The 60,889-nt window shown below is 42.0% G+C and overlaps 1 long non-coding RNA gene across 1 annotated transcript; it reads right to left on the reverse strand.

The window, feature by feature from the left end:
* Positions 1–27,764: 27,764 nt before the first annotated feature.
* LOC135572786 (uncharacterized) lies at positions 27,765–57,323 on the reverse strand. The gene is made up of 3 exons (XR_010464483.1): positions 57,201–57,323; positions 55,266–55,376; positions 27,765–28,437 (listed from the first exon to the last, which is right to left on the reverse strand). It is a non-coding gene; the product is annotated as an uncharacterized LOC135572786 (long non-coding RNA).
* Between the last annotated feature and the right edge of the window lie 3,566 nt (positions 57,324–60,889).

The raw sequence follows: 60,889 nt of genomic DNA on the forward strand, positions 1-60,889 counted from the left end.
CTATGTCCTCCTTTGGCCCACCCATGGCTGCGCCTCTGCCCAGTCTTGTGAAATCCATAGATTAGGGCCTAATGAATTTATTTCAATTGACAGATTTCCTAAAAATGAACTGCAAAAAAATGACATGTTGTGTTTATATTTCTGTTCAGTATAGATATAATAGACCAAATGAAAATGCCAACCAACTGATATCTCTTGTTTAGTTCACATATTACATAATTCAATTGATGTATGTCCCAGTATTCTGATATCCTGCCTTAAAAATATATATTTTTACCTCTCAATGTGTGTGTTTAATACACCCTTTCTACCTATATTACAATATAATTTTCTCATTCCAACAGTCAATTACAAAATGTCATTCTGTTCTATGCTCTGTGAATCATAAGACTGGAGAAAAAACATTTACTGGGTGAAACAAAGGGCCACCAGGGACAAAGGAAACTTCCCTTTAGTTTTGGCAATTTTTTATTCTCTACAAAGGCTAGGGTTAAGTGATAGAATAGAATTTTGTTCCAATGATATACAACACAACTTTTAGTGTTCACTCTGTGTGTTAGTAGCTCCTCTTGTATCCAATCACAGATGCAACTGGACCATAGGATGCTTTCAACCATCCATTATTTCCCACAATAATTTCAGGGGCCTATAAAAGAGAACATGAAATTTGTGTTTATTTTATTTATCTCTTAATTCCATGAATAGAACCCTATGAAACTTTCTCCATTAAATATGTATTGGACCGTTGACCATATTTGTACGATTTGTATGGTGCCCCTGAACAGTTGATAATAACTTATTAAACCAATCCTCGGCCTTTCCAGAACTTTAGCTTTGAGAAACAGGGTCAGTAAAAAAGAGATCACAAGCAGTTTGATGAGTTCATGTTTGTACTTTCAGGGCTAAAACGAGGAGCTCTGAACTAACGTAAATCCCAAGATGGAGAGTCTAATGTATATTTCAAGCGTTCCCCAAAGTACATTACAAATGAGTACATTTAGTACAAATCTTTGAAATTGAGTGGTTTCTCATCTTTTCGCTCCATTATCCATTTATACTGCACTTGATTTTGGCAGGTTGACATGTATTACTTAGTGTAAGATGTTAATAAACGCACAAAGAAGTCTTTGAAAGTAGGTTGCCTACTTTTGGGGGACGTGTGTGAAAGTATCACGAGCAATAACTTTTCCCCTTGGTTAGTAAAAAGCTTTAAAAAGTCAGACACACTACCATTTCCATCATTGTGGATTTTGAATAATACAGATGTCAGTAGTAGAGGTTAAATACACAAATATTTGCCTCAAATTGTAAGGTTGAGAATATGAGTTTTTCACATTATGTAGGTTATCCCTGTCATTTTTTACACATACATACTGTGCACAACAAACACATAATATACTGTAGCTGTCTAAGAGCAATTGTTCTCAATCAGGCAATCAAACCAGTAGTTACTCAAGGTCACATCAAACCGTAACGCACCCAATGCCACCCTCAAGACCCAATTTTTTTCTTCATATTGAATGTTTTGAGATTTGCCGAAGTGCTTTAACAGATTGCTGTGTCACCATTAGGGGGCTGTAATAAAGTCGTATTTCTTTTGCATTTTGCATGACTAGAGGGCCCTCCACTCTCGCCTGTCTGCTCCTCTCACATCACGCTGCATTAAGTGGAGCAGTTCTGTGCTGCAGGTTTTGCCTCGCTGCCGCCAGAGAGTGTCTGTGCCAGATAGCGTAGCACGATTACGCTCAACAGAAATATTTTGTAGACAGCAGTAGCAGGAAAATAAAATGTCTCAGGCCTCATTAGTTGCCTACACACTGGTTATTTGCACCAGTTATTCGGGTATGGGAGTGGAAGAAAATGGGTGTAAAAACATAGAGTGATGTAACATTATTAAGGATTTCAGAGGAATGTCGTACATCTTTTTTTGTCTCCTCCTGTATAATAGTCAACACATACAGTAGATATCACAGAAAGACTACTCATGTTTATTGTCAACATGTCACCTAAACTGGTATACACTGTAACGGAAAACAGTCATATATACGCAAATGTTTTGGATTATCAACAGTAAAATACTCTGAAATGTTTTATTGCAGCATACTGTAAAATATGGGGCATTGTGGAAAATGTTGTGGGCGGGGAAAGAATTGCTGTATTTCGAATTAACATATTTTGAGTCATGCTTTGCACAAGGCTATATTTGTTGCATCCGTGAGTGAGAACACTGTCCCAATTTAACTCGTATTTCGTTATAGTGCCCCATCAATATAACATACATTTATATTTGTCATTTTTTAATTGCAGTAAAATACTGTGAAACACAAACCCCTCTCCTCAATGAATTTAATGAATCCATTAATTCATTATGATTGCTGTAGCATTAACTTTTTTACTGTATATACAGTACATTTTAGTATTGTACTTTGTGTCTTTACACAGTACTTGCTTTGATACCTTATATATATTACAGTGTAAGTGTACTGTACTATGAAATACAGAACTTTACTTGCCAACAAGCTGCCTGGCTACTATCAAATTACTATCAAATCCCTTTACAGCGAAATATCCCAAAAATGGTTTAGTTAGCCTATAGTAAACAACAAACATTACCTGTTGCATAATGAATATAGAATACTAATTCAGTTATGTCTGTATTAACAGACATAACTGAAGTGTCATTTGTATTAGTATTTATTAGGGATCCCCATTAGCTGCTGCCAAGGCAGGAGCTACTCTTCCTGGGGTCCAACACATTAAAGCACTTACATTATATATAAAACCAAATATAAAACAGTACTTCATATAACATTATTACACCACTACATACACTACCGTTCAAAAGCACAACTGAGCAAGAGGACAAGTACATTAGTGTCTAGTTTGAGAAACAGAAGCCTCATAAGTCCTCAACTGGCAGCTTCATTAAATAGTAGCCGCAAAACATCAATCTCAACGTCAACAGTGAAGAGGTGACTCCGAGATTCTGGCCTTCTAGGCAGAGTTGCAAAGGAAAAGCAATATCTCAGACTGGCCAATAAAAAGATAATATTAAGATGGGCAAAAGAACACAGACACTGGAGAGAGGAACTCTGCCTAGAAGGCCAGCATCCCGGAGTCGCCTCTTCACTGTTGACGTTGAGACTGGTGTTTTGCGGGTACTATTTAATGAAGCTGACAGTTGAAGACTTGTGAGGCATCTGTTTCTCAAACTAGACACTCTAATGTACTTGTCCTCTTGCTCAGTAGTGCACCGGGGCCTCCCACTCCTCTTTCTATTCTGTTTAGAGCCAGTTTGCACTGTTCTGTGAAGGGAGTAGTACACAGTGTTGTACAAGATCTTCAGTTTCGTGGCAATTTCTCGCATGGAATAGCCTTCACTTCTCAGAACAAGAATATACTGACGAGTTTCAGAAGAAAGTTCTTTGTTTCTGGCCATTTTGAGCCTGTAATCGAACTCACAAATGCTGATGCTCCAGATACTCAATTAGTCTAAAGAAGGCCAGTTGTCCTGATTAAAGAAGCAATCCAACAGTTTTCAGCTGTGCTAACATAATTGCAAAAGGGTTTTCTAATAATCAATTAGCCTTTTCAAATTTTAAACTTGGAGCAGCTAACACGTGCCATTGGAACACAGGAGTGACGCCTATGTACGCCTATGTAGATATTCCATAAGAAAATCAACTATTTCCAGTTACAATAGTAATTTACAACATTAACAATGTCTACACTGTATTTCTGATCAATATGATGTTATTTTTATGGAAAATGTGTATTTTTATTTTTTCAAAAACAAGGACATTTCTAAGTGACCCCAAACCTTTGAACGGTAGTGTATCTACAATACAAAATGTATAATACCACCATACAACAATATTACAATGTATACATATGCGTGTGTCTGCACCTGTGTGTGTTTCTTCATAGTCCCTGTTGTTTCATAAGGTGTATTTTTACCTGTTTTTAAATATGAGTCTACTGCTTGCATCAGTTACCTGATGTGAAATAGAGTTCTATATAGTCATGGCTCTATGTAGTACTGTGCGCCTCCCATAGTCTGTTCTGGACTTGGGAATTGTGAAGGGACCTCTGGTGGCATGTCTTATGGGGTATGCATGGGTGTCCGAGCTGTGTGCTAGTAGTTTAAAACAGACAGCTCGGTACATTCAGATTGTCAACACTTCTTACAAAAAGAAAGTGATGACACCAATCTCTTTTTCACTTTGAGCCATGAGAGATTGACATGCATATAATTCATGTTAGCTCTCTGTGTACTTTTAAGGGCCAGCTGTGCTGCCTTGTTCTGAGCCAACTGCAATTTTCCCTGTTTGTGGCACCTGACCACACTATTGAACAGTAGTCTAGGTGCAACAAAACTAGGGCCTGTAGGCCCAGCCTTGTTGATAGAGTTGTTAAGAAGGCAGTGCAGTGCTTTATTATGGACAGAGTTCTCACTATCTTAGCTACTGTTGTATAAATATGTTTTGACCATGACAGTTAACAATCTAGAGTTACTCCAAGCAGTTTAGGTCACCTCAACTTGCTCAATTTCCACATTATTCATTACGAGATGTAGTTGAGGGATAAGGGTTTAGTGAATGATTTGTCCCAAATACAATGCTTTTAGTTTTGGAAATATTTAGGACTAACTTATTCCTTGCCACCCATTCTGAAACTAACTGCAGCTCTTTGTTAAGTGTTGCAGTCATTTCAGTTGCTGTAGTAGCTGACGTGTATAGTGGTGAGTCATCTGCATACATACACAGATTGAAATAAGTAAGGGGCCTAAACAGCTACCCTGGGGAATTCCTGATTCTACCTGGATTATGTTGGAGAGGATTTCATTAAAGAACACCCTCTGTGTTCTGTTAGACAAGTAACTCTTTATCCACAATATAGCAGGGGGTGTAAAGTCATAACACATGTTTTTCCAGCAGCAGACTAAGACCGATACTGTCAAAAGCATCAGTTACCTGATCTCACTTCATTTCAAAACACATTTCCCAGTTAAAGATTCCTATAAGTTCAGAGTCTGACTGGTCAGCTGGAAACGTATAGTTTCCACAGCAACACCTCCTTTGTCATAAGACATGCCGGAGGCACTATGTGTAACTGTCTTCAAAAATGTCAATCGCAAGTTAACATTAGCTAACACTGATTTGATGCTGACATTTCACTTCAAATGGCCCATAGGTGTTTGATTCTCACTCTATTTGAGTGAGAGAAAAAAAAACAATTTCAGGGAATAAATTGTTAAATATTACTGTCACAATTAAGATTTGGTTTGGGGCATAGGAGGAGTACACTCAAATGAGTATGGTAATAATAAACCTAACAAAGCACCTACAGAAGAAGATATATGATCAATTATTTATGGTAGACATCCTCATGGGCACCGATATCAACAACAAACGATGTGTAGGTAACGTAATGGCGAATTACCAAGCCTTATGATCAAAGCTGGACTTTCAAAAGGATTTCATTATGAGGACACGCTTCTTCCTCTACTGGCATTGTTGCAGCTCTGGTCTTCCTCATGGCTATCTGGGTTTGATTTTAGCCACATAGCCACAGGATACGACTCCCAAAGGCATTAGCTTTCCCAGCAGTCCCCCAGCAAAATTTCAACTCACATTAGTTTAAACTGACATGCTGCTTAAACTATAGTATATAGGGTCTGAAACAAGCATCTCTCGCTAGGCTAACCACAAACATATTATGTGACGTAGTGAATGGGCACCAATGCCCTTTTCATCTCTTTCATATCCCTCAACACTATAACATTACGTCTCTTAGGCATGAACATGGTAATTCCATTTGATCCTTTTCTAATACTCCCACTTTTGTTAGTTTACAAGAAGTTGAATGTGTAATGATTGGCTGAATATCCTCAAATTTAAACTCAAGGGCCGGAATACCCCTATTCAAACACAAGTAATTGTACAGTACCTCCAAATGTTGTAATCGCTTGCAATCTATACCGAACAAAAACATAACCTCAACATGCAACAATTTCAAAGATTTTAATGAGTTACAGTTCATATAAGACAATCAGTCAATTGAACAAAAATGTATTTGGCCCTAATCTATGGATTTCACATGACTGGGCAGAGGTGTAGCCATGGGTGAGCCTGGAAAGGCATAGGCCCACCCACTTGGCAGCCAGGCCCACCCACTAGGGAGCCAGGTCCAGCCAACATAATTAGTTTTTCCCCATAAAAGGGCTTTATTACAGACAGAAATATTCCTCAGCATCACCCCCATCCTCAGACGATCCCGCAGATGAAGAAGCCGGATGAGGAGGTTCTGCGCTTGTGAGGCTGGTTGGACGTACTGCCAAATTCTCTTAAACGACATTGAGGGCGGCGCAGTGGTTAAGGGCGCTGTACTGCAGCCACCAGAGACTCTGGGTTCGCGCCCAGGCTCTGTCGTAACCGGCCGTGACCGGGAGGTCTGTGGGGCAACGCACAATTGGCCTCACGTCGTCCGGGTTAGGGAGGGTTTGGCCAGTAGGGATATCCTTGTCTCGCACACCAGCGACTCCTGTGGCGGGCCGGGCGCAGTGCACGCTAACCAAGGTTGCCAGGTGCACAGTGTTTCCTCTGACACATTGGTGTGGTTGGCTTCCGGGTTGGATGCGCGCTGTGTTAAGAAGCAGTGCGGCTTGGTTGGGTTGTGTATCGGAGGACATGTGACTTTCAACCTTCGTCTCTCCCGAGCCCGTACGGGAGTTGTAGCGATGAGACAAGATACTACTAACAATTGGATACCACGAAATTGGGGAGAAAAAGGGGTCAAATTTTTTAAAATAAATGTAAATGACATTGGAGGCAGCTTATGGTAGAGAAATGAACATACAATTATCTGGAAACAGCTCTGGTGGGCATTGCTGCAGTCAGCATGCCAATTGCATGCTCACTCAAAACTGGAGACATCTGTGGCCTGGTGTTGTGTGACAAAACTGCATATTTTAGAGTGGCCATTTTATTGTGCCCCAGCACAAGGTGCACCTGTGTAATGATCATGCCATTTAATCAGCTTCTTGATATGCCACACCTATCAGGTGGATGGATTATCTTGGCAAAGGATAAATGCCCACTAACTGGGATGTAAACAAATTTGTGCTCAACATTTTAGAGAAATAAGCTTTTTGTGTGTATGGAACATTTCTAGGATCTTTTATTTCAGCTCATGAAACATGGGACCAACACTTTACATGTTGCGTTTATATTTTTGTTCAGTATAGATTAATAATTGTTACAGGCCTCAAGTTCGTGTTTAATTCAAACTGATCATCAGCCCCGTTGGCTATACCTACACCACTTTTCCATTTCCTGTCCTCAAAGAACCAACTTCCTTTTGTGTTCTCTTTGATGTGAGCTGTTGGATTGTGGGAACTGACCACCATCAGTGCTATTCTGCAAGCCTTTAAGAGAGCAGCAAGACACTCTTTCCCAGAACTCTGCCTGCAGTGACAATTAGTAATAATTACAGTGTGGGGGAAAGCTTTGAAGACCTAGTTTATCTTAAAGGGCAATTCCGCCACTTTTCAACCTCATACTCATTATCTCCAGCACCATACCAGTGTCTACATACAATATGTGAAAACAGCGAATTTCTATGATCTGTGTTTAAAAAGATAAGAATAACAAATGCTTCTCTGTGACATCACAGTGTATAAAAAACAACAACAAGAAAAACAGTGATTTTCAAAGCCTGTGAAGAGTTTCTAGCCAGAGGTAGGTTATTTTATGGCTCCCCACGTCACAGCGAATCTTGTACTGTTTAAAAAAAATCTCTGTTTTTACAATGTTTTAACATTTGATGATGTCATCGGGTAGAACTTGTTTTACTTAGTTTATTTTCTACAAAATTTTGAAATGCCCCTTGTTCACATATGCAAACAATGGCATTGAAAAGTGGTGGAATTGCCCTTTAAGACTCTCTGGCACTGATTACTTTAAGGACCCCTTTCACTTGTCATTAGCAATAAAAAATAACATTCCTACTTAGAAAGCAGATCCCTCCATTAAGTACAAAGGGTAAATAGCTAACTAGGGTTTTTAGAAAACACCCCCAAGGCTTATTTGTAGTGGTAAAAAAATGGATTTAGATAATTAATGCTAATGTACATAAAGTAGACTTGTAGGCAAATTGCCGATGGCCATGTCATCTAAAGGACTGACTAATAATGTCCAGTATAGGATTTAATTATGTATTTACACAATACTTCATAAACAATTTATTGGTATTTCAGTGTCAAACCAAAGGGGAAATAACTAGTTAGCTTGCACGATGAAGGCAATGGTAGAGGTTTGCACAGCTACTGAAACAGGTCACCCCACATGAAATACATTACCTTTGGGGAGACCTGGGACCCCATTAACACTACTGTTTGATCTCAATAGCACAAATTGATCCAATGTGATGAAATTGTTAAGTAATTATGATTGATGATGACAAGAGGGGAAATTATTCGTTCCTTTACATTCCCAGTGAGTAAGTATTCTTATTTTGAAACCTTAAAGCATATAATCTGTTTTGGAACGTAATGAATTATAATGATGTATTATGATATGTTACGTAAAACAAGTAAGTAGCATAGTACAGTCATCTAAAGAGTGTTTTAACTTCATTTTGAAATGGAAATGTAATGTAGGTATAATGACACACGACAATACATTGCCACACAATCCAAGGGCAGCTAGTGCTGGGATATAAATTCATTACAGTTCAGTATAGTGTAACACTAGTGTGATACAAATAAATATTGCACTTGAATACATGAATAATTAATCATGTCATCTAGAGATCCCACAACTGCAGGCAAAACAAAACCATGTGGCCAAGCAGGCTGGCGCCCAACAATGACCACGTTCACCTCACCTCCGGTGTGTTCAGGAGTCAATTATAAACATGATTAGTAATGTCATGACATTTTTTTTTAAGTCCTTACTTTTTTAAGTCCTTCCTCACACTAAGTAGCACAGTAGAACCAACCAACAAAACTAGCAAAACTATTTTATTTTTCTATTCATAGAGAACATCAAATAGCTACATAACATTTCAAAGTGGTTCCTCAGACCTCATAGATTATTATTTTTTAACTATATTTTAAGTGAGAAGTAGGCTTTGGTCTGAAGCTGAAAAATAAAGGAAGTTCACGAGTACCAGAATGCCTACTCCACCCATGCTCTATCAAGGTTTTCCAGCACACAGCTTTGACCTACTACAGTAGCTACGGTATGTTGGTCTATTGTACTTCAATGTGCACAGTATGCAGGTGGCTTAGGATTCAAACATTTTCAAACCGCCTAATTTATACCCTTAGATGAGGTGCTCCCACAATAATGTGATTTGTACAGAATACAAGTTAAAGTATTGGATTCTTCACACACCACGCTAATCCCCTTCCACTACTGTTTCAAGCTTCTTTTTTTATTATATGAAAGCAAGCTTTGCTTTTATACTTACAACACCATCATGCTTGATTGAACAAGCTATTTAGTCTTGTAATAATGTGATGCCTGCCTATATTTCCTTAAACATTTTTATTTAGCAATACATATCATTGATGGTAACATTTTTTTGGTCACTAGGTACCCAACATAACACCAGGTTGTGGTGTGTTGGACACAGCCACTCATATATAGAGGTCTATAGAGCCTGGCTGCATTCCTGATTTCTGTAAATGTTAGCTTACCTGTGTAATATTGACATAAACTCAGAAACACTTGTTTTGCGAAAATGGTCCTGTTCTATCAGATGCTGTGATGTAATAAACTTCCCATTGATCCTCTGTCGATTAATATGTAGCTTAAAGTTATGTTTGTATTTCCTTTGTAATAACGATGGTGACGCTACAATAATACACATTTACAATACGCCTATATCTAAAAATATATACAGCTTAATGATATATATATATATATATATATATATATATAGTGGGGCAAAAAAGTATTTAGTCAGCCACCAATTGTGCAAGTTCTCCCACTTAAAAATATGAGAGAGGCCTGTAATTTTCATCATCACTTCAACTATGACAGACAAAATGAGAGAAAAAAAAATCCAGAAAATCACATTGTATGATTTTTTATGAATTTGTTTGCAAATTATGGTGGAAAATAAGTATTTGGTCACCTACAAACAAACAAGATTTCTGGCTCTCACAGACCTGTAACTTCTTCTTTAAGAGGCTCCTCTGTCCTCCACTCGTTACCTGTATTAATGGCACCTGTTTGAACTTGTTATCAGTATAAATGACACCTGTCCACAACCTCAAACAGTCACACTCCAAACTCCACTATGGCCAAGACCAAAGAGCTGTCAAAGGACACCAGAAACAAAATTGTAGACCTGCACCAGGCTGGGAAGACTGAATCTGCAATAGGTAAGCAGCTTGGTTTGAAGAAATCAACTGTGGGAGCAATTATTAGGAAATGGAAGACATACAAGACCACAGATAATCTCCCTCGATCTGGGGCTCCACGCAACATCTCACCCCGTGGGGTCAAAATGATCACAAGAACGGTGAGCAAAAATCCCCGAACCACACAGGGGGGCCTAATGAATGACCTGCAGAGAGCTGGGACCAAAGTAACAAAGCCTACCATCAGTAACACACTAAGCCGCCAGGGACTCAAATCCTGCAATGCCAGACGTGTCCCTCTGCTTAAGCCAGTACATGTCCAGGCCCGAGAGCATTTGGATGATCCAGAAGAAGATTGGGAGAATGTCATATGGTCAGATGAAACCAAAATATAACTTTTTGGTAAAAACTCAACTCGTCGTGTTTGGAGGACAAAGAATGCTGAGTACTGTGAAGCATGGGGGTGGAAACATCATGCTTTGGGGCTGTTTTTCTGCAAAGGGACCAGGATGACTGATCTGTGTAAAGGAAAGAATGAATGGGGCCATGTATCGTGAGATTTTGAGTGAAAACCTCCTTCCATCAGCAAGGGCATTGAAGATGAAACGTGGCTGGGTCTTTCAGCATGACATTGATCCCAAACACAGCGTCCGGGCAACGAAGGAGTGGCTTCGTAAGAAGCATTTCAAGGTCCTGGAGTGGCCTAGCCAGTCCCCAGATCTCAACCCCATAGAAAATCAAAACATCACTGCTCTAGAGAAGATCTGCATGGAGGAATGGGCCAAAATACCAGCAACCGTGTGTGAAAACCTTGTGAAGACTTACAGAAAACGTTTTGTGAGATAAACTTTTGTTATTGACCAAATACTTATTTTCCACCATCATTTGCAAATAAATTCATAAAAAATCCTACAATGTGATTTTTTTTCTTCTCATTTTGTATGTCATAGTTGAAGTGTACCTATGATGAAAATTACAGGCATCTCTCATCTTTTTAAGTGGGAGACCTTGCACAATTGGTGGCTGACTAAATACTTTTCCCCCCCACTGTATATAGTGCGTTTGGAAAGTATTCAAACCCCTTGACTTTTTCCACATTTAGTTACATTAACAGCCTTATTCTAAAATGGATTAAAGTGTTTATTTTATTTTATCAATCTACATGCAATACATTTATTTAAAAAAAATGTAACTGAAATATCACCTTTGGTTAAGATTTCAGACACTTTACTCAGTACTTTGTTGAAACAGCTTTGGTTGCGATTACAGCCTCTAATACAGTCAGAATCTTTAGGTGCCTTTTGGCAAACTCCAAGCGGGATTACATGTGCCTTTTACTGAGGAGTGGCTTCCATCTGGCCACTCTACCATTAAGGCCTGATTGGTGGAGTGCTGCAGAGATGGTTGTCCTTCTGGAAGGTTTTCCCATCTCCACAGAGGAATTCTAGAGCTCTGTCAGAGTAACCAGTGAGTTCTTGGTCACCTTCATGATTAAGACCCTTCTGCCCCGATTGCTCTGTTTGGCCGGCCTGCCAGCTCTAGGAAGAGTCTTGGTGGTTCCACACTTCTTACATTTAAGAATGATGGAGGCCAATGTGTTCTTGGGGACCTTCAATGCTGCAGACATTTTTTGGTACCCTTTCCCAGATCTATGCCTCGACACAACCTATCTCGGAGCTCTATGGACAATTCCTTCGACCTCATGGCTTGGTTTTTTTCTCTGATATGTACTGTCAACTGTGGGACCTTAAATAGACAGGTGTGTACCTTTCCAAATCATGTCCAATCAATTGAATTTACCACAGGTGGACTCAAATGAAGTTGTAGAAACATCTCAAGGATAATCAGTGGAAACAGGACGCACCTGAGCTCAACTTCGAGTCTCATAACAAGGGGTCTGAATACTTATGTAATTAAGTATTTGTTTTTTTATTTTTGAGAAATTTGCAAACAAATCTAAAACCCTGTTTTCACTTTGTCATTATGGGGTATTGTGTGTAGATTGATGAGAATATATATAGTGAATGCGTAATTCATCACTCCAGATTACGCGTTTCCGTTTTCAGTTATAACCGAGGACAGACAATTTTAGATTTTTTCATGTTACATGCTTCAGCACTCGGCGGTCTCGTTCTGTGAGCTTGTGTGGTCTACCACTTCGCGGCTGAGCCGTTGTTGCTCCTAGACATTTCCACTTCACAATAACAGCCCTTACAACACACCGGAGCAGTTCTAGCAGGGCAGAAATTTGACTAACTGACTTGTTGAAAAGGTGGAATCCTATGATTCCATTGAAAGTCACCGAACTCTTCAGTAAGGCCATTATAGTTCCAATGTTTGTCGATGGAGATTAAATGGCTGTGTGCTCAATTTTATACAGCTTTCACCAACGGGTATGGCTGAAATAGCCGAATCCACTAATTTGAAGGGGTGTCCACATACTTTTGTATATATAGTGTATCTAGCAGAGGTGTGGACTCAAGTCACATGACTTGGACTTGAGTCAGACTCGAGTCACAAATATGATGACTTGCAACTCGCCTTTGACTTTAACACCAATGACTCGTGACTTGACTTGAGCCTTGTGACTCGACCTGCTTTGATACCCCCCCCAAGCCCAAATATTAAAAATTATGCTATTAAAAAAAAAGTGTGCAGCGCATCAACTCTTCATTTAACGGATTACAGTTTGAATCTGTTATGCAGATGAGTGAGGACCCAACAGCGATTCAACAGAAACAGAGTCTTTTAATGTCCAAACAGGGAAAACATAAATCCTCAATCTTTACAGGAGATGTCCAAACAGGGAAAACATAAATCCTCTATCTTTGCAGGAGAGTCCTCCTAGTAGTAGAGGAGAATTGCAGGGCTAGCGGCAACAGACTGCAGGTCCCTCTGGGTAGGCGCGGGCCGTAGAGGACAGAGACACCTGCTCACACGCAGCATCTGATGAAGAGGCAGATTACGACAGGACGGGACAAGGGCAAAGCAAACAAGAATGCGACAAGGACAGAAGCAGAAACAGAGAGAGAAATAGAGACTTAATCAGAGGGCAAAAGAGGGGACAGGTGTGAGAGAGTAAACGAGGTCGTTAGGAGAATGAGGAACAGCTGGGAGCAGGAACGGAACGATAGAGAGAGAGAGTAACCTAATACGACCAGCAGGGGGAAACGAAGAGAAGGGAAAGCACAGGGACAAGACATAACAGTACCCCCCCACTCACCGAGCGCCTCCTGGCGCACTCGAGGAGGAAACCTGGCGGCAACGGAGGAAATCATCGATCAGCGAACGGTCCAGCACGTCCCGAGATGGAACCCAACTCCTTTCCTCAGGACCGTAACCCTCCCAATCCACTAGGTACTGATGACCACGGCCCCGAGGACGCATGTCCATAATCTTCCGGACCCTGTAGATAGGTGCGCCCTCGACAAGGACGGGGGGGGGAGACGAACGGGGACGCGAAGAAAAGGCTTGACACAGGAGACATGGAAGACCGGGTGGACGCGACGAAGATGTCGCGGAAGAAGAAGTCGCACTGCGACAGGATTAACGACCTGAGAAATACGGAACGGACCAATGAACCGCGGGGTCAACTTGCGAGAAGCTGTCATAAGGGGAAGGTTACGAGTGGAGAGCCATACTCTCTGACCGCGACAATACCTAGGACTCTTAGTCCTACGCTTATTAGCGGCTCTCACAGTCTGCGCCCTATAACGGCAAAGTGCAGACCTGACCCTCTTCCAGGTGCGCTCACAACGTTGGACAAAAGCCTGAGCGGAGGGGACGCTGGACTCGGCGAGCTGGGACGAGAACAGAGGAGGCTGGTACCCGAGGCTACTCTGAAAAGGAGATAGCCCGGTCGCAGACGAAGGAAGCGAGTTGTGAGCGTATTCTGCCCAGGGAGCTGTTCTGCCCAAGACGCAGGGTTTCGAAAAGAAAGACTGCGTAAGATGCGACCAATCGTCTGATTGGCCCGTTCTGCTTGACCGTTAGACTGGGGTGAAAACCGGAAGAGAGACTGACGGAAGCCCCAATCAAACGGCAAAACTCCCTCCAAAATTGAGACGTGAATTGCGGACCCCTGTCCGAAACGGCGTCTGACGGAAGGCCATGAATTCTGAAAACATTCTCAATGATGATTTGTGCCGTCTCTTTAGCAGAAGGGAGCTTAGCGAGGGGAATAAAATGAGCCGCCTTAGAGAACCTATCGACAACCGTTAGAATAACAGTCTTCCCCGCTGACGAAGGAAGACCGGTAATAAAGTCTAAGGCGATGTGAGACCACGGTCGAGAGGGAATGGAAAGTGGTCTGAGACGGCCGGCAGGAGGAGAGTTACCGGACTTAGTCTGCGCGCAGTCCGAACAAGCAGCCACGAAACGACGCGTGTCACGCTCCTGAGTGGGCCACCAGAAACGCTGGCGAATAGAAGCAAGCGTACCCCGAACGCCGGGATGGCCGGCTAACTTGGCAGAGTGAGCCCACTGAAGAACGGCCAGACGAGTAGGAACGGGAACGAAAAGAAGGTTCCTAGGACAAGCGCGCGGCGACGGAGTTTGAGTGAGTGCTTGCTTTACCTGCCTCTCAATTCCCCAGACAGTCAACCCGACAACACGCCCCTCAGGGAGAATCCCCTCGGGGTCGGTGGAGGCTACTGAAGAACTGAAGAGACGGGACAAAGCATCAGGCTTGGTGTTCTTTGAGCCCGGACGATAAGAAATAACGAACTCGAAACGAGCGAAAAACAGCGCCCAACGAGCCTGACGCGCATTAAGTCGTTTGGCAGAACGGATGTACTCAAGGTTCTTATGGTCAGTCCAAACGACAAAAGGAACGGTCGCCCCCTCCAACCACTGTCGCCATTCGCCTAGGGCTAAGCGGATGGCGAGCAGTTCGCGGTTTCCCACATCATAGTTACGTTCCGACTGCGACAGGCGATGAGAAAAATACGCGCAAGGATGGACCTTATCGTCAGAATGGGAGCGCTGGGACAGAATGGCTCCCACGCCCACCTCTGACGCGTCAACCTCGACAATGAACTGTCTACACCTGACGTCTCTAACAAGGATAGGAGCGGATGTAAAACGCTTCTTGAGGAGATCAAAAGCTCCCTGGGCGGAAACGGACCACTTAAAGCACGTCTTGACAGAAGTAAGGGCTGTGAGAGGAGCTGCCACCTGACCGAAATTACGAATGAAACGATGATAGAAATTCGTGAAACCGAGAAAGCGCTGCAGCTCGACACGTGACAGCTTGGACCTTAGCGGAATCCATCTGAATGCCTTCAGCGGAAATAACAGAACCGAGAAATGTGACGGAGGAGACATGAAAAGCGCACTTCTCAGCCTTCACATAAAGACAATTCTCTAAAAGGCGCTGGAGGACACGTCGAACGTGCTGAACATGAATCTGGAGTGACGGTGAAAAAATCAGGATATCGTCAAGGTAAACGAAAACAAAGATGTTCAGCATGTCTCTCAGTACATCATTCACTAATGCCTGAAAGACAGCTGGAGCGTTAGCGAGACCGAACGGCAGAACCCGGTATTCAAAATGCCCTAACGGAGTGTTAAACGCCGTTTTCCACTCGTCCCCCTCCCTGATGCGCACGAGATGGTAAGCGTTACGAAGGTCCAACTTAGTGAAAAACCTGGCTCCCTGCAGGATCTCGAAGGCTGAAGACATAAGGGGAAGCGGATAACGATTCTTAACCGTTATGTCATTCAGCCCTCGATAATCCACGCAGGGGCGCAGGGTCCCGTCCTTTTTCTTAACAAAAAAAAACCCCGCTCCGGCGGGAGAGGAGGAAGGGACTACGGTACCGAATCTTCGATATACTACAATCATACGACCGGTGAGGAGGAAGGGAGGTGGCCCTGGACCGACTGAAGACCGTGCGCAGATCATGATATTCCTCCGGCACCCCTGTCAAATCACCAGGCTCCTCCTGTGAAGAGGGGGCAGAAGAAACAGGAGGGATAGCAGACATTAAACATTTCACATGACAAGAGACGTTCCAGGAGAGGATAGAATTACTTGACCAATTAATAGAAGGATTATGACACACTAGCCAGGGATGACCCAAAACAACAGGTGTAAAAGGTGAACGAAAAATCAAAAAAGAAATGGTTTCGCTATGATTACCAGAGACAGTGAGGGTTAAAGGTAGCGTTTCACGCTGAATACTGGGGAGAGGACTACCATCCAAGGCGAACATGGCCGTGGGCTCCCCCTAACTGTCTGAGAGGAATGTCATGTTCCCGAGCCCAGGCTTCGTCCATAAAACAGCCCTCCGCCCCAGAGTCTATCAAGGCACTGCAGGAAGCTGCCGAACCGGTCCAGCGTAGATGGACCGACAAGGTAGTACAGGATCTTGAAGGAGAGACCTGAGTAGTAGCGCTCACCAGTAGCCCTCCGCTTACTGATGAGCTCTGGCTTTTACTGGACATGAAATTACAAAATGACCAGCGGAACCGCAATAGAGACAGAGGCGGTTGGTGATTCTCCGTTCCCTCTCCTTAGTCGAGATGCGAATACCCCCAGCTGCATGGGCTCAGCACCTGAGCCACTGGAGGAAGATGGTAGTGATGCGGAGAGGGGGAAACGGATAACGCGAGCTCTCTTCCACGAGCTCGGTGACGAAGATCTACCCGTCGTTCTATACGAATAGCGAGTTCAATCAAAGAATCCACGCTGGAAGGAACCTCCCGGGAGAGAATCTCATCCTTTACCTCCGCGTGGAGACCCTCCAGAAAACGAGCGAGCAACGCCGGCTCGTTCCAGTCACTGGAGGCAGCAAGAGTGCGAAACTCTATAGAGTAGTCCGTTATGGATCGATTCCCTTGACATAGGGAAGACAGGGCCCTGGAAGCTTCTTTCCCAAAAACTGAACGATCAAAAACCCGTATCATCTCCTCCTTAAAGTTCTGATACTGGTTAGTACACTCAGCCCTTGCCTCCCAGATTGCCGTGCCCCACTCACGAGCCCGTCCAGTAAGGAGAGATATGACGTAGGCGATACGAGCTGTACCCCTGGAGTACGTGTTGGGCTGGAGAGAGAACACAATATCACACTGGGTGAGGAACGAGCGGCATTCAGTGGGCTCCCCAGAGTAACACGGTGGGTTATTAATTCTGGGCTCCGGAGACTCGGAAGCCCTGGAAGTAGCCGGTGGATCGAGGCGAAGATTGTGAATATGTTTCGAGAGGTCGGAGACTTGGGCGGCCAGGGTCTCAACGGCATGTCGAGCAGCAGACAATTCCTGCTCGTGTCTGCCTAGCATCGCTCCCTGGATCTCGTAGCTGAGTAGAGAGGATCCGAAGTCGCTGGGTCCATTCTTGGTCGGATTCTTCTGTTATGCAGATGAGTGAGGACCCAACAGCGATTCAACAGAAACAGAGTCTTTTAATGTCCAAACAGGGAAAACATAAATCCTCAATCTTTACAGGAGATGTCCAAACAGGGAAAACATAAATCCTCTATCTTTGCAGGAGAGTCCTCCTTCTAGTAGTAGAGGAGAATTGCAGGGCTAGCGGCAACAGACTGCAGGTCCCTCTGGGTAGGCGCGGGCCGTAGAGGACAGAGACACCTGCTCACACGCAGCATCTGATGAAGAGGCAGATTACGACAGGACGGGACAAGGGCAAAGCAAACAAGAATCCGACAAGGACAGAAGCAGAAACAGAGAGAGAAATAGAGACTTAATCAGAGGGCAAAAGAGGGGACAGGTGTGAGAGAGTAAACGAGGTCGTTAGGAGAATGAGGAACAGCTGGGAGCAGGAACGGAACGATAGAGAGAGAGAGAGTAACCTAATACGACCAGCAGGGGGAAACGAAGAGAAGGGAAAGCACAGGGACAAGACATAACATGACAGAATCGGGCAGCAGCCAATCAAATTGTGCCAGCTGATTTAAAGTTGTGCCTGGCAGTGCAGATGAACATAGGCGGGAGAATTCAGATGGAGCACTTGGAAAGATTACACCCCAAATTATTATTTAGGGCTATAAAGGCGACGCTGTATCAACAAAAAACGGATTGCAACTTGCAAAACATGTGGGATGAAAATTACAGAAGGAGGCGCAACAATTTCCAACTTTGTACGACATTTGAAGCTGCAAAGAACGGTAAGTTGTGGCTAATATAGCCGACAGCTATATATACTGCTCAAAAAAAATAAAGGGAACACTAAAATAACACATCCTAGATTTGAATGAATGAAATATTCTTATTAAATACTTTTGTCTTTACATAGTTGAATGTGCTGACAACAAAATCACACAAAAATTATCAATGGAAATCAAATTTATCAACCCATGGAGGTCTGGACTTGGAGTCACACTCAAAATTAAAGTGGAAACCCACACTACAGGCTGATCCAACTTTGATGAATGTCCTTAAAACAAGTCAAAATGAGGCTCAGTAGTGTGTGTGGCCTCCACGTGCCTGTATGACCTCCCTACAACACCTGGGCATGCTCCTGATGAGGTGGCGGATGGTCTCCTGAGGGATCTCCTCCCAGACCTGGACTAAAGCATCCACCAACTCCTGGACAGTCTGTGGTGCAACGTGGTGTTGGTGGATGGAGCGAGACATGATGTCCCAGATGTGCTCAATTGGATTCAGGTCTGGGGAACGGGCGGGCCAGTCCATAGCATTAATGCCTTCCTCTTGCAGGAACTGCTGACACACTCCAGCCACATGAGGTCTAGCATTGTCTTGCATTAGGAGGAACCCAGGGCCAACCGCACCAGCATATGGTCTCACAAGGGGTCTGAGGATCTCATCTCGGTACCTAATTGGCAGTCAGGCTACCCTCTGGCGAGCACATGGAGGGCTGTGCGGCCCCCCAAAGAAATGCCACCCCACACCATGACTGATCCACCGCCAAACCGGTCATGCTGGAGCATGTTGCAGGCAGCAGAACGTTCTCCACGGCGTCTCCAGACTCTGTCACGTCTGTCACATGTGCTCAGTGTGAACCTGCTTCCATCTGTGAAGAGCACAGGGCGCCAATGGCGAATTTGCCAATCTTGGTGTTCTCTGGCACCAACCGCACGTGTGGACGTCGGGCCCTCATACCACCCTCATGGAGTCTTTTTCTGACCGTTTGAGCAGACACATGCACATTCGTGGCCTGCTGGAGGTCATTTTGCAGGGCTCTGGCAGTGCTCCTCCTTGCACAAAGGCGGAGGTAGCGGTCCTGCTGCTGGGTTGTTGCCCTCCTACGGCCTCCTCCACGTCTCCTGATGTACTGGCCTATCTCCTGGTAGCACCTCCATGCTCTGGACACTACGCTGACAGACACAGCAAACCTTCTTGCCACAGCTCGCATTGATGTGTCATCCTGGATGAGCTGCACTACCTGAGCCACTTTGTGTGGGTTGTAGACTCCGTCTCATGCTACCACTAGAGTGAAAGCACCGCCAGCATTCAAAAGTGACCAAAACATCAGCCAGGAAGCATAGGAACTGAGAAGTGGTCTGTGGTCACCACCTGCAGAACCACTCCTTTATAATTTCCACCTGTTGTCTATTCCATTTGCACAACAGCATGTGAAATATATTGTCAATCAGTGTTGCTTCCTAAGTGGACAGTTTGATTTCACAGAAGTGTGATTGACTTAAGGTTACATTGTGTTGTTTAAGTGTTCCCTTTATTTTTTTGAGCAGTGTATTTTATTACTTTACTGGTGTAACGTGTAGGCTAACGTAACGTTAAATCAAAGAGCCTCCACACAGTCAGTCAGTGCAGGATCGTGCTCATTGCACCCAAGATTGAGCTACAACTGGCTAGGCAGTTGGTAGCCTAAATCATGCCTGATGTTACTGCTGTTCCTAAAACCATTGACATACGTTAGCCTACTGTAACCACACAGAGTGTGTGTGTGTGTTAAGGTTGGGCGATTGCGTACAAGCCTACATCGCCCGATTGCGCCCCATAGCCATCCTCGATAGTCGATCACTATTTCGGGGGGTGTCTTTCTCATGGCTACCCATGTATTAAGTCGCTCTGGATAAGAGCGTCTGCTAAATGACTTAAATGTAAATGTAAATGTACATGGAAATATAAAGTTTATTTGGAAAGTAATAAATATATAGATATTTTTAAAAGCATTCATGATTTGCGTTAATGTAATACTATTACTCTTGTTAAAAATATGAAATGGTATTACATTTGGTGAAGAGCACATTATGACTTGTTTAGGACTCGAATCTCAAAGTTTAGGACTTGAGACTTGACTTGAGAGCTAAGACTTGAGACTTACTCATGACTTGTAAAACAATGACTTGGTCCCACCTCTGGTATCTAGCTAGCTAATTTAGGCTAACTTAGTGTTGTTGTTAACACCTGGTTAGCATAACAGCTAAACTAAACTCAAAATCGAACCGACTTGACTTACCAGTGATGAAATGATCGTAGCAGACCCGTTACTGACAGCTTTCTGGGTTCAGGTCTTAACGGGCAAAAAGGTTACTTCGCTTTCCTGACAGTTCTTGAGTCATCTCATTGGTGTCACAAATGGGGTTTCATGATTGCAGGGAATCTGCAAGCACATATTTTTTTCCTGTCTTGTTAGAGCAGCCAAATACTCGACAGAAGATGACCTTGGCGGGGAATCAAATAATTTTAGGCACTGTTATCATGCCGTTTGGGGTAGCTACTTGGCTGTTGTTGTCGGAAGAATGAATGCGGTGGTCTTCCAACATAGCCACCAGAAGGCATCGTACATCAACTGCAAGCCCTTTATATGGTGGTATTCAAGCTAAGGTTAATCAATTAATAAAAACATATATTTTGATTAGCTAGGTAGCTAGCTAACGTTACCTAGCTAACATTAGCTTGCTTGTCCAAAGTTCAGCAGCTAGCCTCTGTAGTTAGCTAAGACCAGTAAGTTGAAAGTAAGCTAGCTAACGAACAAGCAATTATAGGTAGCTAGCCAATGAATGTGGTTTTGTTTTGATTAGCTAGCTAGCTAATATAAGGTTATATCAGTCAGATGAGTGCTAACGTTGACTAGTTTGCTAACCAACAAGCGAGGAAAGCTTGCTAGCTATATTTTGACAGGTGATCATGTTTAAACTGCTGACAGACACTTGCATGTAATCAGAGAACCACCACAATACATCATACTTTCTTACACAAAACACAGCGTGCTAATGTTATTTACGCTAAGTTTACAATTACTCAACTTTGGGAAACTGCCACACTGTTCACATTCATTTGTATTGCACAGACCAAGCTAAAGTAAGACGAGGTAGACATATTTCCGGCAGGACAAACACAGCAGTTAGCTATGCTACATTTCCTCGACTAAGAACAAGCAAGGCCCCAAGACAAACTATACCCGGGAAAACATATTACTTTGTTAAGAAACCATAAACTAGCTATGTTGAACCCCAAACACACATGTAAACAGAACATCAGTTGTTGCATGCTAACATCAGACAATTTACCACTCGACTGACAGCATCGCATTTTCAAACATGTTTAAATTAATTTCCGGCTCCCTCTCCTGCCTTGTTGTTATTTTAATCCACATTTGTGCTGACTGATCAACAGTGTCGAGTTACTTTTCAGTGTGTTCCAGAAAATCTGAAGTCGCCATCCACACATAAAAAATAGTCAGGGTGTGCAGATGCTGCACATGGTGAATCCAGGTAAAACCAATTGTGGAAAAAGTACCCAATTGTCATACTTGAGTAAAAGATACCTTAATAGAAAATTACTCAAGTAAAAGTGAGTCACCCAGTAAATCCTACTACAGTAAATGTCTGAAAGTATTTGGTTTTAAATATACTTAAATATCAAAAGTAAATGTAATTACTAAAATATACTTAAGTATCAAAAGTAAAAGTATAAATAATTTCAAATTCCTTTTCTTTTTTTTAACGGATAGCCAGGGGCACGCTCCAACACTCAGACATAATTTACAAACGAAGCATGTGTTTAGTGAGGCCACCAGATCACAGGCAGTAGGGATTGTAATATTTGTGCTGTGGAGAAATTACCAGGCCGGTATTAGTTGTAGTAACGTAACACTGCCGAAATGCATTACTGCTTAGTAACAGCACAGTAACTAATATAAACAGATGTAGATCCCAGATACTACAGGGATGACCAGGGATGTTCCCATGATAAGTTTGTGTATTAGACCATTTTCCTGTCCTGCTAAGCATTCAAAGTGTAATGACTAGTTTTGGGTGTCAGGGAAATGTATGGAGTAAAAAGTACATCATTTTCTTTAGGAATGTATAAGTAATAGCTATCTAAAATATAAATATAATATAAATAGTAAAGTAAAGTAAGGATACCCCCAAAAAGTATTTAAGTAGTACTTTCAAGTATTTTACAATACATTTATTGTTGGCTTGTTGTGCAATCAAAACAATGTTTTATACTTGCTAACTTGGTTAGCTACATGATGAAATGAGTCTGTTCTCAACAAATCAAGTGTTTTAGACCATTGTATTTTTACCAAGCAAGAGGAATAAATGTGTAATCAGTACTGAGTGAATTTTAAAAAATTATTTTGGAACGAACGCTTCCAGACTGTCCATTTAAATGGTCTGTCGAAGTCAATGTGTTAAGAACAGGTTTCATAATGTAATGGAGACATTTGGACCATTCTTTAATTCATAGTTTTGACAGCCCCCTCCCTCCCTCCCGTCACACACACATTTATTTACATTTATTAGAAGAGCCTTTGGGTTTGTGGAGAGGCAGGCAAGTGACAGTGAGTGTGGTGTTGTGTACTACTGCTTGCATCTTGCTAGGATGGTGGAGAGACCAGCTCTCAGACTCAAGGAAGAGGTAATTTCACTCATCCGTGAGATGCACGCCATCTGTACGGTACTGCCCAGGGACACACTGCAGGGTGGCGGATTGTGGGCATGCGCCTGTCAAGGAGAAATGCAAACAGCCTGGTGCTCTGTCAACCAGCTGGTATCTCTATGCGCTTGTTGATGTTCTCATCCCACTGGAACATCCAACTCCTCTGCTGCACAATGTCAGAGTAGACCACCGTTGTCCCGGGGAACATTTGGATGACTAACTCCAAATCAGTGTGCATCTGACTCACCAGGGCTGTCCCCTTTGTGTGTGCCAAGTCGTTTTTACCGAGGTGGAGGACTATGATGTCAGGGGGAGTAGCAGCACAGGCACTCTGCTGGCGCAGAACATGGAGCAGTTTGCCCCACTTCATTCCTCGCTCTCCAAGCCACCTAATGTGACAGTAGTCAAGGGAGAGGTTGTGATGCTTTCCGACCGCCCTGGCATGCTTCTCCAACCATTGGATCCACGAATTCCCCAAAAGCCACACAGTTTTCATGCTGACGTTAGTTTAGATGTGGAATAAATAGAACTGCATTCCAATTGAAAAATATCATACACAAGATTACTTTCTTCCTCCCGTTCCAGGGCAGCTTTAAATGTACAATTTAGACTTTTGCAAGGACAATAAACAAGTTTCTGTATGTTAAAAAAAAATCTAGACAACATTCCCATTGAAGAACCAAGTCTAATCTGTTCTACCTGTTGTATTTCTATGTGCTTGGTTGTGCGGTGTTATCTTTGCTCTGAGAGGATCTCCTGTCAGACTTTCACTCACTCCCTTCTTCTCTCTCATTTCCACCATACAATAAAATTCTGGTTACATTTACACTTTTTAACATTGTATTTTCAGATGACTCAGATTTGTCTGATATAGTTCAGTTGAAATAATTAGCAGATCTAAATTGATTTGGCGTAGGCTACTAGCTAGCAGCTAACCTGTCTAGGCGTATATGTAGGCCTAGTACGTCTATCTGATTAATTTTTTACAGGCCAGAATCATCTTATTGAAGAAGATACGACGACCTAGCTGAGCCTTTACAGGTAAGTTAAATACAGTCCGTAGTAGGCTAGTATGTCAGTTTCACCCGCCCAGACAGCCAACTAATACGCAAACAGACCAGTGGTGAGCGACTGATAATGAGCATTGCGAAAGACAATAGCATTAGTCTATGCTATTAACACATCACGGCAACGTTAGCTGTCATCCAGTCAGAAATTATGCTTGATCCGTTTTACTTTAAATGGACAAAATCAGACTCTTAGATTGCAGCAAACCATGCTGCAAATGTTTCTCCTTGTCAGTTTCACGTTTCTTATTTTCTGGCATCACTTTCCAGCATTTGAGAAGCTAGGAAATTTGTCAGGCTGGCCCATGTGGAGCTAACAAACAGCTTATGCCGATTTAAAATGCACACAGTACACATGGTACGTTGCACACTATCAATACTGAAAATGTATTTTGTTTTCCAAATATGTCAGTACTCCCACCTTTTTCATATTTATACTGCCATTTGTAAATGAGGACGTGTGCTATTTTACTGGAGTTAGACAGCTGTGTACAGCATTACTTAGAACATTTGTAGCTGAAATGTGGTTTTCAGGGATTTAGAGCACCTATCCAATTTCAGATTTGTAAATATGTTTATCTTTTTTTTTAAGGGTTTTGTACTTGTCTAATGACTTTGTATTTTACAGATGTTTCTCAGCAGTTTGGCATTTGTTACAGGCATTTGGCATTTGTTATCAGGAGTTATGCAGGTTTTTTGTTTGTTTAAGCCCAGCAATACCCCATCCGATTCTACTACTCAGCTGTTAAGCAAAACCTCATCTGTTCATCGAGATCTTGAGTAGTAGAATCAGGTGTGGTAGAACTGGGCATGAACAAAAAAACTGCATAACCCTGTAGCTCTTCAAGAGAAATAGTTTGTACAGAATGTGCTGTCTGAAGAATGTAAGTTTGGTTATAGATGTTATATGTTGTGTTAATTCACTTTTGTTTAGGGTTCATTTAGTACTATGCCTTTCTTCAGTTAACTTTAAAGTACATTTTCACGTAAATAGTTAATGGGTATATGTTGAAGATTTGTGTATTTTCCAGGAGCTTCCTCGATAGCCTTGTTAAAATAAATCGGGGAAGTATTTTCCAGTTTACGCCATACTGGCTTAAATGGGTTTCTGGTTTTTCGCTTCCCTCTGGAAATCAGCTATAACATGAAATAAATACTAATAACTACATTATTACTGTTGCATTATTGTGTACATTTACTTTTAAATATTGCTGTGTTATGTTGTATAATAATGTTGCATATTCACCTCACTGTGTAAAAACCATATCAATTAAAAACAATGTTTTAAGTGAGAAGTAGGCATTGGTCTGAAGACAGAAAAAGAAAGGAAATTCACATGAGCACCACAATGCCTACTCCACCCATGCTCTACCAAGGTTTTCCAGCACACAGCTTTGACCTACTAGAGTAACTATGTTGGTCTATTGCACTTCAAACAATGTGTATACAGGTTGCTTAAGATTAAAACCTTCTCAAACAGCCTAATTCATACTCTTGAGTGGAATAATGGACTTTACAGTGTCCTGCTATTAAAATGATGTATTTACAGTGCATTCAGAAGGTATTCAGAACCCTTCACCTTTTCCCCTTCACACTCAGCATTCAAGGCCAAAGAGTTCAAACTTGGTTTCATCAGACCAGATAATCCTTTATGTGCCTTTTGGTCAACTCCAAGCGGGCTGTCATGTGCCTTTTACTGAGGAGTGGCTTCCGTCTGGCCACTCTACCATAAAGGCCTGGTTGGGAGTGCTGCAGAGAACGTTGTTCTTCTGGAAGTTTCTCCCATCTCCATATTAGAACTCTGGAGCTCTGTCAGAATGACCATCAGGTTATTGGTCACCTCCCTGATCACGGTTCTTCTCCCCCAATTTCTCAGTTCGGCTGGAAGGCCAGCTCTAGAAAGAGTCTTGATGGTTCCAAACTTCTTAAATTGAAGAACGATGGAGGCAACTGTGTTCTTGGGGACATTCAGTGCTGCAGAAATGTTTCGGTACCCTTCCTCAGATCTGTGCCTTGACACAATCCTGTCTTGGAGCGCTACGGACAATTCCTTCAACCTCATGGCTTGGGTTTTGTTCTGACATGCTGGTGTGTGCCTTTCCAAATCATGTCCAAATAATTTAATTTACCATAGGTGGACTCCAATCAAGTTGTAGAAAAATCTCAAGGATTATTAATGGAAACAGGATGCACCTGAGCGCAATTTCGAGTCTCATAGCAAAAGGTCTAAATACTTACGTAAAGAAGGTATTTTAATTTTTTTAATTTTTAATACTTTTGCAAAATTTTCTAAAAACCTGTTTTCGCTTTGTCATTATGGGGTATTGTGTGATTGAGTTTTTAAAATCTATTTCATCCATTTTAGAATAAGGCTGTAACATTTTTATAAAAGTCAAGGGATCTGAATACTTTCAGAATGCACTGTATTATGAATGATTATGTTGTGCCATTTGAGTAGAGCACCTTCACCTAGTCGTCATGAAGAAAGTGCCCCCTTAAACCATATGAATATATAAAATGTCATTTGGAACGTGTTAAAGAGTATTGTTTATGATATTGTAAGCATACTATACTTTAATAATAGGCTATAATGTTTTATGGGTGAAATGAAAAGTATTTTGTCATCTCTGCTTTGCCTTGCCCCATTAAATAAAAATGACCAACTATTTTCTTTCTTTACAATTTAAACACTGTCACACCAGCCTTCGCTTTGGCTCCCCCACCTGTCCAGCTCAGACGTTCGGCATCGCTGGTCTTCTATGGCTGATGCCATCATACTGTATGTAGGCCAGTGATTCCATCATTACATTACATTTAAGTCATTTAGCAGACGCTCTTATCCAGAGCGACTTACAAATTGGTGCTTTCACCTTATGACATCCAGTGGAACAGCCACTTTACAATAGTGCATCTAGGTCTTTTAAGGGGGGGGGGGGGTGAGAAGGATTACTTTATCCTATCCTAGGTATTCCTTAAAGAGGTGGGGTTTCAGGTGTCTCCGGAAGGTGGTGATTGACTCCGCTGTCCTGGCGTCGTGAGGGAGTTTGTTCCACCATTGGGGGGAAAATTTTGTTCCTCGAGTTCCCCCAACAGTAAAATTGTACTGTAGACCCAGACAAACACACCTGATTCAAATGGTCAACTAATCATGAAGCCCTCAATGAGTTGAATCAGGTATGTTTGTCTGGGCTTCAACAAAAGTGTGCTGTTGGGGGTACTGGAGGACTGGAGTTGGGCTGTTGGGGGTACTGGAGTTGGGCTGTTGGGCTGTTGGGGGTACTGGAGGACTGGAGTTGGGAACCACTGCTGTAGGTCTATGGCTACATTGGCTTGCATGCCATTATCAGCTGCAAAATGGGTTTACATGGCTGATATCCTATAGAAATAGTGACAATCAAATCAAACTAATTGGAGAGCTTATGACTGAACAAAAAGGTCATGTTCATTTGAGAATACAACACAGACAAATTAGACACAGATTCCCTTACCCTCTTTATTGCAGGATTGTGATCTGTGATTAATAAACATCAACACTAGTTCATCTTGAATAATAGTTAAGTTAACAATAAAAAAGTTTAAACACTTAACTTCAAAGAATCAACACTTTTATATAAGTTCAAAGTGTACAAGTAAGTTAACACATATGTAAAAGTTCAAAATCTTAGTAACAAGTAGGCTATTATTAATAAAACATAATTTCAGGTGAACAAAATAAAAAATACCAAAGGTGTCCAATCTCGCTCCACTGATCACTGATCTACTGGTGAGCAGACTTCTGTTGCCCAGCAATAGCACACTTGATTATTAACTAATTTGTTTTGATACATTGAATCAGATGTGTTAGTACTGAAGCAGAAGCGTACACACTCAGCGGGGTTGGCATGCTCCAGTTGTAATCGGTTTATACATTGTGTGACTTTTACTTGTTAGATACTTGTTAGATATTACTGCATGGTCGGAACTATAAGCACAAGCATTTCGCTACACCCGCATTAACATCTGCCAACCATGTGTATGTGACAAATAAGATTTGATTTGAGTTGAAACTGTCTTTTTGTTCACAAAATTTGCTAACATAGGTACACATATAATCCACGGCATACAACAATGTTAATTTACTCTCTTGGGACATTCTTTGGGACCTCTTCATCTGCAGACCTTGTTTCTCTGTATATGAGGACAGAAAAAACATCACAAAGAAACAGGCTGCATTATACTCAAGTTAGACAGCCCTGAATATTATGTTTCTATATCTCTCTGTCCTCAGTTTTTCTCACTAGGGACTGGAACTGGGGAATAGTTTCATAAGGTCCTCTCACAAAGGTACCTGCCCAATCCAGAGTAGCCTACTTTTCCTTATCTAACAGCTGGAAGTTCTAGCTAATCCTTTCACCCTCTCCCATGGCTGTTAGCTAGCTACCTACAGTCGTGTTAAAAAATATTGGCACCCTTGCACTTTTTTCAAGTGACTCAGTTTCCATAAATATACGTTGAAATTGAACAAAATATTTGTATTTCACTGTTAATACTACAGAACAGAATACAGGATACTACAGAACCTTTGTTTTTCATTCAGAACTTAATATATCCATTTAAATCATAAAAAACAAATGGTATTGAAAAAAATATTGACACCCTAGACTTAATTTATTTGGTCAAAATAACTGCAATCAAGCACTTCCTATAACCATCGATGAACTTCCTGCACCTCTGTACTGGAAGTTTGGCCCACTCCTCTTGTGCAACCTGCTCCAGTTCTCTCAGATTAGAATGGAGCCTTCTCCTAACGGCTGTTTTCAGATTTCAACACAAGTTTTCAATGGGATTTAGATCTGGACTCATTGCTGGCTACTTCAGAACAGTCCAGCGTTTTGTCTTGAACCATTCCTGGGTGCTTTTTGAAGTGTGTTTGGGGTCATTGGCCTGCTGGAAGACCCATGATCGTCAACGGAGACCCAGATTTCTGACACTGGGTCTGACATTGCGCTCCAAAATACCTTGGTATTCACCTGATTTCATGATGCAATGCACACGTTCAAGGCACCCGGTGCCAGAGGCAGCAAAGCAACCCCAAAACTAAATCCTCCATGTTTGACTGTAGGAAAGGTGTCCTTTTCGTTGAAAGCTTCATTTTGTTTTCTGTAAACATAGAGATGGTGTGCTTTACCAAAAAGCTATAATTTGGTCTCATCTGTCCACAGGACATTCTCCCAGAAGGATTTTGGCATGCTCAGGTGTGTTTTGGCAAATTGCAGTCGGCTTTTCTTATGTCTCTGACTCCGCAGTGGGGTCCTCCTGGTTCTCCTACCGTATAACCCCCTTTCATTGAGTTGGCGATCGATGGTGGAGTTGAAACTGTCATACCTTGTGTCTGAAGGTCAGCATGAATCTGTGTGGCAGTTGACCGAGGTGCTTTCTTCACCATTCGAACAATCCTCCGCTGCAATCTTCCATCAAGTTTTCTCTTGTGGTCACGTCCAGTGAAGTTGACTACAGCGTGGGCCTTAAACTTCTTGAACATTATGTACAGTGGAAACAAGGACATCAAGATCTCTGGAGATTAACTTGTAGCCTTGAGATTGTCCATGCTTGGCTACAATCTTGTGTCTGGCCTCCTCAGATAGTTTGGGTTTCTTTATTTTGTCCATGCTCATTGCAGTACACACAGTGACACAAAATAGAATGAGTCCTTTTCTCTTTTTCTCTTTTCTCAACTGGTTGAATACATAATTGTTATACTGCAGGAACCTTCAAATCACCACAGCTGAGTTCAATTCCAAAGTAAATGAGAATCACCTGCTTGAAATCTAATTATTTATAACTACTTCTAGAAGGTGCCAATAATATTGTCTGGGCCATTTTAGGATTTCTTTGTGGAATTAGCTAAGATTTAGTAAATTATTCCGAATGTTTTTTGTTTTTTTCAACTGCACATCGAAGACATACATATGTGGATACCAAAATATGTTTTCATTTCAACCGTTGTCTGGTGCATTATTTGAAAAAAGTGCAAGGGTGCCAATATTTCTGGCCACGACTGCACCTATATGTCAGTGTTGTCAGGAATGGTACAAAAGGTAGCACATCGTCGGACAGAATGAGCATGTGAGAGCGATAAATTCTATATTTAATCAAAACTGTTACCCCTACAAACTAATTCTTTCTGAAAGGTGACAAGTCTAATGGTCACTTTATGGATGCTGTAGTCTTGTTTTTATTCCGACGTCTAGATATTGAGTTAGGTCGGCCCATATTATCATGTTTTTCCGCTGATGCTAATGACCCTGTTAAAATCTGGTATGTGGTTCCCATGACGAGAGGTGGGGAGTGTGTTGTGTACCTCCAAGTTGATTTGCAAATTTTCATCAATATTAGTGTCATATTGGCTGAGATATGATGGTAGGGAGATATTCATTTAACATTGCGCTTCATCCAATATCATACTATATTCGCACCAACCAGTGTAATAACCAGTGGCGATTATGACAGGTAAATATTGGTGGTAACAAAGCCACAACACAACACAACACTAAACAATACATTGATTGCACTATACCACTGCAACACCTGGCTATCAGCGGAGCCTTGTCTGGCAGCAAAACAGTTAATTCAGCCTCATTTACTCAAAACATAGCTGATATGGCTGACTTGCTTAAACAAATGTGTTTTCTACTGACAATTGAGATGTACAAACTATGGCATAAGTGGACGACAAGCGGATAAGAGGCAATCCGTAATTTCGATTAAGACATTAATGAGCGAACTAGGACGGACGTAGTCAATATAACTATTTGTTCAGCACTTTTGAAATGTACAGCGACAGGGCCGTTCTTACAGTGTTCTCCTTGTACATCAAGTCAGAACCATAGGATAAATAAAGGGGTCATATAAGCAGACGATGAAAGCTCTTACAATATTAAATTATTACATTTCTCAAAAACAGGTTATAGGCTACATGTGCACCACCACCATGTGCACCACCATTTTGTCATCAAACTTTGTCATCAATGTCTGGCATTCTCTGGATTTATGGTGCTTTCAAGACAACTGGGAACTCAGAGGGAAAAAAAGGTTGAATCATGATGACATCAGTGATCTTTAGGCCGTAGCTCTAGAAACAGGCCGGGGTGCCCTATTTACCCGAGTTGCCCGAGTTGGAGGAAAGTTCAAAACGTATTTTCCCAAGTTCCCAGTTGTCTTGAACTAAAGTCAGATTTTGCAGTTCCGTGTTAACAGTTGTTTAGAGCCCGTCACAAGTCATGCTTCATTGACAGCATGGCCAATGTTGAATGTTTATCATTTTAAAATAGGAAAAGAGACCCTTAATCTTAGACTTGTGACCACACAGCCATTCCACTGAATAGCAGGCTAATGAATGATTTGCAATGCTTGCAGTTAGCCACTGATTCCTTCCAAACCACTCATTGTTGAATTTGCAATTTCCAAATAGTTGTGTAATGTTTCTGTCCAATGGCCGATGAGCTCCGTACGTTTAATCTATAACTTCTCTTCATATGACAATGATTAAATAGGATTTGCCAGTAGATTGTCGACTTGATTCATATTGATGACTGCTAGCTAAGAGTTTGAAAGTATGATGTTGACATAATCAATCCAATCAAAGCTACTGTAGATATAACGTGATTTGTCGTAATTTTATCTGTGGCCAAATTTTTTATTTATTTTACCTTTATTTTAAGTCAGTCAGTTAAGAAAAATTCTTATTTTCAATGACGGCCTAGGAACAGTGGGTTAACTGCCTGTTCAGGGGCAGAATGACAGATTTGTACCTTGTCAGCACGGGGATTCGAACTTGCAACCTTTCGGTTACTAGTCCAACGCTCTAACCACTAGGCTACCCTGCCACCCCAATGACCTTGAGCCTTCTTGGATGGGCACTTCTAATGTAACTCTATGGCAGCACTCAAGGGGAAAGAATTGTAGAGCTCTACCCTTAGACTTGGCGGTGACGTAGTGTCCCTATAAGTGACAAAACACTGAGCCAATCATGGCGCAAAGCTCCGTATTTTCTGCTGGCTTGTCCCACCGCCACAGAAAGCACTGAGCTAGGCTGAAACACCTGCATTTTGGAGCTGCATTACTCAAGAAAACAAAAAAAAGACCATGTTTGTACGCGGCTTTATAACTCAATGATATATATATCTATTTTTTTACATTGTTTTCAAACTGATATGTGAAATGTATTAATGTCAAAATAACATGCAAAACAGGCAAGCCCCCCAAAATTGTGGGGTTCTGCCCCACCTGCCCTGAATGACAGGTTGCCATGTCACGACTTCCGCCGAAGTCGGTTCCTCTCCTTGTTCGGGCGGCGGTCGCTGGTCTTCTAGCCATCATCGATCCACTTTTATTTTCCTTTTGTTTTGTCTTGTCTTCCCACACACCTGGTCTCAATTCCCTCATTGCATGTTGTGTATTTAACCCTTTGTTCCCCCTCATGTCTTTGTGCGGAATTGTTTATTGTAAGTGCATGTGCACGTTTTCTCTGGTGCGTGACAGGTTTTGTAAGCATTTGTTTGTTGTTCTGGTTTCCCGGTGGTTTTATGAATAAAACTGCTCTGTTGATTACCCAGTTTCGCTCTCCTGCGCCTGACTTCCCTGCCGCCAGTTACGCACTCCCTTACACACCACTGGTAATAACATTACCAAATGTGACATTTCTGGGACTCACCCACAAACAGGACCAAGCCTGACCTGCTGAGGAGTGACGGACTCCATCCTAGCTGGAGGGGTGCTCTCATCTTATCTATCAACATAGACAGGGCTCTAACTCCTCTAGCTCCACAATGAAATAGGGTGCAGGCCAGGCAGCAGGCTGTTAGCCAGCCTGCCAGCATAGTGGAGTCTGCCACTAGCACAGTCAGTGTAGTCAGCTCAGCTATCACCATTGAGACCGTGTCTGTGCCTCGACCTAGGTTAGGCAAAACTAAACATGGCGGTGTTCGTCTTAGCAATCTCACTAGGATAAAGACCACCTCCATTCCTGTCATTACTGAAAGAGATCATGATACCTCACATCTCAAAATAGGGCTACTTAATGTTAGATCCCTTACTTCAAAGGCAATTATAGTCAATGAACTAATCACTGATCATAATCTTGATGTGATTGGCCTGACTGAAACATGGCTTAAGCCTGATGAATTTACTGTTTTAAATGAGGCCTCACCTCCTGGCTACACTAGTGACCATATCCACCGTGCATCCCGCAAAGGCGGAGGTGATGCTAACATTTACGATAGCAAATTTCAATTTACAAAAAAAAAAATGACGTTTTCGTCTTTTGAGCTTCTAGTCATGAAATCTATGCAGCCTACTCAACCACTTTTTATAGCTACTGTTTACAGGCCTCCTGGGCCATATACAGCGTTTCTCACTGAGTTCCCTGAATTCCTATCGGACCTTGTAGTCATAGCAGATAATATTCAAATCTTTGGTGACTTTAATATTCACATGGAAAAGTCCACAGACCCACTCCAAAAGGCTTTCGGAGCCATCATCGACTCAGTGGGTTTTGTCCAACATGTCTCTGGACCCACTCACTGTCACAGTCATACGCTGGACCTAGTTTTGTCCCATGGAATAAATGTTGTGGATCTTAATGTTTTTCCTCATAATCCTGGACTATCGGACCACCATTTTATTACGTTTGCAATTGCAACAAATAATCTGCTCAGACCCCAACCAAGGAACATCAAAAGTCGTGCTATAAATTCACAGACAACACAAAGATTCCTTGATGCCCTTCCAGACTCCCTCTGCCTACCCAAGGACGCCAGAGGACACAAATCAGTTAACCACCTAACTGAGGATCTCAATTTAACCTTGCGCAATACCCTAGATGCAGTTGCACCCCTAAAAACAAAACTAAATTCTCATAAGAAACTAGCTCCCTGGTACACAGAAAATACCCGAGCTCTAAAGCAAGCTTCCAGAAAATTGGAACGGAAATGGCGCCACACCAAACTGGAAGTCTTCCGACTAGCTTGGAAGGACGGTACCGTGCAGTACCGAAGAGCCCTTACTGCTGCTCGATCATCCTATTTTTCTAACTTAATTGAGGAAAATAAGAACAATCCGAAATTCCTTTTTGATACTGTCGCAAAGCTAACTAAAAAGCAGCATTCCCCAAGAGAGGATGACTTTCACTTTAGCAGTGATAAATTCATGAACTTCTTTGAGGAAAAGATTATGATTATTAGAAAGCAAATGACGGACTCCTCTTTAAACCTGCGTATTCCCCCAAACCTCAGTTGTCCTGAGTCTGCACAACTCTGCCAGGACCTAGGATCAAGAGAGACGCTCAAGTGTTTTAGTACTATATCTCTTGACACAATGATGAAAATAATCATGGCCTCTAAACCTTCAAGCTGCATACTGGAACCTATTCCAACTAAACTACTGAAAGAGCTGCTTCCTGTGCTTGGCCCTCCTATGTTGAACATAATAAACGGCTCTCTATCCACTGGATGTGTACCAAACTCACTAAAAGTGGCAGTAATAAAGCCTCTCTTGAAAAAGCCAAACCTTGACCCAGAAAATATAAAAACTATCGGCCTATATCGAATCTTCCATTCCTCTCAAAAATTTTAGAGAAGGCTGTTGCGCAGCAACTCACTGCCTTCCTGAAGACAAACAATGTATACGAAATGCTTCAGTCTGGTTTTAGACCCCATCATAGCACTGAGACGGCACTTGTGAAGGTGGTAAATTACATTTTAATGGCATCGGACCGAGGCTCTGCATCTGTCCTCGTGCTCCTAGACCTTAGTGCTGCTTTTGATACCATCGATCACCACATTCTTTTGGAGAGATTGGAAACCCAAATTGGTCTACACGGACATGTTCTGGCCTGGTTTAGATCTTATCTGTCGGAAAGATATCAGTTTGTCTCTGTGAATGGTTTGTCCTCTGACAAATCAACTGTAAATTTCGGTGTTCCTCAAGGTTCCGTTTTAGGACCACTATTGTTTTCACTATATATTTTACCTCTTGGGGATGTTATTCAAAAACATAATGTAAACTTTCACTGCTATGCGGATGACACACAGCTGTACATTTCAATGAAACATGGTGAAGCCCCAAAATTGCCCTCGCTAGAAGCATGTGTTTCAGACATAAGGAAGTGGATGGCTGCAAACTTTCTACTATTAAACTCGGACAAAACAGAGATGCTTGTTCTAGGTCCCAAGAAACAAAGAGATTTTCTGTTGAATCTGACAATGAATTAATGGTTGTACAGTCGTCTCAAATAAAACTGTGAAGGACCTCGGCGTTACTCTGGACCCTGATCTCTCTTTTGAAGAACATATCAAGACCATTTCGAGGACAGCTTTTTTCCATCTACGTAACATTGCAAAAATCAGAAACTTTCTGTCCAAAAATGATGCAGAAACATTAATCCATGCTTTTGACACTTCTAGGTTAGACTACTGCAATGCTCTATTTTCCGGTTACCCGGATAAAGCACTAAATAAACGTCAGTTAGTGCTAAATACGGCTGCTAGAATCCTGACTAGAACCAAAAAATTTGATCATATTACTCCAGTGCTAGCCTCTCTACACTGGCTTCCTGTCAAAGCAAGGGCTGATTTCAAGGTTTTACTGCTAACCTACAAAGCATTACATGGGCTTGCTCCTATCTATCTCTCTGATTTGGTCCTGCCGTACATACCTACACGTACGCTACGGTCACAAGACGCAGGCCTCCTAATTGTCCCTAGAATTTCTAAGCAAACAGCTGGAGGCAGGGCTTTCTCCTATAGAGCTCCATTTTTATGGAACGGTCTGCCTACCCATGTCAGAGACGCAAACTCGGTCTCAACCTTTAAGTCTTTACTGAAGACTCATCTCTTCAGTGGGTCATATGATTGAGTGTAGTCTGGCCCAGGAGTGGGAAGGTGAACGGAAAGGCTCTGGAGCAACGAACCGCCCTTGCTGTCTCTGCCTGGCCGGTTCCCCTCTTTCCACTGGGATTCTCTGCCTCTAACCCTATTACAGGGGCTGAGTCACTGGCTTACTGGGGCTCTCTCATGCCGTCCCTGGAGGGGGTGCGTCACCTGAGTGGGTTGATTCACTGTTGTGGTCATCCTGTCTGGGTTGGCGCCCCCCCCCCTTGGGTTGTGCCGTGGCGGAGATCTTTGTGGGCTATACTCAGCCTTGTCTCAGGATGGTAAGTTGGTGGTTGAAGATATCCCTCTAGTGGTGTGGGGGCTGTGCTTTGGCAAAGTGGGTGGGGTTATATCCTTCCTGTTTGGCCCTGTCCGGGGGTGTCCTCGGATGGGGCCACAGTGTCTCCTGACCCCTCCTGTCTCAGCCTCCAGTATTTATGCTGCAGTAGTTTATGTGTCGGGGGGCTGGGGTCAGTTTGTTATATCTGGAGTACTTCTCCTGTCCTATTCGGTGTCCTGTGTGAATCTAAGTGTGCGTTCTCTAATTCTCTCCTCCTCTCTTTCTTTCTCTCTCTCGGAGGACCTGAGCCCTAAGACCATGCCCCAGGACTACCTGACATGATGACTCCTTGCTGTCTCCAGTCCACCTGACCATGCTGCTGCTCCAGTTTCAACTTCCACCTGACTGTGCTGCTGCTCCAGTTTCAACTGTTCTGCCTTATTATTATTCGACCATGCTGGTCATTTATGAACATTTGAACATCTTGGCCATGTTCTGTTATAATCTCCACCCGGCACAGCCAGAAGAGGACTGGCCACCCCACATAGCCTGGTTCCTCTCTAGGTTTCTTCCTAGGTTTTGGCCTTTCTAGGGAGTTTTTCCTAGCCACCGTGCTTCTACACCTGCATTGCTTGCTGTTTGGGGCTTTAGGCTGGGTTTCTGTACAGCACTTTGAGATATCAGCTGATGTACGAAGGGCTATATAAATATATTTGATTTGATTTGATTTGACATCATAACCTATGAGATTATAACCTCATTATAACCTCATCACACTTCCAGAGCTGCATGGTCATGGTGATTAGTGTAGCTTTGTAGTATCCTCACCATAATACAAACCTGTCTGAAAACAAACGGGCAGCCCTGAATGAAGAGGTCTACTCTCCCACAGAGCCTTGCTGTATGCCTCAGACATTCACTCCACAAAAGCCTCAATTGAGCAAGGTAGATTTACATCAGCAGGGCATCGGTATGACTCACTGGCTAGAATAACTCTCTAAATAAAGAATAAAAACAATCTTCTCCTGTTTCACTTAGTGCACCTTTCCTTCCCTGTTGCCAGGGAGATGACCAAATGCATTCCGTATGCAAGCATGCGCTTCAGTGCCCCCAGAGCACGGAACAGAATCATGTTCCACTTTAAAAACGTTAATTTTACATTTTTTATGAAGCAGCTGATGGCTTAAGTGGGTGAGTAGCACTTACAAGGGGGGTTGTAACATTCTAGGAAACCCTCTCTCCCTGCCTCCAATCCCTCCTGATGGATTAATTTATTTGGTAACACTTTATTTGGATAGTCCATCTGTAGATGCTCTACAGACTATCAATAACACTTCAACTAACTATCTACTTACACTAAACCCTGCTTTAACCCTAGCCCTAACCTTAGTCTAACCCTTATTCTAAACCTTACCCTAACCGTAACCAGAGCAAGCAGTTGCTTATCAACAGCTAGTTTGTTGATAGTATGATCTGTAGAGAATCTACCCAAATAAAGTGTGTGACCAATTATTTATTTAGGTAAATAAAGGATGAAACTCTGGCTGTCCGTTGAGGACAAATTCAGATGAACTCCAGTTGCAATGACAGATTTGAATAATCTGTTCACACTTGCACTTCAACTTTTAGAATACATTTTTTTTTCTAGCATACAACATTTAAATGAGTGTAATCGGCTAAGGTTTGACTTCTGTTTGCTGGATGCATTTTTTTCCATAGGCTATTTGTTATAAGCGTGTTCTTGTTTCATAGGGTTTATACAAAAAGTATGCATCACACACTGTTCTAGTGTTATCTATTGTTATTTTAAGGCAGATAATACAAGATTATAACTTAATGGGATCTGTGAAATGAGATGGAAGATAATGGGTTGCTCTCTCAAATAAATATGTGCCCGGGATGGTAAGCCTTTGCAACGTGCAGTTCATATCTATATAGCTCAAATTAAGACTACGGCAAACCCTCTTGTTACACATTGACATTGGTACAAAGAGTTGGGAGCAGGCGGTTAACCACACATGTATGTCCGAAGGGGGTATTTTACACACAAAATTGCTTCAGTAGCAACAAGTGAATGCAGTACATAGCATGCAATTGAGGGGCTCCATGTTCCCATAACTATCCTCATGTGCTCTGTTAGGTCCTTCAAATTCCTTGTCTGAAGTGTATTTTCGTCAAATTAGGCTCTTTGGCCTAATAGTGTCTCAGATATGAGTTAAGTGATTTAGCGCAAAGACAAACTGCTATTTAAAAGTAATTATCTTCTGCTCATTGTAGTCATATTCATAAGTGTAGTTGCTCTTGAAAAAAAAGGGTCAAGAAAACAAGCGCTCAGGAATCCCCTGGGGTCAGTGCCCACCAAGGCCTGGATTACAGCACCAAAGGAACCCTGGGAAGCGTATATTGATTTGGCCTGACACTGGCTGACACATTTAGCCTAGCCGCAGCCTGACTCGCAAAGGCTTCAAGCAGTTATCTGCCATATCCTCGACTATCTTTAAAGTGCATTGAGAAATTACCTCACGCCGTAGAAGATTTATCATCACATAATTAGTTCACTGCACCTAACGGCAGATTGCGTTTGACTAATAATACGAGCTTAAAGTTCATGTGCAGAGGATTACGCTTAATTAACTTGTTAGCTTGTGCACGCTACGACGAGCATCAGCTCTTTTACTTTTACAATATTTATATGACAAATTGTTTGGGTTCAGTGCTTGTGTGTTATGTTCTGCCTTTATAACAACTACAGGGTGGCATGGGCAACAGTTAAGATGAGATACTTGGACAAGTACAGCCATCTTGTTAATATTTTAAACTTCAGAAAACAGGAAGTAAGAGTGTACCTGAAAGAAACTGATGCTTAGACAAATGTGTACATTGAAGTTTATGCCAGGCTTTGCAATTGGTGCATATTCAAAGTTATTGCCTTAATATTGGCATAGGTATTTTGTCTCTAAGAGCTGGTCCAGTTCCTAATATTAAAGATGTATCCAGCAAATTTTTTTTTTACTATTCATTTTGAAAAACTATGTCCAAAGTATAAATTACGTAATATACACACACTTAAATGGATAGTTTGGGATTTTGGCAGAGGACCTTTATCTACTTTGCCAGAGCCAGATGAACTCGTTGATACCCTTTTTTATTTCTCTGTGTGCAGTTTGAAGGAAGTTGCTAACTAGCATTAGCTGCTAGCAAATAGCAGTAGACTTCTAGTCACTGAGCTAATGCTAGTTAGGATTGGCTCGCGAAACTAACTTCTTTCATACTGGACAAAAAGACAAAAATGGTATCGACAAGTTCATCTTACTCTTTTGGGAAGTAGATAAAGAGCCTCATTGCCAAAATCTGTTGGCAAATTAGGGAGTTGGTCTGATGGTACACTCTGATATTATTGGCCTCATCCCTTGTTTGCGGGAACAATAAAGGAGCAATTAAGGACAAAACAGGAAAGGCCCCTCCCCACTTGTGCCACGTCAGAGGACACCTGGACCACCTATTGAGATGTGCCTTTTTGTTAAGTAAATCACGTATGGTTGAATATGGGTAGAGGAATCTGATCCACGTGCAGCACTTCTGGCCAATGGACTATTCCATGATTAAACACATTCAGTCAGTACTCATTTCCGCTCCTATGATGAATTTACAGAACAAGTGAAAAAACAAAAAATGTGACCGATTGGCTAGATCCTATGTAGCAAAATAAAAAATAATAAAAAAATCTTCGATATTGGTTAAAAGTAGAGACTCTGAGCTAGAAAATGGTATATCATACACTGTAGTTGAGGAACATTGGGAAAGTAATTCTGCTTTGAAAGTTGATAACCTTGTAACCCCACTTTTGAGAAAATGGCTCTTGAGTATTTGGGGCACCTACTGGAGAGCTCTTCTTTGTCTACACCCATTCAGCATCGTTCACACCCTCTGAACCCTTATCCAAACCCATCGCTTTAAGGATTCATATGTGAGGCCATGTGCTGGACAGAGTAAGGTAATGTAGTAAACAAGGGAGGTAAGGGAGGTAAAGGCAAAAAAAGGCCGGGGTGGCAAAGTAAATACAATATAGCAAGTAAAACACTGGAATGGTAGATTTGCAGTGGAAGAATGTGCAAAGTAGAAATAAAAATAATTGGGTGCAAAGGAGCAAAATAAATCAAATAAATACAGTAGGGAAAGAGGTAGTTGTTTGAGCTAAATTATAGATGGGCTATGTACAGGTACAGTAATCTGTGAGCTGCTCTGACAGCTGGTGCTTAAAGCTAGTGAGGGAGATGTGTTTCCAGTTTCAGAGATTTTTGTAGTTCGTTCCAGTCATTGGCAGTAGAGAACTGGAAGGAGAGGCGTCCAAAGAAAGAATTGGTTTTGGGGGTGACCAGAGAGATATACCTGCTGGAGCGCGTGCTACAGGTGGGTGATGCTATGGTGACCAGCGAGCTGAGATAAGGGGGGACTTTACCTAGCAGGGTCTTGTAGATGACATGTCTGGGGAATAGGAGTGGAGCTAGGCACTGCAGGGCCTGGATTCACCTCTACATCACCAGAGGAAAAGAGTAGGAGTAGGATAAGGGTACGGCTAAAAGCAATGAGAATTGGTCGTCTAGAACGTCTGGAACAGAGAGTAAAAGGAGGTTTCTGGGGGCGATGAAATAGCTTCAAGGTATAATGTACAGACAAAGGTATGGTAGGATGTGAATACAGTGGAGGTAAACCTAGGTATTGAGTGATGATGAGAGAGATATTGTCTCTAGAAACATCATTGAAACCAGGAGATGTCATCGCATGTGTGGGTGGTGGAACTAATAGGTTGGATAAGGTATAGTGAGCAGGACTAGAGGCTCTACAGTGAAATAAGCCAATAAACAATAACCAGAACAGCAATGGACAAGGCATATTGACATTAAGGAGAGGCATGCTTAGTCGAGTGATCAAAAGGGTCCAGTGAGTAGTGAGGTTGGTTGGGGTCACGGCGATTCAGACCGCTAGCCGGGCCATCGGTAGCATGCTAGCATAGGATGGAGGTCTGTTTTTAGCCACCTCGTATATATATATAACCACCCCCCAGCTACATCTTGCTAAGTGTACACATGTTCATGAAATACAATAGATGACCCTAATCACCCCCAGACACACCTGGCTAAATTGATGAGTGTCAGCCATTTTGTTAATATTTTAAACTTCAGAAAACAGGAAGTAAGAGTGTATCTGAAAGAAACTGATGCTTAGACAAATGTGTACATTGAAGTTTATGCCAGGCTTTGCAATTGGTGCATATTCAAAGTTATTGCCTTAATATCGGCATAGGTATTTTGTCTCTAAGAGCTGGTCCAGTTCCTAATATTAAAGATGTATCCAGCAATTATTTTTTTTTACTATTCATTTTGAAAAACTATATCCAAAGTATAAATTACGTAATATACACACACTTAAATGGATAGTTTGGGATTTTGGCAGAGGACCTTTATCTACTTTGCCAGGGCACCTTAGAGATCCTTTTTATGTCTCTATTTTGGTTTGGTCAGGGTGTGAGTTGGGGTGGGCATTCTATGTTTTGTGTTCTATGTTTTCTATTTCTTTGTGTTTGGCCGGGTGTGGTTCTCAATCAGAGGCAGCTGTCTATCGTTGTCTCTAAATGAGAACCATACTTAGGTAGCCTTTTCCCACCTGTGTTATGGGGGTAGTTGTTTTCTGTTTTTGTGTCTGCACCAGACAGAACTGTTTCGGTTTCGTTCGTTCGCTTTGTTATGTCAGTGTTCAGTTAATAAAAATCATGAACACGTACGACGCTGCACCTTGGTCCACACCTTCTTCCAACAGCCCGTTACAGAACTACCCACCACGAAAGGACCAAGCAGCGTGGCCAGGAGAGGCAGCCCTAATAATTTTTTGGGGGGTGGCACACAACGGTCGGCGGAATCGAGGATGGAACCAGAGCCAGTCAGGGTGAAATTGGAGGTGAGCGATAGAAGCAAAGCAGAGACAGTGAAGGAGTTGATGGGGAGATTGGAGGAGAGAGTAATGCGAGACTTGCTGTGTTGGTGCATGAGGCACGACATCCGCCCGACGGAGCGTGTCCTCGATTTTATGTCACCTGAGTCAGCTTTCCATACTCGTCCTGAGGTGCGTTCTAGCCAACTGGTGAAGACTGTGCCAGCCCCACGCACCAGGCCTCCTGTGCGCCTCCCCAGCCCTGCACGTCTTGTGCCAGCTTGGCGCTACAGATCTCCAGTGCGCGTTCTTAGCCCGGTGCACTACATTCCAGCTCCCCGCATCTGCCAGGCTAGGGTGAGGATCCAGCCAGGACGGATGGTGCCAGCCCTGCTCTCCAAACCTCCAGTTTATCTCCTCGGACCAGGATATTCTGCGCCAGCTCTAGGCACGGTTTCCTCAGTTCGCCAGGAGATCCCAGTGCGGCCTGTTCCAGCTCCCCGCATGTGCCGGGCTAGAGTTGGTATTCAGCCCGGAAGAAGGGTGTCAAGGCTACGCACCAGATCTCCAGTGCTCCCCCACAGCCCGGTCTATCCTGTGCCTCATCCACGGACCAGGCCTCCAGTAGGTCTCCCCAGTCTGGTGAGGCCTGTGTCCTGTCCGGAGCTGCCAGAGTCTCCCTCCTGTCCGGAGCTGCCAGAGTCTCCCTCCTGTCTGGAGCTGCCAGAGTCTCCCTCCTGTCCGGAGCTGCCAGAGTCTCCCTCCTGTCCGGAGCTGCCAGAGTCTCCCTCCTGTCTGGAGCTGCCAGAGTCTCCCTCCTGTCCGGAGCTGCCAGAGTCTCCCTCCTGTCCGGAGCTGCCAGAGTCTCCCTCCTGTCCGGAGCTGCCAGAGTCTCCCTCTGGTCCGGAGCTGCCAGAGTCTCCCTCTGGTCCGGAGCTGCCAGAGTCTCCCTCCTGTCTGGAGCTTCCAGAGTCTCCATCCTGTCCGGAGCTGCCAGAGTCTCCCTCCTGTTCGGAGCTGCCAGAGTCTCCCTCCTGTTCGGAGCTGCCAGAGTCTCCCTCCTGTCCGGAGCTGCCAGAGTCGAGGGTCCCCGCTCCGGGGTCGGCGGCGAGGGTCCCCGCTCCAGAGGCGCCACCTAAGTGGGCCAAGCCTAAGGTGGAGCGGGGTCCACGTCCCGCACCAAAGCCGCCACCGTGGATAGATACCCATCCAGATCCTCCCCTATAGGTTTAGGTTTTGCGGCCGGAGTCCGCACCTTTGGGGGGGTACTGTCACGCCCTGACCTTAGAGATCCTTTTTATGTCTCTATTTTGGTTTGGTCAGGGCGTGAGTTGGGGTGGGCATTCTATGTTTTGTGTTCTATGTTTTCTATTTCTGTGTGTTTGGCCGGGTGTGGTTCTCAATCAGAGGCAGCTGTCTATCGTTGTCTCTGATCGAGAACCATACTTAGGTAGCCTTTTCCCACCTGTGTTTTGTGGGTAGTTGTTTTCTGTTTTTGTGTCTGCACCAGACAGAACTGTTTCGGTTTTGTTCGTTCTCTTTGTTATTTTTGTTATTTCAGTGTTCAGTTAATAAAAAATCATGAACACGTACCACGCTGCACCTTGGTCCACACCTTCTTCCAACAATGGGTCACAATGGGTCATGTAATCATCTGACGAAGAGTCTTTTGTTAAGACGTGTAGCTAGCTAGCTAAATAAATAATGAATTTAATTGTGTTTTCAAGACAACTGGGACCTTGGAAAAATACAAAGTCAAATCATGACGCCAGTTTTCTTCAGGGCAGAAGGTCGGGCACTAAAAAGAGGCCTGAGTTCCCGAGTTGGAATTCAGAGTTGGATAGTTGTAGCAACACTTTTACAGTTCATGATATAATTTTTTTTTTTAAAGCTGTTGTAGAAGGATTACCTACACATAATGAACAGCTCATGTTATCGACGGAAGCATGCTACATGGCAGACGAATCCGAACTCATCTCTCAGCATGTCCAGCCCATCCATTATCTCAGCCAATCATGGCTAGCTGGGAAGGTTCCTGTATTTGTCTGCGGCTAAACCAACTAGGTTCGTAATTTAACCATTTTTATTGGTCTTTACAAATGGCATACATGTTTTTTTATTAAGGAACATGAAAGTTCACATGTTCCAGAAGGCATTTCTGACAAAAACGCATTTTGATAAAAAATACATGTTTACTTTCAAATGCCTCTCCTGTGAAGTAGTGAAATGCGACATACACTTAGTATCCTGAAACAACTCACAAATATAATAGGTCCGCACTCCGCACACAAAGAGATGTAGGCAGAGCCTGCTTAATCTTCTGATTTTTAAAAAATCAGTTTCACTGCACAGGGGGATTATATGCAGACGTTTGGCTTAACAGTCTTATAACAGTGTTGACTCACAGGGCTCAGTGTTGGGTCTCCTGCTGTTGTAGCTATCATCACATTTCTACTGTAGTCCACTAACACTTCCTCATTAGTCCCATTTTCACCCTCTTATCTAACACAATCTGGAGATTGCCAAGGAAAGTTGACCATATGAACTCAATAGCACGTATGTTAGCACCAGAAATACTTTGCTGCGGTGCACATTACTGTAAGCCTTAGCAGCGACAGTTTAAAGTAATCTACTCAAGTGGCTGGTGGTTTTACTTCATTAACTACTGTACCACTTGCTCTGTATGTTATGTTCAGGGAAATGTAGTGCTTGATAAATTTCACATGCACATTGGACCATTACACATCCCCAGTTGATTGTAAACATCACATCTTACGATTTACTGATCTGGCTACTCTATTTAACAGGCAAATCTTGGCCAATATTAGGCTGAAACTAGCCACACTTTTGTTCTATACAGCACCCATTGGCTCCAAATGCCATCTTATTTTATTTTTGTTATGGCACTTTCAGAGCCTTAGCTTTGCATTCTCCGCAGGCCATTGTGCAAGTCTCATTCCAAACCGTACAACTATATCAGCCAGATATGATTCCTCCTTTTCTTAGAGTATTTGTCATTTACTTTCCCTCTCTGGGCAACATTGGTAACATCATAAGGCATCGTCATCTGTATTTCTGTCAGCTACAAATGCACTTATGGGGCTATGCTGGGACGAAATGCACAAAGGCAGCTTCACACTCGCCAGGGGTGTTATTCTAAGACCAGGCTGGAATCAGAAGTTTTGTCGGTTTCAGTTAACCAGGGCGCTGCTAAATGGCTTAAGCCAAGCCTCACTGCACTCGGCGAATGCCTTGAGATATTGCTGCATGACAGCTAAAGTAGCCGTGTGCATCATAGGCATGTACCCAGCTTCCGAAGCCCTCCGGCTTTTCTATTCTTCCTGACTGACTTTTAAGTGTTTTATCCTTGGGACACGGCGATAATGTGCATTAAGATCAAGAACACTTATTTAGATTGCGCTTTATGTTTTATTCCGGCCCCTTCATTTGCCCGTGTTTAGACTGTGCCACGCGTCGAATAGCTCACATATGCAGGAGAGAGCCCCCCCCCCCCCCCCCCACAACGAGAATGCAGTTGTCTGTATGTGCACAGTCCCTCCCATGCGTATTTAGTTATTCGCTCTGAAAACTGAGGTCACTGAGAAATCCTCCTCCACAGATTTCAACGTGTCATTCTGCAAAGAGACTAAATGTACACAGGCCTATGCGCCAAGGGGCTGAGTTCAGAGGATGAAGTACTGTATTTGATGTTGGGAGGACACATATGGCAGCTCTTGCTTTAGCCCCTATGGCTTATTCAGACAGGCAAACCTCTGCACCGTCTGTTCGGTCATGACACAGTCACAGCTACCGGCTGCCTCGGGAACATTCAGGCCAATCAAATGCCTGAACACTAACATTTGACATAAACTGTGAGTCAGTGAGTCGACTATGTATTATTTACATTTTAGTAATTTACCAGACACTCTTATCCAGAGTGCCTTACAGGAGAAATTAGTGTTAGGGCACATCGACAGATTTCTCACCTAGTCGACTCTATTATAGATGACATGACACCTGTCATAATCCTTATCATAGCTCATGTAATTTGTTGCAAGGCATTTTAGGGAGCTTGCCAGGTGAATGGTATATGCCTTTTTCCCAAAATAACAAGTATGTCTACACCACATAGCCATTCCCAATCGTTCAATCTCTAAAACACTGGATTAGATCCAAAGTAGTTTCAGATACATTCCAGTCATTCCATAGCAGATTGTTGTCATTATGTTAAAAAAAACAAAGCACATTATTGTCTGGCACTGATTTATGTAAAGCCAGTGAAGATAGAGACAAGACTGATATCATCACGATCTTAAAGCTTTTACACATGTCAAGATATTGAGAACGCTAAACCCTAAAGCCAAAGCAAGAAACTGAACATGAATGGGGGCTGTAATAGAAGACTGTTGGTGACATGCCAGAATATTCTGCGTTCTTCAACAATTATGAATACAACCTGATGTAGAAAAGCCAATATGTAAATACTGCAGGCACTGGCATTCCCCAAAAAGAGGATCCAGTTTTAGCAGACACTGTAAATCTTTGTCAGACAGACTGTTGACGCATGATCTCCGATCTCAGTGCATCACAGGACTCCGTCTGATGCCAAGTCCACCACAACAAGAGGTCACCAAAGTGGCTCTAGTGAAAAGTGACCGAATGTCTGCCTGGACTCAATAAAACCGCTTGTAAAATGTAATACATGTCTGACAAAAAACGTAATAAGATAAGGTAAGTAATCACTTTATATTTTGCACATTGACACTACCAATAAAGGCTAATCATCTACTTTCTAGGTGTTTTATACAGTCAGCATTTATTCATTATTGCTCTGTGGGAAAAGTGCACACTCTTGAGTGTTCAGTTCAATGCATAGCCTAAAGAAATAAAAATGTACTGTATTAAAAAGCAAGCATAATGTTCACAAGCTTGTATGTGGAAGGATAATGTGCTATGTAAGTGCGTGAGAACTTCTGTGATCAAAAAGGGCTGGAACACCATTGGCCTCAGGGCTGGATCCAATTGAATTGAATATTTAATGCACAAGTACATTCATGCAGAGGCAAAAAGCACTCCCTATTGACCAGAAGTGTTTAATGTATATAGGACTCGATTGCAAAACACCATAACCCACATCGTAGTTCTATTAATAAGGAATTCAGCTTATTTACCGTACCAAAATGGCTGTGTATTGTAATACAATTTTTTTAGGGGTGTATTGTATAATCCTTTAACATGCTCATGTATTATATATATACACAGCGCGCACACACACACACCAAGGATAGAGACACATTGGACTGTAGAATTCATCTCCTGCTATGTTTACTTTACTAATTGTATATTTAATTTCTCTCAAGCATATGATCCAATTATTTACTTTTTACCTTCCGCATTTGCATTGATTACTATCTTCCCCAGTGCCCTAATGTTTCCACGATCTTCAGAGTCCATTTTTATTGTTTGAACTTCCTTGGCTTCGAGGCATGGATCTATTCAACCTTGGTGAATTGGGTTGGACTGTGGATGCATGTAAATAGATTTTCAAAGCGTCTGTTATTTTAAACAATGAAATACTATACTTGCTCAGTGGGATCATTCATTGCATCTTCCTAGACAAAATGATTCACCAATGATTATAGAGTTCACTTATAAATGCTTTACAAATGCTTAACATAAAGTTACTTTGAATTGCTAGCAATAGTTATACAACATCACATGTCACATTTACGAACCATTAATTTAGTATTTTATAAGGAATAAATACGTTCTTCCAGTTAGCCTCAATAAAGCTAGCTATACACTACTCTACAACAGCGAAGTATTATAGACTCAAGTCGGTGTTAGGTTTCTCTTGTTGCAAACTGATCTGAAGTGGTCGTGCCTAAGGTCCCTCAGACCTTCTGTTGGGATAGACTGCTCCGCCTTGCTGCCGTCTGGGTTCTGTGAACTGAGTGCCCTCTCAGGTGTTTGGTAAAATGTCTGGACGTATCGTACGGCATACAGCTATTGTCAGATGGAGGAAGACTGTAGTAATTTTACTCTGGGTTTTATAGTATCCGTCTCAAGGGGGGGGGGTATCACATGAGAATAATAGAATGTCTACGTTACAGAGAGGTAGTTTGATGCTGTGTGTTTGTCATCAGTCAAATACTTTACTACATGTAACTCCTCACACATTCCAGCAGTATTCTATTTCCTGTGAAAAACTTTTTTGAAACCAAATTCTACCGCTAAGGTTCTCTGTAGTTTTATGCGGCTTGGGCAGAAAATGGGGATTTGTCTTGAAAATGTATTTCACATTAAATTCAGAAAGGTATGAAATTGTAAAAGTGTATTCTGAATCCACCTAACCCATAGGCCTGCTGTGTATAAACAGAGTACAATATGGCTAAATGAATCATTCATTCAAAATATACCTCTCCTTTCAGAGGGTTTGAGTGTGTTACCAATTGAAATAAGTAGGTAAAGCTGAACGGGGTTAACATGTCATTGTCAGTGTTAATGTTAATCTTTCACACTTTTTAAGAGGCTCCTCTGCCAAGATGAGGGGGGTACTAAAGGTCAGGTTCGGGCTTGGGGGAAAAATGAGGGCCCACTCGTTGGAGGGCCTCGCCTTTGTCTTTGATCAGGAACAAGGAAGAAGTAGCAGAGCGTTTCAAAGACAAATCAAAACAAACGGAATAAAGACCCGTATGTCAACAAACATGGTGGATGGATCTCAGTGATCATTCAAAAGGGGGTCGAATTAGTCTCAGGGTCACGTATGGACAGGCCTTTCTGCACAGTGACCTCCGGCCGTCACGCTTCTGGAGGGAACACCAAATAAACCAATAGAAACCCACCCTCCATAAACCACCCCGGTTCATAAACCACTGGTGGTCAATCAAGCTGTAGGCGCCCTCTTTAGTTTCTCAAGGAAGTGACTTTCACAAACGAGCAGCGGCATTTCCTCTTGTTATATTTCCATTGTGGTCAGGGATCCCAACACTATTAAAGTGGAATCACCTTAACCCAGTTGGACCAGCTTTTGTTATAGTTGAGGAGTTTTCGACAACGAATGATCTGCTGGTTTTGTATGAGCTCACGCTCGACTTGGCGCATTATCTCTGCTTCACATGTTTTGCCCAAGTTTGTTCAAGGTCTTTAACAAAGAAAATGGCTTATTATCGCCCGCTGGAGGAGTTGTCTGCACATGTACGATTCAGTAATTGCTGCCGCTGAACAAGCAGACTGAATTGGACGTGACACTGAGCCATTATTAGGAAATCAAATGCTGTTTTTGCAATTATATTAGTTTGGCTGAGCACAGTGAATCGCCCTTGTGAAGCTCATAAAAAGTTAATCTAGCCACAATCGCAGGGCTTCAGCGGTACCGCGTGAAGTACAATGAGGCCGCAGGGAGAGTTTGAGAGGAGCGACTCGGAGCTCCACTTTCCACCAAACCCAGACTGGTGGTGCCTCTGAATGTGAATAGGATGGGGTGTTGAGTGAAATGGTGGACTGGAAATTAAAGGCACATCCCCGCCACAGATTTAAATGTCCAATGCAGCTGTTTTTATCTCAATATCTAATCATTTCTGGGTACCAATTACGTATCTTACTGTGATTATTATAACTTAAAATGTTCAAAAAGAAACTAATTGCTTCTTAACAAAGAGCCATGCAAGTGGGGAGGGGAAAACTCAAATCTAACTGTTATTGGCAGAGAGGTTTGGAACTCTCTTTGTTATTGGTCTCTTCTTTCCATCTTTGTTATTGGTCTCTTCTTTCCATATTAGTTTGTAAGCCAACCCGTTTGGACGCTACAAAACTCCATCCGACCAAAACAGGCTGAAAATGCGGGCGGTCTTTTCAAACAGCCCTTACACTAAAAGGGCATTATAATAATTTTCACAATTTGACAGTAGTATTCCAACCTCATAGTGTTGAAATGTATATAAAATCACGTTTTTGACTGCACTGGGCCTTAATCCCTAAGTCGAGAGCTACAGCGGTGTTTGTCAGACCAGGAGACATGGGTATTCTCACAAAATCGTCTGTAGCGTCCAAACAGGTTGGCTTACAAACTAATACGACCCCCTTGTGGAAAGAGGAGACTCTCACGGACACGTACATGTTTTGCTAAAGGTCTCACAAGACTCGTCTGAAGGTCCCCCGGGTACCAGTTGAAAAAATGTATGGAAGTATATATGGAGACTGTTTGTATGTTTTTACTGTTGGGGGCAACTGAGTTCATCACATTCTAATAAACCAGAAAGTGTTAGGGCATAGCCTCTGCACACCAAAATTTGAAAAAATGAAGTCACAACTTATTATAAACATGACCTGATTGTACCATAAATTACGTCTTATTTTGTTTTTACATCCCTAGTAGGTCGACAGTACTCTATTTATCAATGTGATCCTGGGACTGGCCACCCCTCAGCCTGGTTCCTCTCTAGGTTTCTTCCTAGGTTTTGGCCTTTCTAGGGAGTTTTTCCTAGCCACCGTGCTTCTACACCTGCATTGCTTGCTGTTTGGGGTTTTAGGCTGGGTTTCTGTACAGCACTTTGAGAGCCCTTTTTACATCAGCTGATATATAAATAAATTTGATTTGATTTGATCCTCGCATTGAATCTAAATACCAATAGTGAAATACGTCATAGTTTTCCTGAAAGCTCTAACTATCTAGACAGTTGTGTTTATAATTAATCCTAATGTAGACATGGCTTGGGGAGAGACAACTGCTTTTGGAATAAAAGCAGCAGATTCACTGAACTGCACCGAAGCCTTACTTTGCAATAGCCTCTACCGGCCTAAGCAGCCTGATGCTAATATAACATGGCAGTATAGGGCAGCTCCACGCAACTTTCTCAGCCTTCCTAAGTAATTGGTGAACCAGGACCCCACCTCACATGGGTTGCTGGGGGAGGGCAGGTCCCATACAGTATTGTCCTCAGACCCACTAAGAGGCATGTGACCTTCCCATAACTCCCTCTCTCTTAGTTAGAGAGGAAAGGAAGGCCTTGGCTGACATCATGCCCTTGAGATTGCAGTTTGAACAGTGCACACTGTTCAGTTTGTCTTGAGCATCAGTTCAGTCAGACGGACAGGAACAGCCCATCAATGCCAGTGTAGGCCGACAGTAAAAGTCGATCTGCCTGCAGTGCCTCTGTGTGTACTGTGTCCACCAGTGGAGGCTCCTCAGAGGAGGAAGGGGAGGACCATCCTCAGTGAATTTCATAAATACACAGTGAAACATTAAAAAGGTTATCCTTTTTAGATAAAACTATACAAAATATATTCACGTCACCAAATAATTGATTACAATGCAGTTTTTCATATAAGGTCTACACTCTGTAGGGTAGCACCATGGTGTAGTCAGAGGACAGCTAGCTTCTGTCCCAGTGGCGGAACTAGAGTTTTATACCAGGTCGCAGTTGCAAATGAGAACTTGTTCTCAACTAGCCTACCTGGTTAAATAAAGGTGAAATAAAGGTGAAATAAAAAAAATATACATGGGGTGGCCAGGGAGTTGCCAAGGCTACTTAAGGGTGTCGACCATGACAGAAAATGTGTGTGCAACCCTAACCTGGCATCTAAGGAGCATGAATGAATCCTATGATTGCTGATTAGAGGTAGAAGTGATAATTCACTGAACCCAGAGTTCTTCAATGTGGTAGATAGTGTGGTCCAAAAGGGTTACTTCAATAGAATTCTTTAACATACTATGAATAGTCAGTGTCTCTAAATCGGAACTGCAGCTCAATTTCTTACACACACACACACACACACACACACACACACACACACACACACACACACACACACACACACACACACACACACACACACACACACACACACACACACACACACACACACACACACACACACTGGAGAGACTTGGGTCACTCTGTTTTCGTGAATATATCATCTGGGTCTATGTTGAACATCCAAAATAGTTTCAGAAAATAAAGCTAAAGCACCAAGGAGATAAGATTGCATTTGTGTGTTGCATAAATTGCATAGTTAATTTACAAAAAAAGTTCATTTACAAAAAAAAACACACTGCAATTTGATACACCAGGTATCAAGCAGAAATGTACTTGAAAAATAAAAAAACTTAAATTTGACGAACTTACAGTGTCATATTTATGCTCATATACATTATGTTAACTAATAGCAAAGAAAAGTTTTGGAATTGGCCTAATCAAGACCAAATTAAATCTGTGTGACATGATACCCTTTGGATTTATCATTTTAGAATGTCAGTGTACTAGCTAGTACACAGTGCAGGTTTTAATCATGACCAGAGGGACCGCCTAAGTGCCAAATTATCCCAAGTAGATTTAAACCAGCATAATTCTGCGGTTCTGGTGAGAACTGGCAAAATGTTTTACAAACTCATCCATGTTGAGGGAGCGTGCCCTCCTTGACTCAACACTGAGAATTCCGAGGTGACTTAACCTGTCATCAACCATTGTTGTCCTAAGGTGGGTTTTAATCAGTTTTAAAGCTGAGAAGCGTATCTCTCAAGAAGCAGTGCTGACTGAAATCTTACAAAGTCGATAAATAGCTCATGGAAGACCTCTTTATAAGGTTCTAGAAACACAACAAAGTCCAGGAAGACGGTCTGTCCCTTCTTCTTTTCTCTTTCCTATCAAGAAGTTGCTTGGTTTGATGAACCTCATGTTTGAGGTCCTCTAAATCTGACTCAAAGGTCTGAGCAAAGGCCAACAGAGGCTCCTCATTCGAGAATGTTGTACTCTTTGGGTTGAAAGACTGGACCCCTTCCATTGTCTCGCAATTGTTCTTTGAAAAACGCCTCTGCAGCTCAGCTGTGAGACTGTCAAGCACCTGATAAAAGATAGCTTTTTGGAAGCTCTCACCATCACTTTGGTCACAACTTTTCTGTCCTACAGTGCCCATCATCAATGAGTCGTGAAATCTTAAGCTTGTTTTAGGCTGTCTTTTACACACTGTTTGTACACCTATTTTGCAGTGCTCTACAATCTCTTCAACCTCTTTCCATAGTTCTCCAAAGTAACCCTCACTTCTGTAGTCCTGTAGTGTGTCTGTAAGGGCACCTACTAGATCCACAGCCCTTGCTAGTTCAAGAGAGCTTGATTGGAGCGTGTCAGAAAGACATTTGGCATCACCAAGCACTTTACAAAAGGTAACCGAAAGCCCTTTAACATGTAAATATATCTGAGAAAGAAGGCCCCTTACCTCCACTGATCTTTCGCCATTATTTTCAAGTGTGATATCCTGTGGCACTGGAAGCCTGTCCCTCAGATTATGGCATGCCGAATACATTTGAACTCAGTTTTTCACAATTCCTGACATTTAATACGAGTAAAAATTCCCTGTCTTAGGTCAGTTATGATCACCACTTTATTTTAAGAATGTGAAATGTCAGAATAATAGTGGAGATAATGATTTACTTCAGCTTTTATTTCTGTTATCACATTCCCAGTGGGTCAGAAGTTTACATACCAAATACTAATTGAGTGTAGCATTACCTTTAAATGGTTTAACTTGGGTCAAACATAGCCTTCCACAAGCTTCCCACAATAAATTGGGTGAATTTTGGCCCATTCCTCCTGACAGAGCTGGTGTAACTGAGTCAGGTTTGTAGGCCTCCTTGCTCGCACACGCTTTTTCAGTTCTGCCCATATATTGTCTATAGTTTTGAGGTCAGGGCTTTGTGATGGTCACTCCAATACCTTGACTTTGTTGGCCTTAAGCCATTTTGCCACAACTTTGGAAGTATGCTTGGGGTCATTGTCCATTTGGAAGACCCATTTGCAACCAAGCATTAACTTCTTGACTGATGTCTTCAGATGTGGCTTCAAAATATCCACATAATTTTCCATCCTCATGATGCCATCTATTTTGTGAAGTGCACCAGTCCCTCCTGCAGCAAAGCACCCCCACAACATGATGCTGCCACCCCCGTGCTTCACGGCTGGGATGGTGTTCTTCAACTTGCAAGCCTCCCCCTTTTTCCTCCAAACATAATGATGGTCATTATGGCCAAACAGTTCTATTTTTGTTTCATCAGGCCAGAGAACATTTCTCCAAAAAGTATGATCTTTGTCCCCATGTGCAGTTGCAAACCGTAGTCTGGCTTTTCTATGGTGGTTTTGGAGTAGTGGCTTCTTCCATGCTGAGCAGCCTTGCTGTCAATATAGGACTAGTTTTACTGTGCATATAGATACTTTGTACACAAGGTCCTTTGCTGTTGTTCTGGGATTGATTTGCACTTTTCGCACCAAAGTGCGTTCATCTCTAGGAGAGAGAACGCGTCACCTCCTGAGCGGTATGACGGCAGTGTGGTCCCATGGTGTTTATACTTGCGTACTATTGTTTGTACAGATGAACGTGGTACCTTCAGACGTTTGGAAATTGCTCCCAAGGATGAACCTGACTTGTGGAGGTCTACAATTTTTTTTCTGAGGTCTTGGCTGATTTCTTTTGATTTTTCCCATGATTTCAAGCAAAGAGGCACTGGGTTTGAAGGTAGGCCTTGAAATACATCCACAGGTACACCTCCACGTGACTCAAATGATGTAAATTAGCCTATCAGAAGCTTCTAAAGCCATGACATCATTTTCTGGAATTTTCCAAGCTGTTAAAGGCACTGTCAACTTAGTGTATGTAAACTTTTGACCCACTGGAATTGTGATACAGTACATTATAAGTGAAATAATCTGTCAGTAAACAATTGTTGGAAAAATTACTTGTGTCATGCACAAAGTAGATGTCCTAACTGACTTGCCAAAACTATAGTTTGTTAACAATAAATTTGTGGAGTGGTTGAAAAACGGGTTTTAATGACTCCAACCTAAGTGTATGTAAACTTCCGACTTCAACTGTACCTGCATGCCCACCTTATATCCGCAAGTCTCTGTAGTTCTGGGCTACTGCTGTGGATACAGCTCTTTCTGAACTGCAAGCCACTTGAGATGAACGTACGAGCCAGATACATAGTTGTAAAGCTTCTGCAGGAGAGCAAAACAAGTTTTTACAGCATCGACAAGAACCAAATTCAAACAATGCTCATTACAGTGCACATAAAATGTTCATCTTGTACTGTTTTTAATCCGTGCAAACACACAAATGGTTTCCGCTCATGACTGATGCATCGTCATAGCCTTGCCCCACAAGATTATTTCTGTAGTCCAGACCATGTTTTTCAAGGCAATCAATTATCATTTTTGTGAGACCTGCTGCATCTAAGATTTCGGCTGACTGAAAGTGTAAAAAACTTTTGTGTATGGCCCCGTTGTAATAGTACCTCACAACTAAAGACATTTGTTATTCTTTCTTTAAATCTTTTGTTTCATCTGCAATTACACTAAAAACTTCACTTTCTTTTACTTGTCTTATTATTTCACTTTGTACCATCTCAGCAAAGGCCTCAAGAACTTCATTCTAGATTTGATGGCTTGTGTACTTAGCATTGCCACATGTATTCATCCTTTTCTCTATGCTATATCTATATCTCTATGCTTTGCTATTTCTCAAAAAATGGCCCTTGTTGTGAGTCATCAGACTCTCGATGGCCTCTCTGCGCTATATTTTGAGTGGCAGTTAATAGGAGTACATCTGCAATTTCTTTAATGTAAGTACAGTTTTCCTCCACTTTCTTTTTCCAGTCCTCATTTATGACATCTAACATTGATAAGTTGCTGTCAATAGCACTTTTATGCTGATTCCAAGCATACGCAGCCTTGATATGATGCTCTGCCTTCGAATGGAGCTTAAACCCAGAATCTTTAAACAGCGCCTTTTTCCAGTTACAAAAACCTGACTGTGATGTAAAGGCAGATTCAGGTGTATTGGGCAGACAAAATGCCTACAGGTGAAACAATAAGTCAAATCTTGACTTACAGAATATTCGAGCCATGAATTGTCCTTATATCAGGAGCTGTTGAAAGCCCTTTTCCTAGTATCATGCAGAGTTCTGGGAAATGTTTTCAAATACAGCTGTATTTGTTCTCTGGATCTTGAAATGTCTGAAATACACGTGAGATAATGTGTCATATCTCTATGGAAATGTATAATTAAGGGATCCACTAGAATTGATCCTAACAGCTGCTATCTAAAATGTGTAGTTTAAAGGATAGGCCTGGCCTACCATTGGGTCCTTTTGGAACAGAAGTCTGATATCTCGCCCATTCTTTTCATGTTTAATTGAACCCTATGCAAAAAAATATAAGACTTTCTATGGTTACATCTAAGCATCCAATTACCCACATTTTAGTCTAATCTCAATCTTAATTACAAATCCTCATGATCATAACTGTATCTTAATATCAACTACAAGCCTAAGTTACTAGTTAGATCATGTCTAGCCCTACTCTGCAGTAAGTCATTTATCTAGCTATAATTTTTTACACCTTTACGATAACAAACAGGCTATCTGCAAAATGTGGTAATCTTTTGAGTAACGTTAACAGATTGATAATAACAATTGTTTGTTTTGAGTTCAAGTACGGAAATCTAACTGAGTTAATGGATTTCAAATTGCTGAATGTTAACTTGCTGAACAGTGACAGCTGTAGCCTATTGACAGATGTAGCCTACTAGTTACCCCACATTAACTAAACATTCGTATACTGTAACTTACAACACTGAACTGTATATGTGTATTACTAGCACAGATGTAAACATAATGTTAGGTTAAATTGGGAAGCGATCTCTCTTATCTGATTAACTGTCTGTTAATGGAGCCAAAGGTCTAACATTAACTTACACAGTGACTCAACTTTCGTCAAAGTTGTTCAGGAAACCTAAACCTGATGCTAAACCTTAAAACTTACTTCAAATATGATGCTTTTGCCAATCGTGAAAAGAGCTTGTGGAGCTGTGGAAATATGCTCTCTTCTTCTGTATGTTCTTCTTATTCTTCTGTATCTCACAACCTATTCTCTCTTCCTCGATTTGAAAAATGCGCCGCCGAAGGTCAAAAGAAATGCTTCTTTCAATCAGCATCAAACTGCCAGTAGCGAATGAAATGTTGGAGTAGCACCCGGGATGGCCAATCAGATGTCGGGGGTGTCCGGACACCCCTCTGGCTCCGCCCCTGTTCTGTCCTCCTCTGGGTACATTGACTTCAATACAAACCTTTGAGGCTCATGATTCTCACCCACTTCCAAAGACTTACACAGTAATAATAAACATCCTCCAACCTGTCAGAGCTCTTGCAACATGAACTGACATGTTGTCCACCCAATCAAAGGATCAGAGAATGAATCCAATACTGAAAGCACAAGTTACAGCTAGCTAGCAGTGCTCTTCATAACATGTGGTGAGTAGCTGACTCAAAGAGAGAGAAAGACAATAGCTGAACAGGTTTGAATGAATTTATTTATTCAAAAATGGAGCAAGAGTGAGAGAGATAAATAGATATATTTTGTCATTTCTTTTCACTTTCTTAGCTACCAAATGCTAGCTAGTTTACCCTACCTACTCAAACACCCAGGCCAAATAAAGAGATGCTATGTTAGTCAGCTGGCTATTACTATCCAAAACTGAAACTCTTCCAAGTCAAGATAAGCTTTTGGTTTGACTATTTTATTGCCACCGGGGCCTGCTGTAACTGCTAAACTGCTTACACTGTACTGCAAGATAGTAGAGGGTTTACTAACGTGTTAGTTCTATTAGCTAAGTTGACTACGACATTAATCTAGCTAATATGGTGACAACAATGTAAGCTGTGTGTAGCGGTTATGATTTGAATGTTTGGCTTGGATTTTTTTTTTGCCTCATCACAGACAGCTGATGTGTTGTGCATTGAATTCCACAAGCTAAGGGAAAATGTGAGAGGAGGAGAGCACTTAGATGAGAGAAGGAATACAACAAGCTGTTTGTATTTGGCTATGAAAGTGAACCATTTGCGTGTGATCAGGGATGTATTCATTCCGACAATTCTGTTGAAAAACGTTTCTTAAACTGAAGCAAACGGAATGAAACGGGAATAAACATAACATAATTTGTCCAATAGAAACTCTCAAAACTCACCTCAAATCTTTCTTTTGACCTGTGTACACGTACATTGTAAACTTTCATTCATAGGCTAGGTTGTAGAAACCTCATGATGGGTATAGGGAAAATTTGAGATCATATAGTAACCAGTGGTGTAAAGTATTAAGTAAAAAATACTTGAAAGTATTTGAAAGGAGCTTTTGGGGGTATCTGTACTATGCTATTTATATTTTGGACTACTTTTACTTTTACTTCACTTCATTCCTTCATTCTAAAAGTACTTTTTACTCCATACATTTTCCCTGACACCCAAAAGTGCTCGTTACATTTTGAATGCTTAGCAGGACAGGACAATTGTCTAATTCACACACTCAAGAGAACATCCCTGGTCATCCCTACTGCCCCTGATCAGGCGGACTCATTAAACACATGTTTTGATTCTAAATCACGTCTGAGTGTTGGAATGTGCCCCTATATGTCATTTTTTAAAACAAATTTAATGAAATTTGTGCCATCTGGTTTGCTTAAAAAAAGGAATTTGAAAAGGATTTATACTTTTACTTTTAACACTTAAATATATTTTAGCAATTACATGTGCTTTTGATACTTAAGTAGTATTTTACTGGGTGACTTTCACTTTTACTTGAGTCATTTTCTATTAAGGTATCTTTACTTTTACTCAAGTATGACAATTGGGTACTTTTTCCACCACTGGTCGTAGCCTAAACCTATCGATGGGTAAATGGAATATGAATGACAGTCATCCAACGTGCTGTAATATAAATAAGGCCAACCCTCATTAAAAAAAATCCTCCTCCTTCATCTTAAACGGCACCGACCGCCCCTGGTGTTCACAGTGCATAATTACATGGAATTTATGCTATATTTTCTTGTTATGTAAGGGATCATCAAGGATGCTTTGTGCAGTTCTGTGGAAATATACCATGATTCAGGGGATGATACGGATCCTGAGGCATAGGCTGGGAATTGGTATATTTCCATAGTACTGCACAGAGTGGAGTTGATCATCCTGTTTATACCCCAGACTTAAAGGGATGCTTTAAACTGCCCACAGTGACATATAAATGGTATGTCTGAGTTCATCTGGCTCTGGGGAAGTAGATAAAGGGCTTCATTGCCAAAATCCTTAAGTATCTCTTTAAACAAAAACGAATAAATGATGTTCTAATTTACAGTACCATACCACTATGTAGAATACTTTAACAATGTGTTTTTTATTTATTTTATTTATAACAGACTGAATTTCATAAATTAAATGCACAACATTTCTGGAGCAAGAGAGAGTTCACCTAAATGACATTATTATTGATACAAATGTATTCATTTTACTATGCAATGTATGATTTGTGCATGCAAATAACGACATGATATATATGGGATTCATTCACTCGAAAACATATTTGGTCACAAATGCATTAGGGTTTGTGGGAGGCCATGTATGGCTAAGTGTGGGTCGCAATCTCTCCTTGCCTTTTACTTTCAATGTAAAGAAACACTAAAGTAATTTAATTATTTGTGTGAAGAATCCCTTTCACAGACACATAATGTATAGTTATGCATTATTGAAATGCCTATAAATTATTATTATTATAGCAGCTCAATAAGTGATGAGATGGCCTTGGGTTGTGATCCTAGGAGATGGTGTTTGGTCAGATTGGGTCAAGTGACAACAGCCTAGCAGCCACAGTTCAACTGTAGATATGTCAGGAGTGCTGACATCTGGAAAAATACACAAACACAAATCAGATTTGGCCTCCGTTTACTAAATATCATAACTGAGCATCATCTCAAATGTTTGGAGGGAAGATTGAAGAAAACATTTATTCTCATCGCTAGCTGCATACTGTGGAATGGTGTCCATGGTATTAAATAATGTAAGATATTCCAAGCCATGGTATAAAAGGGATAATCAACCCCGGGCTCTGTGCGTTCTCTGGAAAATAATGTAACTCCGTGGAAGGTCAGTTCCACTCCGCTAGCGCGTCGTCACTCCTTGAACGCATAGCCACTCCTTGATGATCCCTTATTACGAGACTATACTGCATCCTACCATTTACAACAAATATCCTACTCTTTTTTTTCAAGGCACATGCGCACTGTAAAGGGGTAGGCAGAATGATATTCAGAAGTTAACATGTGGCAAAACAAATTACATGATAGGACTGACATTTTCAGATCAATTCATATCTAGGTAACATGTGAGACAAACACTGACGATATCTAGATCCACTAGAGAAAGTGATGCAGAGCGCTATGTGAAAAAAGCATGGTTGGTTGACTGGTATAAGAGACTGACGGTGCCTCTGGTTCTTTAACAGATGCTATACGTTGCCATGTGGGACAGTTTGGGATACAGTATTGGTTGGCTGGAAAGGTTGCCTTTCTTGGAAAGGCAGTTCAGTTGAAAATGTAACATGGGCGAAAACAAATGGAATTAGGATGCCATCTTTTGGCCAATCTGTTTCATTACATGTTTTGAAGAGACGACGGCGACACAAGTGTC

This window comes from Oncorhynchus nerka, linkage group LG8 (genome assembly GCF_034236695.1).
Source record: "Oncorhynchus nerka isolate Pitt River linkage group LG8, Oner_Uvic_2.0, whole genome shotgun sequence".
Taxonomy (NCBI): domain Eukaryota; kingdom Metazoa; phylum Chordata; class Actinopteri; order Salmoniformes; family Salmonidae; genus Oncorhynchus; species Oncorhynchus nerka.